At 38.8% G+C, this 72,089-nt stretch overlaps 1 protein-coding gene and 1 long non-coding RNA gene across 2 annotated transcripts; both read left to right on the top strand.

Annotated features, from left to right (window-relative positions):
* Positions 1-3,158: 3,158 nt before the first annotated feature.
* kcnj3a (potassium inwardly rectifying channel subfamily J member 3a) lies at positions 3,159-26,588 on the top strand. Its single transcript, XM_018702477.2, has 3 exons — positions 3,159-4,706; positions 5,741-5,957; positions 23,319-26,588. The coding sequence occupies exons 1-3, from the start codon at positions 4,029-4,031 to the stop codon at positions 23,912-23,914; spliced, it is 1,491 nt and encodes a 496-aa protein (XP_018557993.1). The 5' UTR covers positions 3,159-4,028; the 3' UTR covers positions 23,915-26,588.
* A 16,200-nt stretch (positions 26,589-42,788) lies between these two features.
* LOC108901099 (uncharacterized) lies at positions 42,789-62,865 on the top strand. Its single transcript, XR_001963836.2, has 3 exons — positions 42,789-42,937; positions 47,330-47,485; positions 62,400-62,865. It is a non-coding gene; the product is annotated as an uncharacterized LOC108901099 (long non-coding RNA).
* Positions 62,866-72,089: the final 9,224 nt, after the last annotated feature.

The raw sequence follows: 72,089 nt of genomic DNA, 5'->3' as shown, positions 1-72,089 counted from the left end.
ATGTTTGTGCTTCAGCATCCATTGAGCGTGCTTCAGATCATGTTAAGACCCCACTCTGCGAGAAAATGATGTTGCATGGCTTTCATGAGAAGAGGACTGTTTGTTTAAAATTCAAAAATCAATATTGTAGCAGCAAAATATGATTACAGAGATTTTTTTAGTGTAGAAGTCGCAGATTTGTAGGGGGGAAATAGAAGAACAAATCCATCAAAGCCAACATCAAAGCAGAGGCAGCTCTCCCTGCCCTGTCTCTGATTGTAGAGATTATAAAGGAAGATGGAAAATTAGAGAAAATTGTCTGAAGTGATTGGCTGATCGTCTTGGAGAATGACCTCAAGTGCTATACCAGCTGATTCAGAGAGGGGGACAAATGTATCTTGTGTCCTACATTGGTCTGATTAGATTAATAAATCAATCCCATCCCCACCCGCCCATCAGGTTTTGCTAGGGCTATTTTTATGAAATGGGTTACAGAAAAAGATCACCAAAGTATTTCTGATCATTGACTAACAGAAATTCGACATGGGCTGCTGCAAAGTGCCAAAAAATACAATATGCTGGTGAATGACTGTGATGACTGATGGTGTTTTGTTGTGGAAAAAGCAGCCGTTTGCTAGGGACAATGATTTAAAAAAAAAAAAAAAAAAAAAAAGTCCTTTACAGGAGTGAAAAGTGCAGCCTTTCCAAATCCACCCATTACTAGACAAGAACTAATCTGCATATATTCCAATTTAGTGCACAGTGTAACACATCAGCTGCCTCCTGGTGTGTGACAAGAACAAGCCCAGACCTTAACCTCTTTCTTGTATTTAGCTGTCACTGACAAAGCCTGTGTGTTGAGCAGAATTAAAGAAGTGTTTCCGTGGGGTCGGGTATATTTGAATGATGGTTCAAATAAAGGCTTCCATAGACTCCCCTATGGTTGAGCATTTAAAGGAATGCCATAAATGCCACTTTGGCCACATCATATGCTACAGTGTGCAGTTGTCTCTGTGATTACAAATGATCTTAAAATGTATCAGTGTAGAAATGAGAGCTTAAGAAAACAACACAAAATCCCTCACTGTGGAAAGAAAGCTATACCCAATGTGAATATAACCCATTTTCATCAGAATTTCACAACTGCTGGTGGATTGTTGGTCACTATCAATGAAATCTGATCAAACCATACCCAATGCAGTCTTGAAGGAGATTAGCTTTTTTTTACAGTTAACTCTTAGAAAAACAACAAAAGATTTTTGTTTCGTTTTATTCTGGTTTATATTCATGAATATTTAATGTTACAGAGACATACTTTAAGACATAGCAAAGTTTGCAGGGGCTTAAAAGCTCAGGGAGGCTAGACAGTAAAGTGAGTTAGCTGCTTTTTCTAAGTGTACATGCTGCACAGACACTTTGACAAGAGTTGTGGAAAAAACTTTTGTTTCACTGAGTGTATCAGTGAAATACAGCAATTAAAAAAATATCTAGCTCATGGTGCCGGCTGACTGGCTGTTGGCCAGTCCAAACTAATAGCCTTATTTTTGCTCAGCAAATATGTGAATAGCCTTTTCCTCCTAATGAGGGCCAGAATGCATGGTGGATGACCCGTGTCCCTATGCACTCATTATAAAAGCACAGAGTCTTGCTGAAGCTGTAGCTAACGTTCACCTGGCAATTATGATTGCCTATTGAGTGATGGGGAAATCTTTTCCTGTCTGTCCCCCTCAAGAGGACTGAACCACAGAGCCTCGCAGACAACACTCGGAGGCACATCAACGTTGCACTGTGCTGCCATGCAATCGTTCATTTGGAAACAGTTATGTCAGGCCTTAGTGCTGTTTTTAGAAGCTACCATTTGTACAGTAGAGCACGCTGGGCTCAGACTGGACATGGAATATCATGCGGTAAACCACAGGGAGCTACAGGATAACAGGAGAGGTGGATTTTGACTGGAACCAGACTGACTCGACAGCATATTGACCCATGTGATTAATGAACCAGAAAAAAAAAAAAATAACAATGTCAACAAACTAGATTTTTGTAATATATTTTCAAACATTAAAGATCAAACATGTTTTTGAGAAGGTAACAGAGAGCAACAAAGGAGCTATGTTTCATACTTACATGAAATTGTGTCTGATACGATACTGTTAAGTAACCACATCTTGTGTGTGATCATCAACTTTAAATCAAGAGGAAGAGGTTTGATTGGAAGGCTTTTTTATTGTCATGTATCTACTGATATCTGCTCATTCTGGAGTGAAGAATAATCTAAATGGGTTTGATCCCCAAACTGCTTCATTGCTGATGCACCATGTCTCCAACTAAATCTGGCTCCTTTTTCAAATTTCAAAGCTGCAACCATCAGTGATTTCTTGATTAAGTGATAATTGTGCTTTTAGCAGGGAGAAATATTGAGCACAGTGATTTAGCGAAACCAGCAACAATGCAATACTGAGGGAAGAAGGCGAGAGATAGAGGGAGAGGGGTGGTGGAAGAGAGAGAGAGAATTCATGAGTGAGAGAGATGGTGATATGTTCTTCATGTGTGTTTGAGAGACACCATGTAAGCCTGGGTAACTATGGTGTGGGTGTAATCCTTTGAGGCCACAATATGATAAGTGAAGTTTGAGCAGTGCATCCTGGTAGCAGATCTTTGTCCCCCAGAGATCTATTGCAGTTTTCAGTGAGTGTCAACAGCTTTCCATGCAGACCTCTGTTAAGATCTCCTGCGTATAGCATTCACAGGATAAAGTTGGTGCAGCCATCCGTGGAATGGAAGTGGGGTCATCAGAGGCTGTTAGCACAGGTGACCCTGAAGAACAACCAGTAAACAAGGTGCATTTGTAAATGTCCAGGACTTTTGAACTGCAGAAAATTAGGTGACCAACAAGAATATATTTTACACTGCATCACAAAACAATGCCTCATTGCAGTGTGTGTACAACACTGAGATAAAGGCTTTTCTCATTATATTAACCATTTTGGCGATAACCACAGTGAATATTCATTTATTGTAAGAGGCTAAAATGTGGCGTTTATAGTCATCACGACATCTTGGCTGCAGATTCATATATCTGATCACTTGAAAAAAAAAAAAAAAAAACTGTCAAACCAGGCGAACCCTCCTCCCTCCTCCTCCTCCTCCTCCTCCAAATTTTCTGTCTTTGTAGTACCACTAGGCAACAGTAAGTGCATCACTGGGAACGTGGAAATGCGCAGGAGCCGCGCAGGGAAACCGAATGGAAAGAAGGATCTAAGCAGTCAAAAGAGCATTTGGTGAATCTCTACCGCTGAACCATGACAATCCAGTCGACATTTTTGTAAGAGACGGGGGGGAAAGGTGCCCGAAAAGAGCCTGGCAATCAGTGTCGATGCGCGCAGCCAAAAATGACGACAGTGGGACAGTGATTTTCTTCCTCCAGCTCGTCATTTTTTACAGTCATATGCTCGGATGCAATTCATCTCCTATGTATACAGATCACAAAGGAAGGACTGGAAACCGACTGATCCCCAACACAGCCGCAAGTGCGCACAGAGACGTTCATTCTGGAAACCGTTTCCAGCGAAAAATTACGCGGAGATATTGGTGTTTAATGGCGCACTGACGGATTTTGAACTTTCGCATGAAAACTTCCTCTGTGAGTACAGTTCTGAACAGGTCGATATAGCCCCAACCTCCACGGGCGATGAGTAATCCACGACGCAGCAACTGATAAACCTGTAAAAACCTGGACTGCGACTGGCGCGTTTGGATACCTTATCCTGTGCGTCGCTCATATGACTTCATATGGCTTCTATCTTCGGGGTTGGTAAACTACTCACACATTGTTGATATTTCATGGCTGTAGAGTGTAGCAACAGTCGCGTGTGGCGGAAGGGGACGATGCAAGACTAACTGGGGCGAAGACAACGCACTTTTATCGCCTTATTTCCAAAAAGGAGACGTTGCGCACGGGCATTAACGACTGCAGCAAGTACAACCCAGACTTTTTTTTTTTATTTCATTGAATCCTTTGTTATTTCTTTCGCTGCTGTCATCGTAGTATGTCTGCACTTCGAAAGAAATTTGGGGACGATTATCAGGTAGTGACCACCTCATCTAGCGGGTCTGGATTCAATCAACCTCCCCCGGAGAAAAAGAAGAAGAGGCAGAGGTTCGTGGACAAGAACGGGCGATGTAACGTCCAGCATGGGAACCTGGGTGGTGAAACCAGCAGATACCTCTCAGACTTATTCACGACACTAGTAGATTTGAAATGGCGCTGGAATCTATTTATTTTCATCCTCACCTACACAGTCGCTTGGCTCTTCATGGCCTCTATGTGGTGGTTCATCGCGTACATCAGAGGGGACCTCAACAAAGCTCATAATGACAAGTACACTCCATGTGTGGCCAATGTCTATAACTTTCCCTCAGCCTTTCTCTTCTTCATAGAGACCGAGGCCACTATAGGATATGGTTACAGATACATCACAGACAAATGCCCCGAGGGAATCATTCTCTTTCTTTTCCAGTCGATCCTCGGATCGATCGTCGATGCCTTTTTGATCGGGTGCATGTTCATCAAGATGTCTCAGCCAAAGAAAAGGGCTGAGACTTTGATGTTCAGTGAACATGCGGCGATTTCTATGCGAGATGGAAAACTAACTCTCATGTTCAGGGTCGGCAACCTGCGTAACAGCCATATGGTCTCTGCACAGATCCGCTGCAAATTGCTGAAAGTAAGTGATGCCACTTTTAGTTGGGATGCATCCTATATTTTGGGTCCATCCCAATGGTTTATCATGGCCCACTTCATGATGTTTTTTTTTTTTTTTTTTTTTTTTTTAGGAAACTGATACAGTAAGGCCTACACACTGACATTTAAGCCTACTCCTAACAGTGCACAAAGCTATGAGGCATTTAGTGGACAAAACTACATTCTCCTTTCCAAATGTCCATATAAAAATCCTCCACCTATCCTAAGCCATAGCACAGAGGTTTTTGTTTTTTGTTGTTTTACCACATTCAAATGACATATGGCCACATCAAAAATGCCCCTTGTCAGACCATTTTGTTTGTAATCTTATTTCAACTTGGTGTAAATGTGCTGCTGTCCCTTATTAGGAGAACATCTATGGATTTCCCTGCTGTCCACCTCCTGGCTTCACAAAAGTCTATAGTAAACCCATAGGAACCTTTATAGCAATGCTGTACAATGCAGTCGCATATCCAGCAGTTATCAGGTAATATATAGAAATACATTGATAGCATAGGAGATTAAATGTAGTTTCCCATAAAGTTTAAGGTAAGTATAAACTCACTAAGTTTGACCAAAGACATACTGCAACCACACCCATCTTAGTAACATGTTAAAACATTTTTTTCTTCTTCATATAAACATGTAAGCATTCTACTTGTTTCTAGTTTCAATGTCCTGACACAGCAGGTCAGTATAAGGCACATAAACCCAGTAGCACCAAGAACTGATTTGACTCGGTTGTCACAAAAAGGATTCTTTTTAAGATTCAGTGGAACATCAAATCACATGCTGAGATGGGTATTCTTCCACTGTAGATAACTCTTTGGACATAATGTAGGAAAATTATAGTCAGTTCTCTGCTAGACTCTAATGATTGGTTGCTCTGATTGCGCATAAAATGTGAAAAAATGTACACAATGACCCCTGAAAAAGCTGCTGATAAGTCTTGTCTTACCCCTTCCTTCCCCCCCACCAAACATTTCTGTCTCTGTCTCTTTCTGTACGCTTCCTCAGTCTCGCCAGACGCCCGAAGGCGAGTTTCTTCCGCTGGATCAGTTGGAGTTGGACGTGGGTTTCAGTACCGGGGCAGACCAGCTCTTTCTTGTCTCACCACTCACGATCTGCCATGTGATTGACACCAAAAGCCCCTTCTACGACCTCTCGCAGAGGTCCATGCAAACAGAGCAGTTTGAAATTGTGGTGATACTAGAAGGAATAGTAGAGACTACAGGTGAGTACCAACGAAATGTGCATTTTTATAGGGCCTGGTCTGGTAAAAGAGAGTTGGTAGCCTGTTTTACTGCATTTTGTGGCTGCAGGCCACATGTACAGTAGCTGATGTTGTATTTTCTTTTGAGGTGTTTGTCTTTTGTCTATTTTTGTAATAACTCTTATGAATAATAGTGAGAGCTTACATAGGTGTTAATAGCTGACATCTAAATGGACTCACTATTGAGCTCTTGATTGCATTTCATTGATTTTTATATCTCTGGCAACCATGGTTAGCATTCATACATCATAGATTATTGATTTTCTGTTGCAGGTATTCAGTGAAAGAATTTTTAATCTATGTATTAAAATGCTTTCTTGGTTTGGGGAAGTAGAGCCAAGCTACCTATGAGCACTGAACACAACTCTGTCAGGTCAGTGCTCGGCTGTATACATTTTCTTTTTCTCATTCGAGACAAATTCCATTCCTCTGACTTTGTGCCTGAACAGCACTTACCTCACGGCTGCTATTCTCAGAGGGGATAATAATTTGCTTTCTAAGGTCCCTTTAGAATTAGGGAATTCCATTTCCACAAGATGAGTAACGCCCTGAGTAAAATTCTCCACTGTGGTCATTTTAAATTCAACCATTTATTTGACACAGCTGATATAGTAGTGTGGGGAGTGCTCCTTCAGTGTTATAGAGTGAACAGAGGAGCAGTGGCAATATGCTGGTTCAGAGAAAACAGCATATGGAGATGTGACAGGGAGGCTTACAGGCTGACACCGTAGACAGCAATTAGGAAAGATATTCAGTTCCTGATAGATAGTTTTGATATCATATTTTTCTCTTTGCAGCTGAGATGTATCTGACATATGATTCTTCATTGCATGACATGCAGCAATTATGTCATGCCATTTTGATGAGACTTGACATATCCATAAGGAGGGCAAATGTTTAAGAAATGTAAATGTATCACAATATTTGATACTTGTACAGTCTGAACATAGTGTTAGATATGCGCCTCATTATGATATGGCCAGTGTTTGAACGCCCGATTTCTCTCAGTTACAGTTTCTTTCTTTTTCCTCTTTCTTTCAGCTGATTTTTTATTATTTCAGTTTCTAACCAGTAAACGTGGTTTAAAAAATATTTGAATTTGACAAGGTTTTTTACTATGAGAGTAATTGTAATGTGCAGTTAATTACCCTGAACTTGTCTGTTGTGGTGTGCAGGTTGCTTTGTTTTTAAAGCCTTAATATAGTCAGTGTAGTGATGAGATTTAATAGTCATGGACATATTGGCAGATATTTATAGTCTAACAGTGACTGTCACAGAAGTATGTGTCATCAAATTGTTCTCATTTAGAACAGTCACCATCTCAGTCTTAATTAAACCAATTTGGCTTCATTCTTGTTATTGTTATTGGTATTGTTATGCTCACGTTTGCACTTTACAGACATTTCTGCATTGAGGCGCAATTGTGGTTATGTGAAGTTGCTGGAGAGGCTGATGTAGAAACAATCTATGGTTAAAAATTGATGTACAGTGAAAGTCTAAATCCTCAGACGCTTTCATTTCTGGCCAATGTAACTCTGTTTCCATGGCAACCTCTCCTTGAGTATTCAAGATTGCAGCACTGCACCTAAACTTAGGTTTTTTTATTCCTATGGTATAGGAATCATGACACTATTTCAGTAATAAATCAGGCAAACATGCGATGCCGAACATGAAATGAAATTGCTTTGTTGATAACATTGCCCGGTACTAAGGAGGATCTCCTCTGAAATATGAAAAGCCCACACAGAGTTGTTACTGTACCATGAAGTGCTTGCCAGAACAGGTGATACAGCAGAGGAAGAATAAAATGAAATATTTATGAGACTCAGTGTTTACTAGTGAAGAAGCTGCCCAACTCCCCAGATCTGTGTTTTTTTTCTTTTTTGTTATGTGTGGAAAAATCACTGTCTGGAGCACAAGTTAAAATACTCTTCTCTGCTAGGTTAAAGCTTCACAATTACTGGTTCTTTGGACTACTAGATAATCATAGACACAACAGTATACCCTTTTGACATAGTAACTTTTTGTTCCCCTACATCACACAAAAATATTTTGGACTGAGGTTCTCTTTAAACACAAGAGAAAATCGGAGCACGTAGGGGCCCAGAATTGTTCCATTTTGCTGTAACCCCTGACAACCTCTACATTGTATAAAAAGGCGTGAGCTATTCCTCATTCCTTTTGAATAGGAGCCCAAGGTGTTTTTGATCACCACCTCAGTATGATCTACCTTCCAAATGTGACATGTAGGATGTCTGGTAGCAGCATATTTTCTTCTGGAGCAATGCCAGTTGTGGCTTTGTGGTATTGAGTTGGTTTTCTAACACGGCTGCGGGACGATGTTGCGCTGCTGAGGATGAATCAGCTTTATATCACGCTGCAATTAATGTACTGTACATTCTGTCTGACTGCTTGCCCTGAAAAACAACACGAAACCTGTAGTAACGGTTTTTGGATGAGTTAACAGCACTAACAGGGATAATGTCTGACACAGTAACAATCAATACACACAACACAAATCACACTCTCCTACTAGTGTCTTCACAGAGACTATTGTGTCAGTGGCTACAGAGCAAACATACATGTCAGGCTCTGTGTGTGAGCGCTTCATCTGTTACTTTATTGATGTGAAATCTCCTCATAATAACACCAAGCTCAGTTACTTCAGCATTATTACACTGCATGACAGGTGCTTGGATAACAAAAGAGGAATTTAATACTGCGAAAGTGAATAAGAAGTTGTGGCTCCGGCCCAGCTGATATCGGCCTGTGTGTGTAGTGCTAATTCCAATAAATAATAAATACACCTCATCCAATGAATTCAAATGTGCACATAAATGTGTACCTATTAGATTTTACAGATGACAATAAGCTTATTAGTTCTCAGACTCTGCAGAGCAGCAACATCTGCTCAGTTGTGTTGTACTGGAGTCTGCTGGACAAACTGATCTCAGTTACTGTTACTGATACTGATGATATATTGTATGCATCTTGGAGCAACCCCACCACCTAGACACTACATTTATATAGTAGGGATGCAGCTAAGGATTATTTAAATTATTGATGAGTGTGCAGATTATATTCTTGATTAATAATTTAATGCACAAAATGATTTAAAACATTGTGGGAAACAAATGCCCATAACAGTTTCTTAGAGCCCATGATGACGTCTTCAGATTGCTAATTTTGTCGAATCGTTAAACAGCTTAAGATATTCAGCATGCAGCATAAAACCCAGAAGATGAAGTGAATATTTTACATTTTTGCTTAAAAAATTACTGATTCGATAGTATGATACAAGTAATATATTGAGAAAATGTTGCATCTGCCAATATTGACACTGAACATATGTGCAAAATGTTAACTGACAACTTATCTGATTTGATTACTCTGCAGTATCTGATCATGTAGTGGCAACTGACGCCTGATGAAACATCTCTCTGGTTATGTTTAGGCACTCAGAGCACTCACTTGTCCTGCCTGTTGAGGCACTGGATCAGGCTTTAGTTGGCTGATGTACCTTCCACAAAAGTGCTTGGTTAAGGTAAAGGAAAGGTTGTGGTCTTGCTTTAATGCAGAACAAGTGACTTGAAGCGCAAGACATTATCTGTTTACTTCATTAACATGTAACCAAAAACTACAGTCTGTTCCTAACTGCAACCAAAGTGCCTCTGTTGCCTGAAGACCTAACAGCATACAAGACACAGAGTGTGAACCCTGGTGTGAATGACTGTGAATCCTGTGCTTTGTATGCCCACCATCCACCTTGACCACCTCCCTGTCTCCTAGAAATTATGTTAATATGTTACTGAATTGGTTTTCCAATTATGTTGTGGTGACAAATGTTCACCTGGGGCTTTACTTGGGGTTTGCATATTCTCCCTGTACTCTCCAGGTACTCCAGCTTCCTCCTGCAGCCTCAATCACCCTATATGTGAGCCCTCCGACTAGACTGGTGATCTGTCTAGGGTGTATGCCCAGTGTCAGCTGGGATTGGCTCCAGCCCCCCCCCCTTAATGATAAGTGGTATAGATAATGAATGGATTTACATACTGCACAGGAGCTGTTGGAAGGTTTTCAGGTTGGATGGTGAGTGTACAAAGCCCAGGATCTCCAGGGGCTGGGGTGCACATCCTGAGTCCCATCTGTGGTTTGGTTTTGGCAGCAAACACACTTTGGTTAAAATTAGGGAAGGTTGTGTGTTTTAGTTAAATGTTAATAAGCTCGTCATGTCTCGAGCCACTGCAGACTTTTTCTTCAATAAACCCGGACCATAATCTCACCCTAACCTCAAACAAATGCTGCCTGTGCCTGAACATAAACATAACCATCATTCTAATTAGTCCAAACAGTTTTGTGAAATCATGTGATTTCCAGTGTAGCTGCATCCACCTCCAACCTGATTTGGGGCTGAATCAGAGTAACAGCTACAGTATGTCTGCAGGACCTTTAATTTACTGTGCAGCTTTACTACCAGTTCTTCTAAATATTAAGAAGGCAGTGTTTATCGTGCATGTGTGGAAAAATAATACAAAAGCAAATTGTGATATAATGACATATTAATGGCACTGCAGGGTCATTTTCGCTGTTCCACTACCGAGGTGATGATGACCTGACTTTGACTCATCAGCTGACTCAGAGCTACTACATGCAGTCTTAAAATACATCTGAAGTTTAGATAAGTGTCCCATTAACACCAGTAATGCTGTTCCACACTACAAAGGCTTAAATCTCAAGCCAGAGGCAATCTGTTCATTAGTGGAGCTGATTCTTGAGAACCCAAAATAAACTGTAGCTGCCAGTAACAGACGTTTAGGTTCATCCAACCATGAAACTAATCAGGGTATTGCAACTAAATTCATCTCGTGATTTTCTGTGTTTGAATTTACACAGGATGCAGTTACACTCCTGTGTGAATGCTGCAGCATTTGCGTAGTTTAAGACCGTGCAGTTTTCACATCAGAGACATAATAACTGACAAAGATAAACAAGCTGATGATTTATTTCAAGGGGGACTCATTTTCATTACGGAACAGAAAGAAGTCTGTCAGCACATTAGTCAACCCTGAAATTTTGTAGAATGTTTTAGGTCTAACATGGTGGCAAAATACAGTGTTAAGATCTCCACAAGCCAAGCAAAGTGCTTTTAAATTCACTCATCAGCTATGAAAAGCAGTGATTCATGAGCATAAACTGTATCATCAGCATAAACCTTTTTTCTTTTCAGATTTATGTGACTTTCATGCAAATGAGTGCGATCATTACACTTTCCATGAAATTCATAAAATGGTTCAAATAAGTCATATTTATGTGTTTTTTTTCCCCAAAGTTGCCAAGGGTTTTAGGATTTATAGTCATAAAGTTTACTCCATTATGAACGCTGCCATCCTAGTATTCATTTAGATGCTTATATTTGTTTGCTTGCTCAGTGAGTTTAGGTCAGCCTTAATTTCGTTCTTCTGGTGACACAGCAAATTTTTACAGCAGGAAAACACACTCTGCTTAGTGAACTAACTAATAGTCTCGATGTTGGTAAATAATCTACAAAATGTGTGTTTCACATGAAGCGCTGCATCTCACTGATTCGGTTGTGAGGCAAATTAAAAATCTAACCCTTCCTTTCCTCGATAAAGTTGATTTTGATTGTTTTCAAAGATTTCTGTCAGCCCCCTCTTTTTCATACTGCTACAAGGTTTTCCTCTGATTCACTGTTATAGAATAAAAAATAGAATATCCCAGTTATCTGCTCATTTCAAAATGAGTGTGGGTGGCAGGGGCTGGTTGCATATAGACTGGATCAACTGGTAATGTTTATTCATGTGTTTTTGTGTGCATAAATGCAGTATGTGACTGGAGCGAAGAGCTTTGTATAATGAATCGCCTACCTATATGCTCAATATTTGAGACTGGTCTTAATGAGTCTGTGTTTAGGAACAAAAATAAGCCAAAAAATATTACGATTTGAATTTATATATACACTTGGATCTTTGAGATTTATGATCAAATGATCAATTCTAAATAAAAAGGCACTAAAGAGACTCTCACTGCTCAGTTTAGGTAAGTAAAAACATAATTACCCAAGGAGTGTATTGGAAAAATAATTTTGTTATATAATACTATTATCATGGTCATCATCATTTATTGGAGTTATTGTTGTGCAATAAATACACATGTAACATATATTTAGAAAATGAAATTGAGAGTAATAATGGCTTTGATGCAGACTCTGTCTGGTAGTAAAGCCAGCCAGCATAATTAATTGGAAACATCTATTGCCACTGATTAGCAGAGCAGCCAATGTCATGGCCAGATCTGTGTTTTATCATCAGCAGCAGTAATTGAAATGAAAATGGAGAGCTTTCTGTTGCACTGGAGGCCTAATAGTTTCAATCATATGAGTAAGAGGCCGTAGCCCCGGAGGTCTGGGGTCGCCTGATGTCAGGAGCTTCAGAGCTTAGGTAAACACCGGCGTGAGTGAACCGCGGATATGAGCCTATACTGTGACAGACTGTGCTGTTCTCTGGTGAAACATATCATAATTCATTCTGAGTCATTACACTGAAAGCGTGAGCGAGTCCTCTCCTCCTGGTGTCGGGCTCCCTGCCACAATCCTGCGGGTCAAAGGGTTAAAGTGGGTTCAGTGGGGAAGTTAGCGCCGCAGATGCAGGTGAGAGCGTGAGATTCCAATTAAATCTAATGTGCTCACGGTGAGACCTCAGGAGAGAAGTGTCTGTCCCTGCTGAGCTCCACCTTTGTAGCTGAGGTGATAAATCACATGGTGGATATCTCACAGTTCTCTTGTTAAAATTTATTTAATGCCTTTGATTCATTAGGCTTTATTAACAATACATTTACCAGCTACCTGCTTTTATAATATTTCAGCACAACAGTCTTGATAATATTTACCATATCTTGAAAAATGTATTATGTTCATCAAAATTCTTCTTGAATTCAAACTAACTAACTAATACAAGGTCTATTCTGATGTACACATTTTGGGTAGTTGTAGTTTACACTTCATTTCAACTCCAATTCATTTCACTGGTGAATATAGCACTTTTTTATTAAACTAGTGTGACAGCTTAAGTTACTAGTTCCTTTGCAGATGAAGATTTTACATACAAACCATAACTGTTATAAAACATAATGCATTGCATTGTTACATTTTGTATTTAAACCTAAATTTTTGAATGCAGGGCCTTTACTTGAAATGGTATATTTTCATGTTCATCATGTTGTTGCTACTTTTATTGAGTAATATTTTTTAAAAATATATAAATTATTTAATTGAGTTAATTAGATATATAAAAGTAAAAGCAGAATGAGTGGATTAGATTTGAAATAATTTCAGGAGCTTGATGAAAAAATCAATCAAAAAATCCAATAGAATCTACAGTATTACAATTGTACTGCAATAAATAGTAACTTTGTGACTCATGGTGTTCTATTTTGAGACAGACTGTCCAAGCTTTGGTTTCTTTGAATCTAATTGTGTACTGGATTGTAGCAGATTGTTTTCTGCCCATACTGATTATAGGGGTTATAGTTACAATATCATTAATTTCATTACAGTGTTAAGAAAAATCACAGCTTCAAACACCAAAGAGAAAAGTCAACACCCCACACAGTCTAAAAATGAACTGGAGTTTAGAAGCTTCACAAAGCTTTGTTGCAAGTCTCTTGGATTTGATTACTTTACATTAGGGGTGTTCAATATACTGTATTTTGTCCACTCTCTATTTATTGGCAACTACTGTACAATGACTCATTTTGCTTTGCACAAAGGCAGCCAGATTTAGCTTGTATGTTGTATTAAATAGCACTGAAATTAGCATTACTCATTTTACATAAACAAACAAAGGTATTCTAGGAACACATCTGTGAGATTTACTTCCTATGTCTTCTGTACATACAATAATTGCACTGGGGATGAACTCCACATAATGGGCATTGCGGCGAACCAGCTATGACACCCTGGATTCATTATCTCTTTTTAGATGAACTGTTCTGGCTTCCCAAGGGGGGGAGCACAGTAATTGTGTCTTTAGGGATTTGTCAAGTCCCTGTTGGATGGCAATAAATCACTGGTAGACAAGGTGTGGTGGCGGACCTGGGATGAACTTGCTCTGTGACGAAAGCAGGCAGAAATACGTTCAGCAACAAAGCCTTGGTCTCATCATCACGCTACGCGGAGTGAGGAATAACTGACTCTCCGTTGTTTTTTTCTCAGAAGACGTGCATGCTGTGTCTTCGTGAGGAGGACACTTTTCTGGGGATTAACAACACAAACTGGAGACATCAACATTAACCCCTGTCCAGATAGATGGGGCAAAGTGTTAGCCACAATTGAGGTAATATCGCGGCTCTGCTTGCTTGAGGTTATAGTTGTGAGGAGGATTGTGGTGCACTTGCAGTGTTGGTCAGTGGTAGCATTGATTGGTGGAGCTGTGACCGTCCCCGAAGAGCAGGTAAATCAATCCTGCAGCCCAAACACAGAGCCACACGAACATGATGTTCTCAAAGCTTGTCTTTAAGCAAGACCCTCCACTGGGACGTCTCCTTCTATTTTTGTCACTCAGACATGCTTCAGTTTACTGGAATAATCTGCTCTCTGGCTCGAGTGACAAACTTGAAAACACAAAGGAGACTATCTTAACAGTGATTTACTCCTTTTTAGTATCATCAAGTCTGAGATGTCTTAAGGCTTAAAGATCCCTCTTTTGTCCCCCCCCCCCCCCCCAAATCAGCTCCTCTTCATGACTTAAGTAGACTTAATAGATAAAATCAATATGAGATTACAGCTTTCACTCATTCAGTCTGTTTTACAGAGAGAAAATGGTTTTCCGATCATTCCTGCACTTAATGTATAATAAAGAGAAAATCATTCATAGCCCCAGCTGCTGTGAGCATATCCCCAGTGTGATCTGTCCTTTGGCCTAAAGGAAATCCATCGATTGCCGTTTTGCTCAACTGGTTCCCTTTACAGCAGTATTCAGCATCGCCTTCACTTGATAATGTGTGCTCTCCTGGCTGCGTTAATGGCCTACAGCCATATGTTCCTCTAGCCTGCCTGACACCCCACCTTGTGTGGAGATGGTTGGCAGCCTCTGCTCCTATTCCCTTCCCTTCCTTCCCTTTCCAGCAGCCTCCACACTCAAGCACTTGCCTCAGTATCCAGGCTCTCCCCTCCCCCACAGCAGTGCACTTCCCCTGCCTTTTCCCTCCATCAGCTTCCTCCTTGTTCTTATTGCTCAGCCGGTACTGTATGGGTGGAATAAAACCTCAGAGCTGCAAACAGCTAGAAGCCACCTTCACTAATGGATCACACACACCAAAACAGTATTTAACTGAGGGAGGGGACTTATTTCTATCTTTGAAAAGTCAGACTGTGAAAAACAGGTCACTGAGGGCTTCTGGATTTTTCTACACTTTACCACCTCTATGGTGGTCACCATAGAAACAGATAATCAGACAGGAGTTGTGGCCACAATACCAGTATCTGTATCACAATTAGACTTTTTTTTCTATTATAGGCACAATTTGTTCTATCCTTTGTAATATTTTATTGCAAACAAGAAAGTCATGAATATCCAAACTACTCAGTCCCTCAGACTTGTAAATAGAACCTTCCTCTCTTCAGTGAGCTTAGACTCACAGCTCAATATCCTTATGTTCTCCTCTTCTCAACTTTCCATTACCTTATTCAGCACAGCAGCTTAAAATGTTGCAGACAAAGAGGAAGTCTGCAAACAGGGTAACTGTCAAATCAGTTGTTGCCCCTCACAATCCAGCTGTGTAGCAAAAACATTTTGTGGATAGCCTTGGCCACAGCGAATGCCCGACAATGGGAGCAGTGCTTGGATAAAAGGGTGAATCTTGGATGGTGTTGCGTGGTGGCGCTCTGTGTGTGCTACGTCCAGATTCTCATGCTTGTTTTTGCTAGCATTGTTCTCATACATAACACTTGAGCTGTTTCCACAGCCGTGATAGACCGTCAGGAGACTTTGCTGACAGCACTGCACTGGTGAGTGAGTTTGTGTGTGTGTGTGTGTGTGTGTGTGTGTGGGTGGGTGAGTGTGTGTGACCATTTGAGTGACTGAGTGAAAGGGAAAGCCAGACAGAGAGAGAGAGAGAGAGGGATAGGAAGGTTATTTGTGATTTTGTAACTAAATAGGAGGTAGCGAAGAACTCTTTGACGCCCACCTTCCTTTTTCTGTGACATGCATTGTGAGAGTTCATCTAGAGAAGTCATTTGAATAAACCTTCATTTTCACATAGCCGTCAATTTTGAGTGTCATTTGCTTGGTGCCTGTGGGTTGTTGAATCATATAATAGCACTGATTTATTTTATTCAAAAATCTAGATTGAGGTTCTGCCTAGATGATTTGACAGAGCTGCAATAAACAGATCTTTGCTCTCAGGTCTGCCCCCTGACTTTACCCTGTCCTCACTGTGTCAAGTGTAGATCTGTAAGCTGAGAATATGACTGAGCCAGGCCCCAAACGGATATGATCCTCCGGCTTCTACAACCTGGATAAGCTTCTTTTAGGCGACCGAGTCTGTGAATACCACTTAGGTTTTTTTCAGCTACTATCGCGAAACACTGGCAGGCTGCCTTCGAGTTTACAGTGCTTTTCTATTCCAGCCACCAAAGAACCCATTTTATCTTCGCTGTCACTCTGGCTGACTCTGCGCCTGCTTCACTTTGTGAGACCAGAGAAGCAGCCAGCTCTGTGTTATCAAGGAAAAGTGCATTTATTTAGAGTCTCAAGCTGAGATGGCTTTTGGGCATCTAAATCTCAAAGTTTGTTCTTGACACAACTTCCTGCCTTTTTGCTTTTTGTTTTTTGTTTTTTCTCGCCAGTTCGTAATGGAATCAGTTGGGAGTCTTTGAAATACTGCATATACTGTAAAGTTCAGATAGAGCACCTGTAATCTCTGCATGTCAGTGCTATATAGTCACTAACTCAGTTTTAAAATTCCATCTGGATCATTCCTGGAAATTTCACTTAAAAACATGATTGTTGCTCAAATGGCAGAACAGTCTAATTCAAACACACACATGGAGGCAGAAAATCTTTTTTCTCTGATTTCTTATGTTCTTTACCTTTAATGAAATGCATTTTTTTTTACATCCCCTTCTGAATTTGTGGATTCAGCAGAGGATTACTCTAATGCCATTCCTGCTGTCACATGCTGTAGATATTGCATATGAGAGCAGTACACTGCCTGGTGAACTTCAGTGATGAAGGACTTCAGAGGGGATTTCACACTTTTGCAGGATTAAGATATATACTGTCCAGTCAGAAAATATCATATATCCCTCAGTCTATATACTGCAGACATAGTTTAATTAAAAATTTGATGGAAGAGCTCTTACAAGTTGATATGTGTTATTTGCTGTATGTATTGAATCATATTTTGCCTGTATGCTGCATTTATTTATGTTTTTCGTCGATAATTTGTTGTATAATATTCTTCTCTCTCTATTTGGAAAAAACTTCAAAACTACGCTGTGCAACAAATCAATCATAATTTGATTATAACTGTTGCTTTCACTGTCTCATTTCATTCATTTGCATGCAATCAAAAACAAAGATGGTAAAAAATGAAATATAGATGTTCAGGGTAAATGAGAAACCCTAATCCTTCAGCTGATCTGAAACCATGAAAATTCCCAAAATATGAGAGATGCAGATCTCTTTTACAGTAAAATGAAAAGTCAGACCTTCATCAGTCACAGCTGGATCATTTACACATAAATATGTTGCTTAACTTATGTGTTATAGTAATGCATCATTAAGAAGTTTTATGTTTGGTACTTAGGTACATTTTACTGTTCTTGTTTCCATTACTTTAAACTGTGTTAATAGATTGTTGAGGGCAAAGGAACAAGGTGTAAACACAACATTTACATATCACCTTATAAAGTTGATATGGCGAGCATATTAGCAAACAGTTGGCTAATTATATCACCAGCAGACACAGAGCAACATTAGCATTCATTCAAAATCATGTTTCTGGCCACCTGGCAAATATAAGTCCACTGTTCGATCTCATTTTAGTTCTGTTTTGCTGTAAAGGTGAAAAAGAGGGGAAATGTTTGATTTTTTTAGCTGCCAAATGCTGCACTTTGTTCTTCAGCTAGCTGTAGACTTTGTCTCTCTGGTGTTTGGTACTGAGCAGATAGCTTACAGTTGGTTCATCAGCAATAGTTTTTTCAAAAAAACAAAACAAACATAAAACAGTTGCCTGCCGCATCTGAAAGCAATGCTGATATGAGTTGGTGAGGGTCAACCAAAAATGATTTGTCACGACTATCAGTTATTGTGTTTGTCATAACAAGCAACCACTTTCACATTACACACAGTCATTTTATACATTTTTGACAGAAAATTATTGATTTGTGCAGCTTTTTCCTGTAATGTTACCACATAACTAACATAAGAGACAATCCATCCATCCATCCATTATCTATACCACTTATCCGTTAAGGGTCGTGGGAGGGCTGGAGCCTATCCCAGTTGTCATTGGGCGAGAGGCGGGGTACACCCTGTACAGCCAGTCAATCGCAGGGCCAACCATAAGAAACAATGTGGTAGTTTAATAATTTGCAAAATCATCATCTGTACAAAGATTTCCTTTGTTATACAACTGGTCAAAAATATAAGATACGGTTAGTCAGTGTAAAACACACTATGGTGCATTTACTTTATCACAAAATTATGTAATATTAAATCAACCAGAACACTGTTGGTTCTTCCAACTGAGATTCTGTAACAAGGGTGTCACTAAATCTCTCGTTGTATGGCACTTTATCGTGAAGGGCCACTCCATCGTGGATTTTTGTATTGGTATTGGCTTATACTGAGTCACAGAAGGAAGCAGATAACCATTTGCTGAAATTAGAAGTGTAATGGATCCACAGAGTAACAAATTTCTCTCCTAATGGGCTGAATGAGAAATTGTTCCTTCACTGATTCCAGTGATGTTTTTCCCTCCTGGTTTCTTCTGTTCCCCTCTTTCCCCTAATAGGGCTGGTGTGCTCAAAGTCTATTTTTTATTCTTCATGAGTTAAAAAACTGAATGAATCCACTCATGTGTTGATTTGTTTTTGTGATGCTTTTGGTTTGGTCTGCAACAAAAATTCACAAAAACTTTAATCTGACAATTACTTTAAACCAATAAATTTTTTGGTCTATAAAATACCAAAAAAATGAACCTTACAGAATTTCAGAGCACAAGTGATGTAATCAAATTGCTTTTTCTCTGGCAAACAGTCCAAAACCACAAAATGTTTTTACCTCCATATATGAAAAAGAAAGCAGCACATCTCAGCAATTTAAATGATTGACTATTGGGATGAATTGAAAACCCAGGATTTCCAAATGTGGGGATTTTTTTCTAGGTAAACTGAAAGAATGCCTAATGCCTAATTAAGGGACTTTGAAAATAGATACCCTAAATGCTGACCTTTTCCAGGTCTCAGGCCATGTGTATTCCTGTGTTAACTGGCTGTTAAATGGGAGATATTTAGATATTGTGCAGCCAGATTTGGAGCATCCTTGTGTTCAAGTCCTTAAGGAACCAAATGAAACCACTGTACAATTCTGCAACCTTTGTCACACATCACACCTTGTGTTTCTCTATCAAATAAAGGCAAAAAAAACAAAAACATCAGCTTAAAAAAAAGATTTGGTCAGGTGTACCTGGCAAGTGTATACAAAAATAATCAGAAATTGTGAGTGAGCTTGCACTTCCTGATATATGTTAACTGATGTTATAAACACCTTAACTGGCTGTGACAACAGGGCACACCCCTCATCAGAGTTGTTTCTCTCTCACTGGTGTGATGCTCTACAGTTGCATCCCAGCAACAGAGCAGCAGAGAAAGGACAGGATTATTATGGGTTTGTTTGTTTTTTTTTCCCCTGCCGCATGTGTGTTTATGACACAGTGCTCATATGATCCAGCATGCAGGTGCTACAAAGATGACACAGATATAAAACACAGCAATATACTGTAAGAGTGATGGATGAAATTTGCTCTGTGCTTTATTAAAGATGACATTTGCAATATGAACGCTGGCCTTCACTGATGAGAAGTCACCAAAATATATGATTTAGCCACTCCACCACAACAAAGGCACTTTGAGATGAGATTTTGTCTGGATGGATGATTTGACCCTCAACGGCTCAATGGAAAATCCATTTTGGACAGTTGAGGCGCTTTTTTTTTTTTTTTTTTTTTTTTGTTGCTGTCGTGATCTAAGAGAGAGACTTTTGTTTTGTGTTGTTACTGTTACTTTTGCCCAAACTCAGCAGTGAAAAGGTTTATGGCTGTTGCATGCGCACATTCCTACAGTTTTGTTTCCATAGAAACACTGAGTCTCAGGCAGGCGTGTATTTTAGAGTTACATAAGGCTTTGCCAGTAATACGATACACACTCCGATATGAGTATTCTCATTTGACTCGATTCCTATTTTAAGGACTAACACACAGCAACTGTAGAAAATATAAAAATCAGGGTTTTTTTTTTCAGATTGGTGCTATTTTTGGCTCTTAAACTGTTCTCTGTTATGCGATCCTGAGTCGAACATATTCCTCTACATAATATGTCACTTTCCATCTCGAAATGAACTGTGTTGTGGGCTCACTGAAATTCGAGGAGCACAGTTCATTAGCATTGCTCTGTCTGTTATACTGTGTGCCATATGAATGTGGGTGGTGCAGAACAGCTGGTCTTAAGCAACACCATTGTATGTACATGATGCAACCATGTCTATAATTATGCAATGGCTCAGGCATCAATCCTTGAATAATGTATGGAAATTAAATGTATATTAATGACTATGATTAAGTCTAGTGCCATTGTTAGTTTTTTAAGGACTGTGCAGTTGATTAGACCATCCACATCAGAGAGATTTCCTCTGGGGAGGAGGAACAGGTTGAACAGGGATTCAGCCCTAGGCCTGCAGGGTTCATGGGTTTCTAGAGACAGAGGTCTTACAGTAATGCCTACACCATCTGCACGAACAATAGAGCATTATTAATAGATGTAAGATGAAGCTATTTGGATCTTGTGTATTACTGTAGCAACCTTTAGCCTCAGGCACAATTTCACTTCATTTGTTCAAACCTGTTTCCCTCTCATGAACCAGTAATGTTGCTATTGATGTTTTAGTCCTGTATACACAGTATGGATGTCCTGTTAGCACTGCAGCATTGACTGTACTATTCAATAAAGCTGTTATGAAATCTAAACAGGGAGCATTCTACAGCACAGTTTTCTCAGAATCCTTATATACAGCATAAACCCTGTTGACGATCAAATGGTGACTATGTTTTGGCTGGAGGTAGCTTAACATGCTCACAATACAATAAGATTTCCATTCATACTTAACTCTCAATCACTAAAGTTCTCATTAGTTTTGCCCGCTTTATTCACTGCTGCACACTTCCATGCGCCTAAAGGCTCTGGGACTCTGAAGCCATAGTGCAGAAGTAATACTTTGAATACCCCAAACGCACTTGATGTTCAGTCTCTTGCACATCTGCGATTGTGTACAGAGCTGTTATCAGTGAATTATTTTATGACCTTGGGAATCGGGCAGAATCACAGATGCCTCTATAGTTCTGACGATGACATCCTCGCAATCAGCAGCCGTGTCTCACTGTGAATGAGCGCTTTGCCTTAGTTTGGACCCAACTCTCGCTGCCAGAACAATATTAAGCTGGTAATTAAAACATCTGATAATAACTTACTGCAGTTGCTGATTTCCTAATGGATTTCAACAAGCCCTAACATGAGTACCCCCCAGTCATTCCTCAATGCTAAAAGGAAAGCTTTTTGGATTGATATAGTCAATTTCGTGTTTTGTCTTAGATGTAAACCTAATTATAGATTTCCTATGCTCACTTTCAGTAAGAAATTAAAGTTGTTTTTTCAGCAGAATGTTAACTATGCTAAGATGGATAGGGCTTTGCTGTAAGCAGTGTAGAACGATATAATGCACAGGCAGTTATGACAGCAGCTGCTGAATAATGATGATGAGTAATCACTAATAAGCATCCAATAACTTTGCATAAAAAAAATGTTGATCATTAATTCAAACATCATGATTTTGCTAATTGCATTAATTTGTTTCTGAGGGGAGTTTTTAAGCAAGGATTTAATTCAGAGTCCCCTGTGAGAGAAAACATGATTCCTAGTGTATCATAATCTGCTATCTGGTGCCAAATCTGCAGAGCATAGTTACAAGTACACACACGAACCCAGAACATGCTCAACAGGATTTTTTACATTTAATTTGTAATCTCCTAATAACAGAATTTATCGCTTTTAAGTCACACTGCCTTTTCTGAAGCTGAACAATGTAATGACACTGAGACTTAATGTACTTTTTGTGTTTTAGATTAAATTAGATTTCTTGTATAAGAGGTATGATGAGCAATTACTAATAAACATCCTATAACTACCATGAAAAATGAATTTTGGTGTGAGCTAGACCTCCTGAAGTATTTGCCTTCAGGTGTTCCCTGTCTGGGTTGGCCTCTCCAACAGTCTGATTTTCTTAATCCTTTACCTGTTGAGGCTATTAAAAAAGCTAGTACGTGTGGACTGAATTGTTAATTATCCTACGGACTTAATGTTGGCATCACTTTTTTTTTTTTACTAACTAAAACAAGTATTCTTTCTCATGTACATTTATTCTTTTCCTTCAATAAATGCGTAGGATTTTATGGGTTGTTAACTATATTTTGCATGTAGCCACCTGTTCATGCATGTGACCTCAGGTGAACAAAACAGAGAAACTAAATAGCATAACATTTTTATTGATGTCAGATTTATTCTGTGAATACCTGGCAAATTCACTGGCACTTTGGTGTAGGCTCCTACAGTAATTTCAGAATGAACTGGGCCTTTTATGATTAAATAATCCGCCATTCCTATAAAAAAAAAAAACCCAAATAACTCAGCTATACTTTTAATTATTTTTCAAGTCATGCTGGAAATTGCTCGTCACATTTAAAAACTAAAAATCAATTAAGTGTTTTATTTAGGCAGCTGGCTCTGTAATATAGTAAATACTGTTTTGATTGCAATATTGTTTGCTTTGTGATGGGAAGAATCCCGGTGAATTGTTGATTCTTTCAGAATGGTGCCAAGCATATAATTAAATCAGGGCTCAGACTGGAGTCATGAAATGTTTCATTTTAAAACTTAAGGCTCTACTGTGTTGGCCTGACAGTGACACATAATTTGTCATAATTTGTGAAGCTTCAAAGTTGTCTTTGTGATTTTTTCCCCCTCTTTGACAGGGATGACCTGCCAAGCGAGGACGTCTTACACTGAGGATGAAGTTCTTTGGGGACACCGCTTCTTCCCAGTTATCTCCTTGGAGGAAGGCTTCTTTAAGGTGGACTACTCTCAGTTCCACGCCACATTCGAGGTGCCCACTCCTCCGTACAGCGTGAAGGAACAGGAGGAAGCTCTGCTCCTCTCTTCGCCCCTCATGGCTCCGTCCCTCTGCAACAGTGGGGAGAAGAACAGCTCCCTGGACTGCCTGGAGACCCTGGAGGACAATGACAGCACCACCAAGCTGCCCACCAAGCTCCAGAAGATCACAGGGCGGGACGGCCTGCCCAAGAAGCTACTAAGGATGAGCTCCACCACGTCAGAGATGACTTACAGCTTTGGAGACCTGCCCATGAAGCTGCAGCGAATCAGCTCTGTTCCCGGTGTCTCTGATGATAAGCAGGCTGGTAAGGCCTCCAAGATTAGCACAGAGCCCATCAGTAAGTCAGTGGCAGACTTACCTCCCAAGCTGCAGCGACTGGCTGGGGGTGGAGGGGGCAGGATGGACGGACACCTACCACCCAAACTCAGAAAGATGAATTCAGATCGCTTTACATAAAGCAGGCAACATGTTTTAACTCATGCCGCCCATCTTTTTTTCCCTACCTTTAAGTCCTTGTACTATTCCTAATTTATTAATGGACAATATTCTTATATTAAAAGAAATGTAGAATATGTGCACAAATACCTTATATAAAGTAGGGTGATGGAATTGAGCACATTTGTCCCTGGATGTAGGTGTACATGCTATGATGAAAGACCTCTTGACTTTTTTTCTTTCTTTCTTTCTTTCTATTTTTTTTTAGGACGATGTACAATTAGCACAATCTGGCATGTAAGAAACAGCGCATGTAGAACAGAATCTCAATAATTTCTGGCATGACATTTATTGATATATTATTTTACAAAAACAATTTCATTAGTGAATTTACTGACAGTGAAAAATTGCACAAAGCCATATGATTTACAACGTGGAAAACTTACATTACATGGTTCTAATTTGTGGTGGCGAAAGGCACATACATTTGTTTTGAGTTGACTGCTTTTGTTGTTTAATGTAAAATTGTGGCAATGTTATGTTGATTGCATGCTCCTCTTATTGACTTAGCTATACAAAGGTAATAGACAAAGATGTTTAGCCTTAACTATATTACCTTGTTTCCATTTTCATGTTTGTTCACAGCTGTATTTTTGGTATTTCATATATAGACTATTTTACCATGTACGATTTTATGAATTTATTAGTTGATCAAATACAGAATATGTTGCTAGATGATGCGTTTTACATTTGAAAATGCACTATCTGCATCATATGACCCGTCTGAACTGGGCACAACGCTACGCAATTTCACTTGCTTATTAAAGTAACACTTAAGTTGAAGGAGTCAATACTTGTACTTGATAAGCACAAAGCAATCATTATACAATACCCTATGATATTAGAGAGCATTTATGGGCATTCTGTCATAAATTAACTGCTTAGGGCAGTAGTTCAGTACTGTGCAATCACATTGTTTCATTACAAAATCAGTTTAATCTGCAGTAGGCCTGTGTGGTCATATGAGATACTCCATTAGAATTTCAACTTAGGTGTTACTGGTTAGATTTAGAGGTGGGCTTGTAAGGAAATCATAACCTTTGTCTTAAAGGCCCACATTCTCTCTCCTCTGTGATGAAAGCAATAATATTATAATGACTATAATCTTTATATAGCCACAGGGTCTACCACAGCCCTATATTCATTCTGTTTACTGAATCCATGCCATAAAATCCGGTTTTCTCTAAATGCATCATAGACATTGTATGATACCCAATCTCTTCAGGAATAAAGATCTAACATAACTGTTTAGCATCTTGCTACTTTGACCAGATGTAATGCATGCTTCCAGTTCAAATCAATAAATTGTTATGAATAAGCCTATTACAGGGGGTGGTCAAAATGATGGAAGACCAACAACACTCTTACCTCACTGTAAAGAGCTGGCCTGTGTGGCTGCACTTACCACCATATAGGTCTAATCATCACCCAAAGCTAATCGTATTCAAATCACTGTGGATATAACAGTTTTTACCGTTCACCTTAAGGGAATAGTGACGTGGAAAATATGATTATTTGCTTTCTTACTGCAAGTTAGATGAAAAGATCAATACCACTCTCACATCTGTACAGTTCATAGGAGGCTGGAGTCAGCAGCCCGTTAGCTTAGCTTAGTTTAGCATAAAGACTGGAAACAGAAATATCTTATATTTCTTTAAGTGGAAAACCAACACACCACTGCATCATACAGCCCCCTGATAAAATGACTAATTGTTATTACTATACCTTTTATACAGATCAAACAAATGACATTATATGTCTACATGACATGCTAAACTTTGAGCTTAGGAGTTGCTTGTAGTTTGTTTCCTTTGGACAGAACCTTGTTAGTTGTTTTCCAGCCTTTATGCTAAGCTATGCTAACTGATGGCTGACTTTAGCCATGCACTGTATATTTACCATACAGGCATGATAGTGGTATCATATTCTCATCTAACTCTCATTAAAGAAAGTGAATTAAATGTCAAACTATTCCTTTAATGCCAAAATGCATAATGATATTCTCTTGGAGCAACAATTCCTCTATATATCCAGCAATCCATACTGTAATGTATGCACTTACAAAGCAGAAACAGAAAGTCAAACATGACATACTGATACTGAACATGTGTTCTAATAGATAACTAGACCAAAACCCTGTCAAAAATCTCAGGAGCAAAGAGGCAGACGATTGTATCTTTTTAGAGTGAACAGTACAGTCTGCAGACCTTTTTCAAAAACACAAAAGATACAACATTCACAACGGATCGCTCATGCTATTTTTATACATTTATCTTGCCTTATTGACAACACATGCAGGGCTGCAAATTGATGTGATCCGTTTCTAATTCTGGACCAAAACTGTGCCAGATAAAGGATCCCACTTTGACACAGAGCCAATGTCACTGCAAGAAGTCTTTTCCTCTGGCGCTTTCATTGTTTTGATCATACCCTGTGTAATCACTGCTGCTGTTCATATTTCACAGTGCACTCTTTGTTGCTGTCAAATACACTGTGTAAATAATAACTGTATATCAAGAGATACCTTAAAGGACTTGTGGAGATAAACTCAGTCCCATGACTGTAGGTGTCACAGGCAGTTGGGTTGATTCTGAATGTCTCAAATAAACCCATGGGATGGATCAGAATATAAAAACTGCTGATGGCATTATCCTCTAACTCCTTGGAGATGGGGTGCAAATCCCTTCAGGCCACCTTAAAACAGCACTTGCTTTGCCAGAAAACAATTGCCCTTTATCACTGAGGAGATCTTTGCTCTAGGTGTCACCTTCATCTTCTTTTTTTCTCTTCCAGCTTTTGTCACAGGAGGAGTGAGGTCTCTCCAGCAGAGGCTTTAATGCCTCCTCACAAAAATAGCATTTCGATACTAAAATAATTGACTCAAATGTGTTTGGAAGATGTGGGAGGATTGTAGTAGGAGGCAAGAAAAGGGTTATCCAGAGTTTAAAGTCTTGTTAGCATTCCACAAAAAATTTAATTCCTTAAGTTTTGTTTTGATAATTTCCATTATCATGTTTCTTGACAAATAATATCTGACACAGACTCAGCCTTTGGCAAAGAAAACAGCTGCTTGCTTATTACGGGACAAATGAAACACAGTTTTGCCCTGAAATGGCAGCGTTTTCTATTTCCATTCACATCCTCTACTGAATCCAAATGGTTTCCCTAAATACCCCACAAACAAATCATTTACTCTCTTAGAAACAGTTTCCCTAAAGAAATGTAACTGTACAGAGCAGACCTTCATTGAAAAATCAAAGTTAAATATGGTGTGCTAACTGGCTGTCTAAACACTTCTCTCACTGTTCGTGCTACATCACCATGTGTCACTGTCAAGATGGGATGATACACGATGCATCACACATGAGGAATGGTGCAACATAATACTGAACTGTTGGTGGCTTTGCACTGCATGACACGCTGAGAAACAAGACAATAGTTGTCACACTATTACAATGGCTGGCGGTGTTTCCCTTTGAATGCAACATGCCTGGTCTACCATTTCTGATGCTGCATAGAAACATGTCTCATCATGTAATTTTAAAAAGGAAATTACGTGCCCTGTTCTTCCTGTGCATGTGTGAGCTTCCTACCAGGTGCTCCAGCTTAGCTCCACCCCCCTCATGACTCTCAAATGATAGGCAGCATAGATAATGGATGGATGAATGGAAATAACATGCTTTCTTCCATGGATAGGGTGTAGCATAAAAAAACTAAACAGGGACAAATGTTTTTTCTTTATTTCCATGTCTTCTAATGGACCATCAGCTGGTGAAGATGTTGAATTTTGCCTTTGATATGCAGCTTTAAGGCTGAGTTATGCTCGAAAGAAAAAAAAATTATACCATTCCTCTTAGTTTTAGACATTAAAAGTAACTGAGGTAGCTGTATAAAGAATGCAAAGAGCAAGGGAGAAAGAGAGAGAAAAATAATTCAAGCCTTGCTTGCTTCCTCACTTATGCACAGCTAGGCAATCATGGCCTGAAGTGAGTGTGCATATCAGACAGTTTCAGAAGAGATCGTCGGACGTACCCCCACAATTGATTAGAAACATGGGAAAGATTTCAGATGCTGTTCAACTGTGTGAGAAGAGTATACTGACACCTTTAGCCTTGGTCTTTTAGCTTGATATCATGTAACCATCAAGTACATCACTGAGTTGTGTTACAATGTTCTTTTTAAAAAAAGACTTGGCAGGAACATTAAAAAGCAAGTCAGAGACAGTGTTTGTCATGATGCTAATGTTAGTTTAAGAACCTCGCTATTTACAGTTGAGTTGGTGTCATTTTTCACTTTCAGTTTCTCACTACCTTTGCTTATAATCACGGATCCATTGTTTCAATGATTACCTAAAATTTTGAGTGACAAATCTGCCTTTGTTATCCTTAATTGCACTGTTTGCATGTAAAAATGGACTTAACTAAGTAAAGGGATCGGACTTCAGTCAGTGGAATGCCTAACATTGTTTTTTTGTTTTTATTTTTCTTCATGCTACACTCCAAGCATGCATAAAGGTGTGTTTTTTTCCTGTGTCTAAGGGGGACTTCATCCTGTTATCTCATCTGTTATCTTTGTATTTTATCACATCTTTAAATCCACTTGATTTATATTATTCAGTCATCTGTCAGATCGAGCCCAGTTGTAGCATATAAATGTAACCTTGTTGGGTTGGCAGTCAGATTGTGTCACTGCCACATACTCCTGAATGTCAAGTGTTCTTGCGTGGTGGTCGCCTTCAAATCTTCAGATTAGTCTTAAGTCCATCTGACTAGAGAGAGTAAATCAACTTTCAAGGCCTCTGTAGTGATTTCCAAGTCAATTTTATTGCGGTGGCTCCTGACTCATGAGCTCTGGGTGTGATTTACCGAGGTGTGGGCTGGGCAGGAAGGCTTAGTGTTCACTCCAGCTCAAGGTAGTCATGACGGAGGTTGGACAATATTTGCACCGTAACAGAAATATGAGGGTGGTGTTACTGTTTGTTGTTCAACATCCCTCTTGACACTGAACATAAACCAAAGCCAAATCACTTGAAAACTGGACTAAATGAAGTATTTACCTTTAAGTGACATGTAAATATTCTTTAAAATCAACTAACTGATACATTTCAATATAATCTTACAAGAAATTATGGCGGTATTATTCATCAGCATGTTTACTGAAGTAATTTTATGTAAATTTGTGACATTTTCCTTTCAAACTTGGTAGTCCATTTCAGATCCACGAAGATCAGCGCCGTCCTACAACACAGCAAACTGAACAAAAGACAAAACTGACAGGGAGATGAGAGAAGTGCATTACAGGCAGAAGAGGAGACCCAAATTGGTGTGTGGGATGAATAATGCATTTGTCTCAATCCTTCCAATCCTGTAAGTTTGCAAAATGACAGTGATCAAAGTTGAGTCTGGAAGGGATGGTATTAAGCGGGAGATTAAAATGGTTGAGAGAGTGTAAAAGAGAACACCAGAGGGTGAGAGAGGATATTTCTGTCTCTTGTCAGATTCTGTCATGACTTGTTTTACATTTGCACTTTCCCTCTTTATCCCCTAGCTCCTATTCTGGCAATACAAATAGGTTTGATAATTCAGTGTGGAAACAGCTGCCACAGCCTAATGCAACTGCTATCGAAACAGCACAGTGCTGTGTTTTGCACGCTGACGTTTACACAGGGATCAGTCTCCCCCTTTTTTTATATATATACTGTCTACAGTGTCTTGTCAGAAGTTTGCATTATATATGGTAACAGAAGGGTGGAAAGGACAAATGATGCTAAAAAAAATTCCATCATCTGTTTGTCTTTGGATAAACATTCACAGACACACAAACACATCCCTGCATACTTTTATATCCTCACACCCACACACACACACACACGCACACTCACACACACTCACAGCCACAACAGATGCCTTGTCTCTGGTGTATTGTATTTGTAAGATAACGGACTGGTGTGGGTGTCTGCAAAACAGCTCAGTTTGCACCTGAGTCAAAATCCATCTCTGCTTTAGTCGCCAACAGCGCAGGGAAAAAGAAGCTGAGGAGGACACATCACACTGAGCCCACTCTCTCTGTAGAATACCTAGCCTGTTTGCCTGATGCTCGCTTTATCTGCTCTCTTCCATTTCATGTTTGCTCTAAGATCAGTCAGCAACTGTTGCCCTCCTTTGCCAAAAAAAAAGAAAAAAAGAAAACTGCTTTGAGAGCATGGGTAGCGCAGGATCTATTTTATTTCTAGCCACGGGAAGCCACTGCATGTCATCCAGCTGATGTGAGGCTCAGCAGAAAATGATCTGAAACTCATTAGTATAGTAATTTGGCACTGAAGAATGACAAATGGTTTAATTTAATTTATTGTGTGTGTGGTGTGTCATGATTTTGTATATTTTGCTTCTTTGTGTTTTCAAACAAGGAAACAAGATTTAAAAAAGATTTGAATGTGTAAAAATGTATGAAATACTTAAATTACAGTCTTGATAAATTACCCCATCATTAACACATGGAAGTGATATTACAGAATAAGCAAAAACCAGGCTTATCCGTGGCCACAAGGAATGTTTCTGTGAGCTGCAGTGAACCTTCATAAATCCTACCACATTTTGTTCATCCGTGTGGTGGATGTATGCTCGAGGAAAATGACTCTGCATACTCGAAGGGCACCAAATAATTGTGGTTCTTCAGGCAGAGCCAGTAGGACTGAAATAAAACAAGTGCTCTCTCAGAATCTCTGCCTGCTAAGAATAGGCCTGTTCAGACGAGGGTGGCGGATTCTCGACTGCATCCTCAGCTCTGTGGCTGTGGAGGCAACTGTTTGATAAGTGTGGGGCTATGAGAAAGAGATTGTGCATAACTGTGTGTCTCTGTTCATTTGCAAGCGTGGTGCACAGTACACGAAGGCTTTTGATCAAGCACACAATCCAGTATTGCCCCATACAACATACATTTCATACATATCCTGTATCTAATCAAATATTCATTGTGGCAATAGGAATAGCTTTGCTTGTATTGCTTAAGGATCCACACTATGGGATGAAATCAAGTTAAATGGGTACATGCAGTTATTGATGTGAGTACCAGTATTTAAGATAAGTATTCAAACACCTTTATCTTCAAATTAGCAATTAATGACGTGTTTTAGATACTCCATAATGAGGGTTTCCCTTGAAGCACTTGTTACCTAGCAACTGCAACCAGAATACATCGCATCTGCATGTTTCCAGGACTTAACATGTTTTAATTTAAATATAGATTTATTTTGTACTGCATGTTTTCTATAAGCGAGGGAGGATTGGATGGTTTCTCTCTATATTTGAGGCAGCAGGAGTAAAATCCACAGGAGATTTAAGGGTGGTTTCACTTGGCTGGGCAAAGTCTTTATCCTGCTGTTGGTCATTCACTCTATCATTGTCTTTTTCGCTGCCATTTCAGTGTCTGCTGTGGCAGTGGGATGAATATTTCAGGAATCTACACTGTGTTCCATTTGTTACCTTGGTTGTAAACAGTGTTGGACTCTTCCCCAGGTAGTCAGGTGTTTACATGCTGCCAAAAAAACTCTGTGCACCGTACATAAACACTGGGCTGTTAGCAGCTAAAATGCAATTACAACAGAATTCTGGCATAGCTACCCATTTCTTTCACCTACTCAGTTATTGAATCATTAAATATACCAAGTTTCACGGAAGAATCTGTGCTGCTAGTACAACCAAGTATGTATTTAACAATAAAAAATTCTCCTCAGTGGAATTTTTCAAAACAGATCATTAGTAATCCACACTGGATCCTTTATGATGAAGATACCTGTCAGTTAGTAAATTGTGATGCTGAACAACAGCCATGTGTTTGCAGTCTATATGGGTTTAGATGTAGCTCTGCGTGTAATTCATAATGCACTTCACCCACATGCATTTTTGATGCTATAGAAAAATAGAGCAGGCTCACAGCCTCCACTTTCCTTCACCACAGGAGTCAAACCTCCCATCAGCGTTCAGCCTCAGGGAGCTGATTGGACTAAATGTTGCAGAATGAAGCACTGTTTTCTTTCCCTCTCTGTCTTGCCTTTGTCGTGGGGGTCATGTAAGCACAAAAGAGCTTTAATTCTCTCCCTGCTGTAATTTTGAAGGGCCAATGAGATCAATAGGTGACGGGGGGCTAGGACAGTGAAGGTAAAGATAAGCTGAGGAAGGTTAGGTCACTTCTGACACAAGGTTCCCTGTATGTGTGTGAGGTGTATCACAAGGAAACAACTTGCCTTGGATAGCACCAATGTGTTTTCATTTACCTTGAACACTGTGGTGTCACTTAAACACATCAATAGTTTCCTGATTAAATAGGTTGATTGTTGTTGAGTCAGAGTGAGAAGAGTTGAACATCTCCATGCATACAGAAGTGGAAAAGAACACTTCATCTGTTTGCATCTTAACAACTGAATGACTGACTGGCCCATCTTTTAAAAGCACAAAACCTATTTTGAGAAGTGTAGCTGTATAAAAACACCACTAATTGGTTTGCTCAAACTTACATTTGACCCTTCTTTCCTCTCTGCATCTTCCCTATATTTCATTATTACCAAGTTATATGGAAAGTAATATCATGGGGAAACAATCTTAATTGGGGTAGAATGGGGAGTATGATCCTGCATGCAGTGAAGTCGAAAGTGGGCGAGTGTGTTATCTTTCACAGTATTGCATTTGAAGGCTACATTCAATTATGGGCTACTTGTCAGATGGAATAAATCATTCAGCAACTGTAATGCATAATGCAGTCAAACAAAACTTTACCATGAAAAATAATCCCACGCTGGAGAACTAATGACCGTGGTGATTTGGTAGGGTTGCTATATCATTAAATGTCAAAACCCATCATCACTGAGAAAAAGAGAAAAAAACATTATACTGCCCAAACAAAATAAGATTTGTATAAAAACGAGTTAGTGTTGATATTTGCCACTGGCCTTAATTAGATTTTAATTTAAAGACAGTGGCAAGCTTTTTAAATTATTGTTGGCGGTACAAGGTCACACCCTGATTTGTCAGTGATTAGTCAACTGACAAAAACCAGGGTCTTTCCTGGACATGTGAACTGATGTGGAAAAAAAAATCAGACTTAACACATAATAGGCTGCACATGCTTGACCAAGTCACTGTCTTTTTACTGACCCTATGAAGAAATCATTTGTGAAAGCATTACTTAAAAAAAGGTTTAACATAAAAGAAAAATGATGAAAACATCTACCTCACTTTGCACGGAAAATCTATTAAGGCATAGAATTATTTTGAACCGGATCACACCCTGAGTACTTCAAGGAAATGTACCGCAAAATGCTCTGCCACCTCTTATTAAAACTGACAGGTAGGTCTGAGGGCAGCTGTCCCCTCAAGGACAAACATCCAGCATCTGAACCTGGAAAGCTAAGCTGCTGTAAAAGCAGAATGTCACACACAGCGACAGCTTGTTTACAAAGGTAAACCAAAGATCATCACAGTGAGGGGAGCGCAGACTAAAGGGATTAAATTTAAGGACGGGCTTGTGGGTGTTGTGATTCTAGTGTTTTTGCATTTTAGATTTGTCAGAAAGATCTTTTAAAATGTGTTATTCCAGGGTTTGTGACATCTTGACTAAAAAAGATGACTTGAGTATACAGACTAAAACTTCACTCACAACAAGTTTTCAAAGCTGTTGCTGGCGTTGCTGTGTCATCAGTTGGGGGAATTATTCATTCTGGCTCAGCTCAAAATATGCTTACCATCTGTTCCCTTTTATTCCAGTGCCCAGCTCATGGCTCATGTTTAATGTATCTGTGCTAATGGCATCATCTAGGTACAGTACAATGGCCATCTCTACATCAGGAAATCAGTGAAAGCAATGAAGGAGGGAGACCTTGGCTGTATGAATGCCTTCAAAACAACCTTTAATCTGAATCATTTGCTTCATCGCCTCTAAAATTGACAATGACCATGAATAATCGTCCTTCTGAAATATATTACATAAATTAAAGGCCATTACATTTTCACCACTTTGCCATCCAATTGATAATGTGCTATACATTATCAAACATACATTTTATTTTTGCATATCAATAATTTGACCACACTACAGCAGTATTTATGATCTGTTTAAATCCTCCGCAAAACAGGTCAAGTGTGACTCACTCTAATATGATTATTCCCCTGAGTAATATATGAGGGACATATGGAAGTGGAATATGAAATGGGCCTTTCAGGCGTATTTGCTCACATATGCAATCATATAAATGCACATCAGCCTATACACCCACTCATATACTGTACACACACAGTACATGTTCACATAAACATTTGGTAATCACAAATCAAACACCACACAGAATTACACAAACAAGCTGTCTCAAGTAGCTGCTTGTGTAGGTTTCTGAGCAGGCTCTGATAAGGTACAAATTATCACCATACAAGGAAAAGACTTTCAAAAGAAGGATTAAAATTTTAAGTCTTTAAGGCCTGTCACCCCAGGAACTTTGCATATCAAAGATAAACCGAGTAGCATCAACAGAAGGGGGAGCCAAACAAAAACCTTAAACAAAGTTATTGGGGTCACAATGATTTTAACCTCACCTGCCATCTCATTTAAAGAATTGTATGTAGTGCTACAACTAATTCTTTTCATTGTCGGTAAATCTATAAATTATAATCAATCAATTGATTATTTACTTAAACAAAATGGTAAACAAATGGCTTGTTTTTTTCTACCAACAGAACAAATGTGTTAAGTAAGGTTAAAGATATTGTTATAGCAGAAGTGGGAGTATCTTGTTAGAAACGTGTTTAAGAGACATACTATATGAGCGCAGTGCACTCAGTTTTATCTCTGCCATCGACCATGTCTTTACTCAAACCCTTAATGAACCCAACGCTTTTTGCTACCTTTTGTTTACAAGCTTTTAGAAGTGTCATGTCTCAGTCAGACTTGCCATACTATACATTGTTGTGTTCAGAATAAGATGGGATACACAGAAATGCCACCACTTTACATCTTAGCTGTATGGCACGTGACCTAGGTTAATTTTTATGGAAAATAAAATAAAAAGTTTTCAGCAAATTAACATCAACATACAATGTACACAGAACCAGAAAATATTTGGCATTTTGCTTAAAGACTTTTAATGACTGATAATGAAAAAATAGCTACTAATTAAATTTCTGTTGATTTACTAGTTCATTTGTTAACTACATGCTTCAGCTCTAATTATACATTTGGTGCTTTCTCTGTTATTAAAGTAATAAACTCTAAATGAATATGTTATGTAAATGTCTGATACACCAGTGTCTAAGGAATTATAGTATTTTATATCTTTGCAAATTGTTGGCTCTAGACAGTGGACACTAGACACAAAATCATCTCTGTTGCCAAATCCTCAGCAGGAGCAATTTCAAATGCACTCTGTGTGATGTGTTACGCCAATCTTTCAATTTATCATCTAATGATAGCCACTCTCATCAAAACATATTTGACTATGTGTAATTTCATTTGTGATCTGCTGCCGAGAAAATGTTGGCTCTGGGCGAGCAGCCTGTAGGGGCCACATCAAATGGCTCTGGCTTTGAGAAAGATGAGAGAGTAGCATCATCTTAATCTTTTGCTCCCAGAAAGGGTCTTCACTACTACCTTTAATCACCTCGCCTCAAATTCTCACTGCTGACTCATGCTTCCTCATTTCATTTTATCCTCGCCCAAACAGAGCTGCACGGCCTTGAAAGTAACCACAGTGGACAGCTGAGGTGGCTCATTAACACCAGACATGTCCAGGTCCAGGAAATGTGCCTCCTAATGGCTTAATTAAGACACAGTGTAGCGTTGCTTTGCAAAGTATGCTGCACATCTACTGCAGTATTTTGACTTGAAATCTTTTATATATAAGTAACCTGTCTAACCTAATCTACTCTCTAAATTATTTTATAAATGTCTTGCTTTTTTGCATTTTGGGAACAGTTGATGGAGAAAAAAAAATACTAATGCTGGTAGCCATATGCTCAGCCATTAGTCACAGGATTTCAGAAACCCTTGTATTACTGTGACTCTAAATGTGATGTCGGAGGGGCAAACAAATTAAATATAGGCACAGATTTGGAGAGAATCTTATCTCAGTGGGGTAATATCAGTGTCACATTTCTTCCCTGCAGTCATTGACGCTTAAGAGCGATTAAGCATACAAGATGACTGTGGATTCATAGGGAAAAAAGCTACACTACACACTCAGTTAACATCTTTTATTATCTAAGACACTTAATAAAATGGTCTATTCAGATACAGTCAGCAAGTAATGTGCTGTGTGTTACCTGTAGGATAAAGATGGATCTTTTCTCTAATACATCAAAGTAACATTTTTCTGATTTTACAAGGTGTCTGGCTGTGGTTACATTAAAAGAAATATGCCTGGATTATTTCAGTGGGGCTTCAGTCAGTGAGCTGAACACTATGCAGCAGGGAGTCACAAGAGGACTGCAACAGACTGTCAGTCTGCTGTGAAGTCAGCCAGATGGGAGACAACATCTTCTTCACCTCAGGGAAAAGCACTGGACAGAAACAGGTGAGGAGAGGGAGAGAGAATTTTAAAAAGAAGTGAAAGAGAATTAGAAGAGCTAACTCCAGGTCTGACACAAAGATGCTGGATGCGGCAGTCAAGCGGCAATCATGGGTCTAGGTTAGCTCGTGATGATGGGAGAGGAAGCTCAATATGAGACATGAATAAAACAAAACAGTTGAAGGGGTGGTCGAGCAACAAGGTGAATACCATGCAGGAAAACATGTTGTGCTCCAGGGAGGCCTCCCGCTGCATGCTGAGAAGCTGTAGACCCTAATATTTATACAGGTCGGGTTAGTTAAAAGATGTAGCAGCTGATATGGCTGAAGAATATATTTGTGCATGGAAGGATGGGTCAGGGCAATAACTGCGGTAGGACTCTATATTTATCACCCAGGATAACAGTAAGGTGATGGAGGTGAGGGGGTTGGAAAATAAAAATATAAAGACACAATTCCATGCCAAGACCAAAAGCTTTAAGGTCTGCATACCAACCCACATGCAGACAGATTTCCTGCATGGTGATTCAGAGAGATCTCAGTCGCAATTTCACATGGCAGCAGGAGTCATGATCTCCTGTCCTGGAGAATATAGTGTCTGTCAGCCACATGACGAGCAGCCTTTATATGGGCCATAAATTTCACAGCCGGACTTGGGCAACAACAATACATGTAATGCCAAGATTCATCACCTGCAAACTGATAATGTCTCTCAGTTCCTACTGCCCTCAGCTCACAGCTTTCTGTTGCACTCCTTTTTATAGACTGTGCTATTATGAACCCATGGGCTACTAGAATATACCTGATTGAGGTCATAGTGGAGTTGCATTACATAACACGATGATGTATGCATTCAGACAGCTTCGTCATGACAGTGAAGTCCCTCTGTAAAATTATCCTCACTTATTAAAACTGTCTATCAGGAGCGCGGCACAGTTAATGAAATTGCCCAGGTCAAAGCCATTCTTCAGCAGAACGCTGGTATCATTCTGGGGGTATTTCATTCAGAGCAATGTACAATGATCAGCATTTTCCTTTCATCAAATGAGCTGGAGTCCTTACATTCTCCCATCATGTTAATTCTTTTGTCACAGAGAGGCATGCATGGGAAAGCCCTGCTGTAAACTACATTTTATCCTTTGAATCTACACTATTTACTGCCATACACTGAGAGAACAGCAGCAAGAAAGGCACAGTTTCAAATGCGCCATAAATCTTTTAACAAAGCTTACATGGAAATAGCAAAGCAGATTATTAAAGGCACCCATGAGATGGGGAAGTACTGTACAGTACATTCAAGAGGCGTTGCTAGGAAACGCTACTGCTGGGTGAGTCAATGAGCAATCCACAGGCTCTAAGAGGAGCTACAATAGAACAGACAGCCTAGCAGCCACACAATAATCTCAGTCCACATGGTCACTGCAATTATGCTAATTAATATCATCCTTACAGCTACTCCAATAAAAAACAAGGTGTTTTGCTCATGTACCCACGCCACCTATTCAAATCAGAAAACTGGGGGCTGAGAGCAGGTTTCTCCAGTGAGGCAGAGCCACAGCAAGAGCTGATTGGGTTGTACGCCTGTGGACATTACAGAGAAGGAAAGTTCAAGGGAAGCGAAAGAGAGAGGTTGTCACATTTTGAGAGAAGATGTGAGGATGTGTGTGAGTTACAACAGCAGACACGCAGTAAAGGTCAGAGAATAGTCACGTTTAGTAAAACCCTGACCTCCATTCTCCCTGCTGTCACTTTACAGGCAATTTATAAAACTTGTCTCCCCTTTGATGGTCGTAGTCTATATGGATAAAGCATGATGCCTTTATAACTGCCATGTAGACTCCAAGGGAAAATGTCATATCACAATGATGTGCACACATGTGCTAATGCATAGGCACACACACACACACACACACACACACACACACACACACACACACGAAGTGGAGAAGATAATGAGTCACCTATAATGAGACACAGTTCTCCTGTCAGATGAGCTCTGTCAGATGCAGAAGATTTTCCATTTTGATGTGGAGCGCAGGCCACCCTGCTCTGTAGGGGTTATGAGAAAATGTTTCGCTCTTCCCTTCATAACACCTCATGCTGTTCATACAGTACACCTGGAACTGATCTCATATTTGTGGAGAAATAATTCAGATAACATAGCCCCAAGAGAGCATCAACCCTGTAGTTTCAGAGCTTACTTTTACACACTAAGTCTAGTGTAAAAACATGTGTTTTGTAAGAACATATGTTATTGTGATTTTGAACATCCTGTATACACCCTACGCAGTGCGTTAACCTCTTTTCAAAGAGTGAAAAAGAAAAACATGAATTGTTCAAATGTAATATTGGTTAAAAAGCAACCAAGCAAAAGATGAAAGTTCGAAATTCTCTGGACAACTGAATTGTATATTTAATCAGCTGCCTTTACATAATTTTATCACATTAAACATTAGATGAAATATTAGAAACATCTTCTGTAATCTTTAGGGACATATAAGAGATTTCTAAACTGTAGCTTACATATTTTATGCTCCTGCTCTCTGATTTGCTTATAATGAGGCAGTGTTGACACTTTCATTTACCTTCACAGATATTCCCAAGCAAATAGGATTACCACAATCTGTCTTTTCAAAGTCTATTCCTCTGTGATTAAATAATAACAAACAATCCATGAGCACTGTCAAAACTGTTTACAATTCATAGAACTGGGAAACTTCATAAAACTGGGAAACTATAGCATGTGTAATTAAAAAAGGGGGGGGGGATGCAGGAATAATCATTCAGTACACCAAGAACACATGAAGGCAAAGTGGCTGCAGGATGTAAGCCTGTTAGCACCATGCATCTTCATTAAAAATGACAACACTGGGCTTGTGCAATATTAACTCCAGGTATGTGAAGCAAACCAACCAACCTTTACAGAGTCAGGAGATATCAGGAGAAAAGGGATCGTCTAAGACATGTCAAATTCTATACATCACCAAAAATTATGCAGTGCTGCTTGAACTAATTGGCTGTGCAACTGAATATTCTGCATCATATATCTAAGCAGTGAAATCCACTGATACCAATTTCAAAATCACAGAGGGTTTTACAGAGTTATTTCTTATAATAATGCTAACTTGGTGTGATACTTAGTGTCCTCCATGTTCCTTTCCAGCTGTATTCATTGGTTCTTAATGCCGTTGACAGTGATTATCCCTTGGTCTGTAGTGAAGTCACAATATGTCATCCATCACTACTGAAACTTGCATTCATGACACCAACACTGTTACAACATTACACAACAAATGCATGCAACATGTTTCAGATGAAAATAGAAACCATTTTCAACTTGTTGATAGCAGTTATGCTGAGTGTTTGTCTCAATAATGCTGACATGAGAACATTGTGATTTGATTGTAGGTGCAATCATCACATTATAAGAACAATAGTGCCATCTAATGCACAGAAGAAAAATTGCCAACATCATTTCACAGATCAAACTAAAGCAGTGAGTTGAAGTACTGTCCTTTTCAGGTTCTTTTTGGAGGCATTAATCATAGAAAATTACAGGCACCATTTCATCTATGGTGCCTTTTCTCTAGTCTCTCTCCCTCCTCCCACTGGGCTTGACGCATTTCAGGTGGAGACGCTCAGCTGGGGACCTCAGTATGATGTTCCCTGCTGTCGTCCCAAGTCTTAACCTCGAATTTGGCTCTCTCCAGCTGCTTTCATGCTGAAAACAAAGTGGACTGGTACAGTCTCCTGAGTGCAGTCTGTGTTAGCTTCAGACCATATGTCGCTGTTTATTATTTGCCACTTCATCAATCCAGACAGGCAGCAGACAGTATGAATGACAGCACTCTTCTGTCAGAATAAAGATGACAAGGTTGTCAAGTTCCTTGCTACTCACCACAGTCAGTTACTCCCTTTATTTATTTATTTTTTTAGCAGAATTAGACCATGGTATTGTACTGTCCGAACAAGCAGACTTTTAATTTCCTTTGATATAACAGGTTTCACATTGCCTCGACTGTTTTTAAATCAGAAATATTGATCTGGGCCGTTCTGAGAGTTGATGCTATACTTAAGCATTGATTAAAGTGATGGGACACAGTATTTTTAAACAGGTGTTACTCTTACAACTCATTGAACATATGAAATGAGCCTAACACAGTACACAGTGTTTTTAAAAACCCAATAGGTGGTGCTTGTCAGTCACCATCTTTACGCTATCATCTTTTTAAATCTTGTTTTACTTTGGAGTGATCCTTCCTGTATTTACAGCTCTAGCTCATCTGCCTGCAAGACACCTGCCCTGGTTTGGCTCATATACCGTAAACTGTCTCTTTATTCAGTTTTTTCTTTCACTCAGCCCTGTTGCATCACTTTTCTAGTGCCTGATGTGATGCTTTATCCAGATGCTTTTGACACCTTTTTTCTAGTGTCACCATGTGGTCACAGCTTCTGTTTTTTTCAATATATTTGCTCTTGATGAGACGTAAGATGTAAGAACACATGATTTCTATATACATATATGTTTGCTGTGAAAATCATGGTCCTTCCAGGCTGAATTGTAATACTTTTATTTGACCTTTTGACCTTTACTGCAGAGCTACCCTCAGGCTAGATTGTTACAACTTTGCACACAAGACAGAATGGATTGGACTATTTCTGAACAAAACCATCAACCTCAAGGGTTAAACCCCTCTGACCTAGATGACAACTTGGTCTATTATGTAGCGCCACCCGTAGGCTGAAATTAGCATTTTTACATGTTTGTCCAATATGTATGAATTAACAATACTGCACAAAGGTTTCAGGGACTTTATAAGATATTTAGATTCTTATCCATTACGCATTACCATTAGGGAAGTGCCTCACCTGAGCTAAGTTCATTCTGCAGCATGGCAGTGACCCCAGACATACAGCCAGAGTGATTAAGGACTGTCTTCAGTGACAAGAAGAGCAGAAGTCCTGCTGCAGATGGTCTGGCCCCCACAGAGTCTTGATCTCAAAATTGTGGAGTCAGTCTAGGGTTACATGAGGAGACAGACGACACTAAGACAGACTAAATCCACAGAAGAACTGGCAAATTCTCAAAGATGCTTTACATTTTAGGCATGTTGGACATGTTATATCAGTATGAAATGAACTGTAAAATGAGCCTATTGTATTTTCTTTCCCAATGGACACAGCACCAGCCATGCAGTTCACATGAAGTTCATCCTGATCTGGTCTTCATCTAGCACAATCCGTGGGTCTAAAAGGAGTGTAGAAAACAGCATCCTGAGACCAATCAAACAATGGGATTCATGAGTGATTGGCTCAATAGCAAATCAAGACCTCAAACAAGGGAGGCTGTCCCTGTTTGTTTCTGGAACGATCAATAACTGTAGCTTATCATTAGAGAGGAGAGAATTTTAGTCACTCTGCCACTCTACCAGTCCACCCTTCAGAAAAAAAGTATTAAATCAGGTCTAATATTTGTGTTATCAATACACAGGGACAAACTGCAGCAGTTTGAACACAGACTTTATTAAATGTTTTCCTGTTTAGCTGTTCATACTTGACAGCTGGTCTGGTCCAGCAGATGGAGGCCATATGACAAAAAAGGAGTGGTTAATAGAAAGATGGCATGGCAGACTTGTACTGTAGGCTTACTGTAGGCTATTGTCACGTATTTGTACTATTGCACCTTTGAAATGTAACTATCACAGAAGTAGTTGGTCTTTAATGTTTACAAAAAATAAGACAACCAAGTCAAGACAATATTAAAACTGTTTCCAGATCAAGTCTAAGTCCTACCAACATTTACAGCAGCTGAGGAACAAGCACTGATAACTTTTCAAATGTTGTCTGTGGTGCAAATATTGAAAATAGTTGAATGGCAATTAAAACATTCAGTTGAAGTGTAAGTTATTGAGACACTTGAGTGATTCTCCTGTTTCCTGGGCCAAAATGTGTGTGTGAGTGTAGACTCTGAAAGTATGCTGAAGTAAGTGTAAGTGTAAACACCAATGTGAAAAGACAGAGGGAGATAGGAAAATGGGTACTAACAAAAGATACAAAAAATCTGGCCATCTCCTTATAACACCAGCAGAGGAGGGTAGACACACAATCAAACCGGAAAAATAAGAAAAAATAGAAAAAAATATGATCGAGATATTATGTTTAATATAATATTTTTTAAAAAAAGCTTCGGGTCTGGGTAAATTAACCTGGTAATGTTACCTGGTGACGCATTTGATAGGATAGCGAAGTTGTATGTCACTTCCGGCTATCATCTTTTGAACGCTAGGACCAAAATCGATCAAAATCATACGAAGACTTAGATTTATAAGTGTTTATATACAGTCTAAGTCCAAATCTTGCTTCGGAATATTTTTCCCACCTGGACTGAAACTTGACAGAGGACCCATAGAGTAACCTGGAGATGCATTAAAAACAGCGGTAAGTGTCGCAAACGACCTGCTTTGTTTGTCAAAGTTAGTTCGGTTTGTATTTGACCCTGTGACCAAATTCAAGTGTCTCAAAAAGGAGTAATGTTACCAGCCAACGTTAGATAGTTAGTTAAGTGTTACCTTAGTTAGTCTTATCCTTTTTAAATCGATGTCGCCATGACTCCAAACTGTCAAACTGTTACCTGTTGAGATTATCTTTGTGCAAACTTGAAGAGATAATATGTCGCCTTTGTGAACCTTTTCAATCAATCAGGGCTTCCGTATTAAATAAAAACCAAGATATTCAGCTCGACCTGGTTAGGTAATGTGGCACACTTTAATTCTTCTTCTGCCCACAATACTTTTTTATGAATATGTGCTATATCCAAGACCTTCACCTGCTTTGATACTGTGCCTTTGAGCTTTTTAAAACAGTGTTTTTAACTGCTTGGCAGCCAACAGCTTTACTCTCCTCTCTAAGGTAATTTTCAAAAGGCTGTGAAAACTACATTTATTAAGCCTATAACGACGATGGCTCAGTAATTAACAATTATTGGCCCATACTGCATAAACCCCCACCTCTACTTAGCAATTTATTGGCCTCAATTTCTTTCACAATTTCCGGTCTTGAATTTGGCCCTCCAAAACTGAGTCTGCTCTTATATCAATTTAGAAATGGATTCTGGCAGACTTTCAGTTGTAGTGCTGATGGGTGTAGCAGTGTGTTCAGTTTTGATGATTACAGTATATTGCTGTACGGCTTGGAAAAGTTTGGGCTTTCTGGCCCTGTAGTAAATTACTTTATTCTCTCTTGAGTTGTTTGTGTCAGCTAAAGGATGTGGGTAAGAAAAGAAGAAAAGCAACATCTGAACAACACACAGTCCAGACTGTAAGTAGTTCAGCTTTGATTTCAGCCTTATTTTAAGTCAGTTTACATTAATATTGGAAGAACTGTGTGGGAGATACAGCCCTTATAACAGATTGCAAGAGTCCAAAATTGCATTCGTGGCTCTTAAAGCTTTCCTTGGCGGCTGTGTGTCTTTTCAAAACTGGTTCGTGCACGAAAGAACTCATATGTAGCTCAATTGACTGACTGAGAGTTGAGACTTACCATTTAGATCGAGGTGGAGTTGTCTGTCATTATTTGGAGTAAAGGGCTGACCATGCAAGTGAAGGAAATAATAATGGATTTCTAAAGAAGCAAAGAACAAGAAACCAGAGGTATGTTTGCCAGAATCAACCCACAACACAGGAAAACTAGAAAATGGCAGATGACTTAGTAGACTGAGGAGCTTGTGGATGAGTGGGAATTGTTTTTTTCTTTCATGACTGCACAGCAAGACAAGAATGCTCTCCAAGATGTAGGTGTATATGTTTACCTGTGAAAGATGACGAGAAGACTTCATGACCATAAACTCAGAGGTTTTACCACAAGATACAAACTCCTGCTAAAAAGCAGTATAGTGGAACAAAGTTTGATAGATGGTACAACAATAACAACAATTCTTACAGTCTGGACTAATCTAATTCAGAACAATATTTGTACATTAAATACTACCCATGTAAATTTTATAGTGTCCAATTTTATGAGTTTGTCTGTCAGATATTTGTTCACCTCAGGGGTGATGTTTCACCAACAAGTTTGTGTTCGGCTTACTTTAATTTAGTTTAGGTCTGTTTTATTTCACATTATGGGAAGGACCAAGTACCATTATCATTATCAATAAAATAGCTCAATAAAAACAGAGAAAAAAATAAATAGCAGGAATGGAAGCTTTCATTGCAAACGAAACCAATTCCCCCCCCAATTTTTCATGTTATCTTCAAATAATATTCCATGAAGGAATTAATATATGCCTATATGGCACATTTGCATTTGTTTATCCAACTTACACAAGCAGATATACTTGAACACTTGCCGTAAGTGGTATCTGGCCATGACGATAATACATAGGAATATTTGATGTACCATACAGTATGCACTGAAAATGCAAAGTTTAGGTGGCCTTTTAAACTTTTACACATGGACCTGCTACTCCTGAAGCAGTCTACATTTTGTCCACTAGATGTCAGGGAGCTCCCAGATTTCAGAATGAACTAACCCACATCCAGCTCTCTTTAGTTTAACCAAACATAATCAGACTCAAGAAAATTATGACCTGTCATCGCCAGTAAAATTGAAATATCCCCATGTTCCAGTGTTTTTTTTTTTTGTTGTTGTTTTTAAAAGTTATATTCAGTTTTCACTGCATACACTCAAAATAATATGTAAAAGCACTGGTCATTCGGAGAGTTACAAAAACTCAGACAGTTTTAAATCGACGTACAATGACCTGCTATGATAAAAATCTGCCTGTTTTGGACATCTGATCCAAAAGTTACTAGTCTTTATGAACTGCCATCTCTTGATTTTATTCTACAGCATCTGCCAAAAGAGGGAGACATTACATTAAAAATAAAGAAAAATATCAGCTCCATATATGAAGCCTTCACAAATGTATGTGTCTCAGTTCATATCACTTCAAACTCTATATACCACTAAGTTTATAGATCCATTTGGTCTCCAGATTATTGGATATGTTGAAATGTTTATATATATATATATATATATATATATATATATATATATATATTTTTTTTTTTTTTTTGCATTCACTTGACACTGGCCCTTGCAGCATTTTGAAATTGTGCCTTTGCTTTATGTTCCTGTCAATCTCTCAGTAAATATAATGCCTTGTAACTTCGTATGGGCCCCAAAAGCTGACACAAAGAGTTGTGTGTAAGTATAGTCAGAAGATGGCAATGGTGTCAGGTTATTGCTTGGCTGTCACTGTTGGTGGGCTGGACAGGCAGCGGCTCTGCGGTGAGCAGGTCTCCTTTCTGCCTGCTGGAAATCTTGTACTGGCTGCTTGAGTCAGCCCTAAGCCGCTCTCCCCACGCAGGGCTCCCTTCACCAGCGTTCACCTAAATCTGTCACACAGATTTGACACTGCGTCACTTGGAGTGCACTCTGAAATGACATGTATATAATGTGGAATATTGTGCACATTTACAGCCTGGACTTCCCTTAGAGCATTAAGGGTTTTCTTGTTTTTTGTGTTTTTTTTTTTTTTTTTTTTTTCTTTTTTCAACTCAAGTTGAACAAATTTTATTAACAAAAATAGAATTAAACAAATGATTTTTTATGTTTAGGTCTGACATGTTAAAATGCAGGTTATTATTTGAGGTGTTAACTGTTTTGCTTTTTAAAAATTTCACACTGATTTTAATAGTTAAAGAAAAACATTAAGATTATTTAATATAAAGTGGCATCAAGTAAGATGTTAATTGTTTGTGTGGATTTTTTTTATCAGACTCAGTGACCAGTTTACTGTGTTGCCATATGGAGACTTTAACCAATTGTAGTGATCTCTTTGCATTTCTGTGCACAGTCCAAATTTTACTGTGAAACATTCGGCATGTTTAGGCCATAAACTTAACAGCTCGAATCAGCTCAAATTAGGTTCACAGCTATTAATGCATGCGAAATTACCCTAAATACTCTTTCTCTGTGGAAAAAAAAACAGTTTGCACTGATCCTGATTTTAGAATAAATTAATTTCTGTTTTCATGGAAAATATGAAACTGCAATGTTAAGGGCACAATATTAATCATACTTGCAGATTATGTTACCAAATTAAACCTTGTTAGTGATTAATGCACATGTACAATGTACAGAACATTTAACTGTGTGTGTTTTATGTCCTTTTGTTTTGGTGAATCATGTATTTTCACAGTTACACATACAGATGTGATTTTAATTATACTCTGGGTTTTATTGTCTGAGAACATTATTCTCCACTCAGCAATGTGTATTTACACTCTGCTCTCCATTGACATCTAAGGATTTTGACGATATTTGCAGTAACTGTGACAGTGACTGCCCAATATATTTCCAATACATAAAAAGCTCTGCTTATTCAGGCCTGTGTATCCAACCGTCTGCCTCTGTCTGCCATCAGTGTGTCTCCTTGATAAGAAGCTCCTGGTTGGAGAAAGTTCTGTGTCAGGAATAGACACAAGACAGTGGACTGAATGTCTGTCCTCGCTCTGGGTTCACTTCCTCCCCTCATACAGCTTTCGCTCTGGTCGCTTTCTTCTGCAGTATTTACTGGATAAAGTGGAAGCAACTGGCCTTGGTGGCCAGTAAGAAGGATTTTCTCTCCCTAGCTGGTGTGGCTTTGCCTGTTTGTACTGCACAAAGTGGCTTGAAACTGGGTTGTGATTTAGGGTTCTCGAGGCATATAAAGTCTCAGGTTTAAAAATAATTCTGCATGATAGAATGATGCTTGTCTACATACATGAGTTTGGTGAAAGCAGTTTTTTGCTTCTCTTTTTAAAACTGTGATGTTTGTGTCTCCAGCAGGCCAAGGAGGATCATTATGATTCACTTATCCAGTCGTAAATGAGGCGTCATGGACTTCTGCTCCTTTGGGAATCTCCAGCCCTTTGAAAAGAAAATAGAGGTTAAAAATCCGCTAAATGAGTTAGCAGCAACCTGGATCCTTCTCTTCCACAGGTAATGAGTTTGATTAATTTTTGACCTTTGGAAACTTTTCACCCCTTTTTAAGCCCTTTTTTTATTTTTCCTGCCCTGGGATAATAAGGAAACTGTGTTCTACAGGGTTTTACACAGAGGACATGAAATGGGTACATTGTTTGCACATGAATTACATAGGTGCGCAGAAGCCATGGTAAAAATAGTAAATACATTGTGTATATAATCAGCATTTTTTCTATCTATAGAATTGAAGCCATTCATCAAATGGCTAAAAGTCTAAATACAGAGTAAAAAATATGTATATGTGCAATGTTTTACGTACTTTCTTAACTTAAAGGTAGACTAAAAAAACTTTTTGGCCTATAAATAATAATGCAGGGGATGCTTATTTTCTCACACAGGTGTTTAGAGATCCTCTCTCTGATAAATCATGATTTGTAAACTTTCCCATAGACAGCAGTGACAGGTTTCCTCTGATAATGTAGAAAAATGGGAGAAAGAGAGGGCCGGGCTTAAGTAGAGCTGTGATTTAGAGCAGAGAGATGCAGCATCTCTCCTTTCCAGTGGAGGCCCTCCTGGGTTTGATTTAATTCTCTCCTTGCACTATTAAAAAGGCCTTCCACTCTCTTCACTGCATGCACCTTGCTGTCATAACTGGCACAAAATCATTTATCAATGCCGCTTGTAGGCAGTGCGACTAAGGCCTTTCGCAGTGTATATTTTTCCATTATTGATTGTGTGTGTAATGCATGAAGAAGTACAAAGATGTGTCTCCTCCTGTGTTGGAATGACCATATTAGGCCAGTAGATGAGGGAACTTTTTCTGCTTCATCTAGAAATCCATATAGCAATCATCATTCCTGCTGGGAAGGGAACTTTGTTCTTAAAATACTTCTTCATTTCACTCTTGTCGTAATGGCCGTGGAAGTCAACAATGATCCTGCGCTGGATGTACGACAAGCAGTTATTTGGTGCAATAAACTGAAAGGCAGTGAATGTCAGTGTCCCCCCTTTGTTGTTTAATTTATTTTCTTTTCAAAGTGAAGGGAGGTGTCCTTGCTGTGAGAGTTAGTCATTGATGTGGCTATAGTTAGTCCGTCCCCTGCTGTGACTGTCTGTTGGAGATGCTACTTCCTCTTTCCTGCTCGTTCATGGCTTCATTTTCCTGGCACGATCGCCTCGCCTCGGTCTGTTTGGCTGCATTTTGTATGGAGATGGGTGCACTTGATCAAGAACAAAAGATGCAAGTGTGAAGAACAGTGGAGCCACAGTTCCAAGAGTCACACTGCACTGGGGTCAAACAAAGTCCTGTAACCTTTGTCAACAAAGCTGGCGCTCTTCAGACTGTCATTCTGTACATCTTTTTGAATTTAATAAGTGTTGTGTACCATAACATAAGGAATAAAAGCCCTTTAGTCCAGAATATTTCCAGGAATTTAGTCACTGATATGATAATTTAATGGACTTAATGAATTATTGGTGATTCATATAATTCTTGGTGGAAGATTCAGATTAGGTAAGAAAAGGTTAAATGCTCCTATTCTGTTATGCTAGGGGTTTTCAGCAATATGGTGTCTGAATGCAGATTTTGTTGTGCATAATAAGCTTACAGATCCACTTACAGTACAAAAGGTTCGCAGGATTTACAGAATAGATTTTGCTGGATAAGCATACACTTAACATGCTTATATCATAGGAGTTACACTAAAGCTGCTGTCAAGTTGAAGGCTATTCTCAGAATATATTGTAAAAACTAGGCAGTGTAATTGCTGGATGTCGATCTTATCTGTTAACAGCCTCCATTTGTTTTATTTAGAGTTATAATGATGCTTGATTGTTTTATCAGCAACCAATCTTAGGGTAAATGGAAAGAATTTATTATGAGCTGAGGGCCCTTTATCTCAGCTGTCTTAAATATTGGCACTTACAGTAATTTGTCCCCATTTTCTATTGATTTCTTGTTTTGCTTTCAGGTTATGCTGTAAACAGGGTAAATAATGACAGATTTGATATTGACATACCACACCTTAGCTGGCTGTGTCGCTGACATATTTCACTCATCAGCTGTGTGAAGGCTAATGAAGGCTCTGTAGAGTGGCCATCAGAGTCATTTCGGCTTTTTTTTTTTTTTTTTCAGCTTGGTCAGTGGTGACATCTCTCAGTAACAGACCAGGCATGTTGTCAATGCTGCAGGAAGTATGGCTGAAAACTGAAGATGCCGATCCGAGCTGGCAGGGGATGTGTTGGTGTGCTAATTGTAATTCATAAGTCGGATGAAAGGAGGTGTGGCTTTTGCAGGAGTTTGTTGAGTTTAGAGAAACAAGCCCTGGCAGGAACAGAAAGTTCTGAGTCAGAAGTATAAAGAAATGTTTGCAGAATTTCACAAAGGCAGTAAGCAAGCTTGCAATTATTTTTATTAGCTTAAGAACAACGGGCATGACGTGAGATTGGGTGAAATACTTACTTCATACTTACCTTCACTTCACCGTTTTTAACCATGCATTTTCTTATAATAAATGAACTACTCTTCTAGAGTAAAATTGGAAAGTTTTCAACTTCCTTATTTATTTTGAGGATATGTGACTGTGATGTCTTTCCTGGGTTTTTATCACTTCTATATCGCCGTCTGGAATGCATTGGTAAGCCTGGCCTCCAAGGGCTAGCATATAGCTCTCTCTGCAGGCTTTGTACAGGATGAAGAAGTCATAATCCTCAAACAGACTTAAATTCCTCCAGAAAGGCTCTTGATCCTGAATCCACTCATTTTCTTCAAACAACTTGGCCCCAAAGAGAAGGGGTATTTGGGCATGGCTGAAATCCTTGATTGAAATCTGCTACAAGTGGGCACAGACACACGTGCACATCCACACTTGGTCCATGGCTACGCACACACATACATGCACACGCACAAATAACCCTGAAACACGTAAGTACACATGCATACGCCTCCCCAGCCATTGCCTGCTGTCGGTGAGAGTCTGGGCCAGGTTGTTGAGAGGGTCTCTCTGAGCTCTTATTAAAAGGTAAACTTCTCTAAGGCCAGGGAATCATGTCAATCACGGGTTGTGTTTTCGCACCGAGCCCAAAGCCTGCTCTCTCCACCCTGTCAGGCGCTGTTATCACCCTCAAAGCCATATCAGAATGCTGTTTGTTCTGTGCTTTAGTTTCACCCACACAGCGGATTCAAAAAGGTACAGGTCTATTTGATAGTGTATATTTCATTGCCGGAGAGAGACTGTGTTTGTCTTGCTGTGTTTGTCAGCTCATATTTGAGCTGAGGGTTCCTATTAAAACTAAACACCATATCAGAGGAATATTGCCACCGCCAGGCTCTTTTAAATCGCATATTGAGCCCATGGAGTGTGGAAGCAATTTAGTTGTAGCATAGTTTATAAGTATGTCTGTGCTTGTGATGTTTCTGTTTACTCTTGATTCTCATTTATTTAGAGGCAGTAGCCCCCCTCCATATATTTCATATCCCGTAATAATTACTTTTGTTATATTGTCATTTCTAATTCCCCTAAAAGTATGACCCTGAGCAGAATTTAACAAGTCCTCAAGTCAGCTAAGACTTGAAAACTTCATGTGCCTTCATATTATCCTTTGTGTTTAATATATGTTTGAGATGACTGAAGGAGTTTGTGCTGCACCAGTCAGACAAGATGCATGCAAGACAATGGCACTACCAAAGGTGCCAGGTGGTGTGTTTTTTCCTTTTGTGACATGTTCTGAATCTGCCCACTTAACTTAGCTTATTGGGATATGACTAGATGGACAATGTTTTTTTTTTTTAAGCTTGGGCATTCTGTTAAGACATCTGCATCAGATATGATCAAAAATTCAGTGTTATAGGTCATTGTCCTGTTGTGATGGATCATATTGTGTTGCATTTCTAAAATGTTGTTGGCCAAACTGTTGCACAGAGAACTGTAACTTAATGGAAAAAAAACAACAAAATCTGTTACTGATGCTTTTGATTTTACACATTTGAAGAGGTGATGTAATGCAGAATATCAGAGCGCAGTGCAGTTTGATCATATTGTGATTTTACATAGACAAAATAATTCGGGTTAGTTTTGAAATTATAGTAATAGTAATATAGTAATAGTTTTAGAAATTACACTGCACTTGATATTTTCTATTACAAGAATCAAAACACACACACACAAAAAAACGCCTGCTAAAGGGTATTGTCACAGCTTTTAAGGTTCTTTAAACCTAAATACTGATTTTCTTATCTAAACCCTATACCTAGATATATAGATCATAATTAAAGTTAATTACTTTAAATACCAATTAGACCTATTTATGGATAAGGAAAACAATAGCGAAGCAGTTGTGCTGTTCCAGTCATTGGTAAGTTTGCTGAACAAACTGTGGGATCTAATGCTGTCAATGGCTAGAGAAATTCAAAAAGGTACTCACACTAGTATTGACCTTACTGCTGGACCTACTGCTGTTTGCTCTGTGGCCAACCTTCCCCAACAGACACACACAAACCACATACACATTACATGATTTTGCATCCATGTCCAGGAAAATTCAGTGACGTGAAATGATGAAAACACTATTAGGTTTCCAGTGTGGTCATGGAGTCTAAGCAGCAGTTGTCTTATATAGATTGTGTAACAACGACAATAACATGTGGGCAGATTTAAACAAAGTTAATTATAATCGCATGAACAAACTCAGTTAATTTTTCATTGAAGACACATTTCATTTCATGCAGTCCCTGAATGCATTTTTAGTTGTTCCATGCTGCTGAAAAACAAACAAAATAAAAAGAACAAAAACAAAAAAGTTGAATCTGTTCATTAGTATTCTAAACAGAAGTATACTCCTGTCTGTTCAAGAATCCGTATCTGTATATGAGAAAACAGTCCGAGAAGGTTTGTGATGGAACGCAGTGTAAACAACCCATTACTGCAACTCCGGCTGATTAACATATGATTGTAATTCATCATATCATGTGCAGCTGGTGACATCTTGCAGTAGCATTTATTCCATGTTGATACATGCCTTTGGTTCCTTTTTGACAACTCAAAACAAACAGATTGCAAGCTGTCGCTACATTTGCTCAAGATGAATGGAGAAAATGAATCGGGAAATCAGGTGTGTCAGGTGATTAGCACAATCATGCGTGAGATCCTTGTGGAATCATAGGAACTTGGTATATTTGGATAAACACTGACGGCAAAACAGACTGTCGGCAATAGCTAGAATCACGCGAACAATCTACAGTATCTTTTTAAACATGCCATATGACTGTTATACTGTTTAACTGTGCATAACCAATCATTAACCTGTTGTGACGTTGTGTTAATACACACAGACCACCACACAAATGAGTCATTAATGTTTTCTGTTGCTGTTACAGGATCATTTACATAAGTAATAATAAGTCTGTTTTACCTCACACCCTCTATTTTACCTTACCCACATAACTTTGGTGTTTTTATACTATAATATTAAATGCCTATACTGATATATCTGCAAAAAGTCAGTATTAGCCCCAAATTCAGACAACATTTTAAAGTGTAATGAACTAGGAAACAAAAGTGCTTATTTGATGTACAGAACACTGTTATAGTAAACACTCTTCTAATTATATAATGAATGTACTTATGATGCTAGAAAAAAAAACTGATTTGGTATTTAAGGAAGCTTTGCACTATAGGAACATTGTTCAGTCAGTGCTGAAATGAAAGCTGATTGACATGATGACTTTTTAATCAAAACTTTGTTTTGTAGCCCAGTAATTTGCACAATAAATTAATTATTAAAGATTTTCTTTTACAAGCAGCATCTTTGATCTGGTACCATGCGAGTAGAACTGTTGGCCCCTAGAATAACTAATATTTAAACTGTTAATCTAAAATGCAGAACCATACAGACCTTTAGGTAGTCATGCATTCATGGTGCATAGGTTATCTTTTACAGCTTGAATTTGAAGTAGTTTTAACAGACAGAAGTGAGGAGACGGGAGTTAAAACTGTGCTGGCACAGACCCTGTTTGTCCTACGCGCTACTTGAGTGGGGAATGTGGGGAACTGAAAGGCATCACTGGGGACACTGAGCTCTGTTGTGCAGCTGTCTCAGGGCAGTAATGGGACGCAGTCACAAGGGAACCCCTCAAGTGTGTGTACTGAGGGAAAACTGACAGGAGCAGAAGAGAGAAGAGAGAGATTCAAACGAGCGAGCAATAGTGAAGGAAATAGGGGCGCATTTGTATGGGCTTCTCTGCCACTGAAGTTGTAAAATGGAAACCTACTTCTCCCCCCGACAGCTACAGTAGATTTAACCCCCTGAGTTCAGCTGCTTATGATGTTGTGTGGTGTAGAGGTGGGCTGCGGGGGTGTCCCAAAGGCTTGTTGTTTTTTGTCAGAGATTAGATTGAACCAAGCGGCTCCGGTTCACACTCATGCCTGAGAGAAGCCGAGACTCCCTGTCAGTGACCACAACCTCTGAGCTTTGCTCTGTAGCACTGCATCCAAATGTGTTTCTTACTGTAGAATAATCTACGTTACTTTCAAATAGGCTCAAGCTTCATTCAGCAGCAAGGTTTCCATACTGCTGAATACTTGGTAACTGTGTACTGTACAGTGCGTATTACTGGCCACTGGATACATGGCTCTCAGTTGTCTGATTTTATGATGTCAGTGTTGATTTCCCTCTTCATACAATTTCTTATTTCTAATTAGTCAGTTGGATAATTTTAAACCAATATTCCAACAGCCACTGAAAAGATCAGATGTATGTTGTCGGCAAGGGACTAAATGGACATCTGACTGTATTCATTCACCAAACATAATTAGAGAAAGTGATGACAAACTTCTAAATTTGACTTGCTTCATTTATTAGAGATTGTATCAGCACGTAAGTCTGGGTGTTGTGGGTGTGTTAAAATATTAGTCGAGGTGTCTCCATGCAAGTAGATTGTTTTTCTTTTTTTATGTGGTGTGAACTTCTCCTAGTCTAGATAGACCAATGAAGCACAGAAGAAACACTTGGTCATCATGTCCATTGCAGCCACAACAATGTGACAGGAACACAGTGATTTGACAAAGTAATTGATTTTCCTTCATCAGCTGGGGGAGGTGTTTTAAGGACTGTTAGGGGTGTTAGAAAGAGGGATTCAGATTCAGTGTTTTTTTTTAAATCAAACCTTCCGAGCCAAAAAAAAACATTTTCTTTTAGAATGTTCTATACTGCAGAATGTAAACTCTTTATCATTTATCACTAATCAAATTTACAATTATCTTCCCCTATAATCTTCATAATAGATTAAGCATTTATTAATTTGTAGTTTCCCAATGTAGTATGACTCTTAAGGGTTTTGGGGAATTGTATTTCATTGCCTTTAGTCTATACTTGAGTAAATTGCACTGTAATTGTCTGGTAATAAAGATTTTTAGAAATCACCCCCTTTGCTGTAATAATCAGTTTGATGCATGCTTGTCTGCTCTGTGAGGGAAGAGGTTAGCTGTCCCCCTTAGTTTTAGACAGAAGGTTTAAGGAGGGATCCACTGAAGGCATCTGTCAGTGAAGTAAAGAGCACTGACAGCCATACGTCATCTCTGCCTGGTGCAGGCCCCTGTATTTAAAAGAGTATGGCAGTCAAAAGCCCATAAAAGTGAGTGACTCCTCGGGAGCATCTGCCACTGCATGCAGGGAGGAGATTCAATGTGAAAAAGGGGAGATAATGTGCTCACTCACTAATGGGCACCCGACTAGACAGAGGCTCATTTTTCACATCATGTCATCTGTAAGGTTTGAATAAAAGTAATGGCCACAATGAGCCTGGATCTCTCCCAGCCATTATGGCTTTTGCTTCCTCACTTTTATTTGTGTTGACTTGTACAGTCGGAGGAGATGACAGTCTCTGGGCCTGTGGATCAGTCAGAGTGATGATCTGCACTGTTCTCCTCTGCCGCTGACAGGTCCCTTCTCTCTGGCAGGCATGTAAGGCCAGAATGCCGCACTACGTCATATCAAATGCTGTAATCTGACAGAATAAAGGGATTTGCACACTGGGGACATCACAAACTCTTGTCTTTTGTAATTTTCTGACAGAGACAGAAGGGGGAAATGAAGGGGTTTCTACAGTTTCATGTAGTAAGAATTAGTGTCAGTCAAAGTTAAGTGGCTATTTTAAGATAAATAGGGGAGGATTTCCGTGGCATGTTTTGGGGCACTGGGCTTTAAAAGACTATGCTAATGTGAGTAGATAGTGATTGGTCGTTGGATGTTTTCATTTCCTGAACATTCAGAGTTGCCGGACACAGCTTGTCTAAATATCCATTCTGAAAAGGTTAGTACGTAATTAACACTTAAATTCACTGCTACTGTCAGCCATATTCAGTTCAGAGTACAACAACAGATGCTCAGATAGATGCTCAGTGTTCATGTTTAAGATAGACCATGCACACTAGCTTTAATAAATTAATTAAAATATAATAATAATAATAATATTAATAATAATAATATATTATTATTATTATTATTTGTGCTTCAGGCCCTTGCACATCCAGTCATTTTAGCTATGTAGAAACAATGGAAAAGCCTTATATTATTATATAACGCATATTTTACGGTTCATCAAGTACTTTTCAAATAAAGAACTGTTTTGTGTCAGGTCCTATAAGAGTGGGAAGATGGATGAGAAAACAAGTGATTTCCTTATTAGGTTCAGGAGTCAAAGGCCTTCTTCCAGAGCTGTGAGCTTCAAGAGCCCAGAAGATTAAGACATATATTGGATTCATGATGGGGGCCACAAAGTTCATTTTCAAAATAAAACAGAATATTATTCACAGTCCTTTTAAAATTCAGATTGCCAGGTGACCTGTGACTTGGAAGTAGTGTATTACATTTTCAATGAGCTGGCGCTATGTCACTAGAAGGAAAAATCCCATTTCTTGCTCCTTTGCCAAGGGAATTATGGGATTAGACCAACCATAGTTTAAGGAACTATGAGAGAAGCAAAGATATTGTACAGTAAAATTTTGACGTCTCACATTTGCTTTGTTTTCCTCTCACATGTATCCTTTTTCTGCAGGGCGTTAATTCTTTTAAGCAATGGAACTGAGACAGATATCTTATTGTGAGTTGTACTGAGACAACACTGTACTGAGGGGAAACGAAAACAGTCCTGCTTTGTAAAGCAGTGAAAATCTCCCACTGGTGATATTATAAGAGACACATGCACACAGCTCTGGCTGATTTTCATATATATTAAAATCACTACCTACTGTGGCATATGAAATTGTGCAAACCGCTAAGGCCTAAGCTTACCATTCAAACTTCTGCTTCTCTTTGATTCAGATTTTCCCTCTCTATTCTCTGACCCTAAAAAAAGGTGGCCAGTAATCTCATTCACACGCCGTTTCCATCACAGACCCCCAGTACCCTACATAAGACCATAGAATATTGACATTGTTCAGCTGCATAAAAAGTTGTCATACACAAACATTATGAAAAGTTAACGCTTCCCTCCAAGCTATACACACTCATAGCTCTCAGTATAATAGAAATCTTCATTTAAACCCTCCTCCAGGATGGTGGAGATCTGTGTGTGTATATATAATACTGGCAAAAAAAATATCACTGTAATATTCAGTCAAAATTCTAATTTTGCCATTACAATACTGAGAGCTTTGAGGTACTGAGGAAATATGCTCAGCATAATCAGTCAACAGACCTGGTGGAGGGCTGCACCACACATGGTAAGAAAGCCACAACTTCAGCATGGTGAGCTCATTCCTATAGTACCCCCCATCCAACCCCCATCTCCCTGCACCAATGCCTGCCTCATCACTCCACACAAAATATCCCACCCTTAATTGGTCTGTGCTCCTCCAACATGTTTGTAATGAAAAAAGCAGCACATAATTCTTAGTTTGTTGGCTGGCAGAGCCCAATTTACAAAAGTGGAGGTTGGTGATAAGCAGAGACAGTATGGCTGTGGAGTGCTCAGAACAATGAATCACCCCGCTGCCAGGGTTGAGCAGAATATAATTGAGTCCAACATCTCTGAGCACTTTCACCATAATTAATGATAATCTGTAACAGAGGAATCTGAGATTCCAGTTCACAGAACTGTTTAATTAGGCCCAGTAATGAAAGCACAGGCACTACAAGAATATGGCCAGCCTCATGATTAATGATTTGTGCTACTGAACACAAAAGTGCTGCACCGTTAACTCCAACGGATGCTGCTGTGTTTCCCTGGCATTTACAGAACACCAAAATACACATGGAGCTGTTTTCATCCCCTATATAAAACAGGATAAATACAATGTTATTTTTCTATATGCATATGCTCCTATTTTTACTATTCAGTGATCTGGTTTAGCCAAAACATTTTTCAGCTCTAGTGCAATTACTGAATTTTTACATGATAATGATTTACATGTGTTCACAGTTTGGCTTAGTGCAGTGTAAAGGACTGTCTGTGCCCCCTTTTGATGGAGTTATGAATAAATCCACAATCCTATGACATGATTTGGATTTGTTAATAAGATACTGATTTGTTGATATGCAGCCATTGAAAATCTAATTGTATGCATGTTTATTAGGTTAAGATAAGAATATTTAAATGTGATTAAAAAAAATAGCAAATGTAACCCTTAGAATATGTTTAAATGGTGGCAGCAATTGTGTGTTGTGTGAAGCGCCTTTTCAAACTAAACATAGTGACTGGCTACACAGCTAGTAAAATCACTACTTATTTTTACAGTTGTGATAAAGCTCTGCAAACAGATTGGCATGTGACAGAAAAATAATGTGTGGTACCATTCACTCCAGTAATAATAATAAAAAAAAAGACATAAGAATTGAGGTCTTTTACTTAAAAGTACGGATTACATTATTGAATGAAATGCTCCAGCTCCTGCTTGTGCCTCGCAGGCATCTTTGTGGTTATTTCCTGGTAGTGTAGGCAGAGTTCTGCGACTTCATAACACAGCAGCAGGCAGGGATCTGCAGTGGCTATGTGCTAGACTGGCTCCACCTTTTAAATGGATCTCATGAAATGCACAGTAATACAGTCATACCATTACAGAAACAAAATAAGATTTTTGTTTGGCATGAATTGGATTTCTACCCAGAAAAAAAAGCTATTAGTCACTCCCTGTCAGTTTGTTGACTGCTCTGAGTTTGATGTTCTGGTGTGCTAGACCTCTGAAGTTAAATTTCACACTTAGTTGCATATTTTAAACTTAATGCTGCCTTTGGTGAAAATATGGCTTGGCAAATCAAGAGTCATGCTAAGAGATTTAATAGAAAGATCAGACCCTTATGAAATAATAGGAACAATATACTGTGCAGGAACCTACCATTCATTTTATTCATCATACCTTTCAGTAAAATGCTGTCTCCATCAAGCAGACACATGCCTTAGGAAACGACAGTGTGAAAGGCAATAAGCGCAGAAAACCAGGTACAGAAGCTCAACCCTCATAAATCTATGACAAAACTTTCCAAAAATGAGAAAAGAGGACATAAAGAAAGAGAGAAAAATAGATGTATTCCTTGACTGTAACCGCCCACCCCCTTGCCCTCCCATTCCCCATGTCTAAATCTTGTTTAGTTCTTTAATTCTACAGTTTCTGACCTGGATCTGGCCATCGCTGCACATGAAAGAAATTACAAAAGCCTCTCAGTCACAGCAGCCCAGCTTCCTCCTGCACCACAGCATTTGTCATTGCCAAAACAGCAGAGTTTAATTAAGTGTTGTGAGCAGCCTAGTGAGAAACACACTTTAAATTAAACCTCTGAACATGCTGCTATTGGTTCTTTACCTTCTCAACAATCAGCGGGGTATACGGCATAAATTTCTATCTCTCAAGGGGGAAGGCAGCTGCTGCACCTCTAGCAATTCATAAACGGCTTGCCTCCCCAAGAGCAATCTCTATTACAGCACATTTCATTATAGCCCAGTTTGGAAACAGCAAGCAGATGAATGTGATAATTAATGTCCCTTCCCAACTAAACATTTTATTTACTCTTGATGAATTAATGGTCGTTATCAGGGTTAAAAAAAAATGCATGTACTGTATGTTGGTGCATTTGTATAGGTGAAAAGAATTACATGGCAAATTATCTTCTGAGGCATCAAGCAATTGTTGGTGTAAGTGAAGGAATTAATTCTGTCCCCTCTATAGTAATGGATTGTTTCAAGTCTGTAAGCATTTTGATTCAGTAATGCATTTCTGAGTGTGTCTTTTATGATATCACAAGATACATCAGCTGAGTAGATGGGAAGAGCATTGGAAGAAGATATAAGAGACCATTGACTGTTACATCTGTAGCAAAGATGGTCCTTTTGTTAAATGGCATTGGATTTACCCTAGACATTTTAAGATGCTTATTATTGGGTGGTTTTAAGTACACCTCAACAAAAAGGAACATTTAGACAAAGTAATGATTAAAATTGAAATTAGTCACAACACATAAGACTTATTCTTATGATATGCAAATAATAGACTGTTGCATGATTGATCATATTTCATTAAGGATGAGTCTCAGTGTCATATACAGGTGACAAGTACATAATGTTATGCCACAAAGACACTAGCCACAGACAAACAACAGGGACATTAAAAGTCTGATGATGCTCAATAGTTTTTGATACTGCCATCAAATCCCTTTAAGACCAAACCAACAATGTATTGAGCCTTAATAACAAGTATAATAATAAGTATTGCCTTGTTTCAATATGTCTTATCCCTCTGTGTCAGTGACTTTCATCATAATTGTACTCCATTACAATGAACATTTACCAGTTCACCAAATCTGTCATTAAAAATGATGCCTAACAGCATTCAGCTGCTTTAGGACATTATATAGACTTTTTTTAAATGAATAAAGGTATTTTATAATCAATTTTTGAAAATCTATGTCTTCCATAGGAAGCATTAAGAAACAGACTGCATGCACCATCTGTTTTGGTCTTTTCAGATTTGTTGTCAGTAAGAAAGTTATAAGACATGGATAGCCTTATGCTTTCAGATAAAGTTATTGACCCATTCCTGTCTGTATTTTTATTTACTTATTTTTTGCATAACAAGAATGAACTTGCAGGCTATTGCTTTTGGATAATTATGAGTACTTCTGTGCCACTTTGTGTACTATTCCTTTACTCAGGTTCAGGTGCAGCCCAGCTCCTCCTGTATAGCATAACTTCATTCATAAACTCAGTCTATATTGGAAAGCCAGGTTCCTAAGCAGGGTGAGTGGTTAAAAAAACACTCAAGTCTTGTGCCCATATAACATCTAACAAGTCAGACCCTGGCACAAACACAGAAACCAATCAAACTCAGCCCACGTGAACCTTAAACAAAGGTGGAGGTACATTTTCTGTCCATGTTGGATGACATTTCCTTGTCCTCCTGTTGCTGCTGCTCCTACGTTTGAGTGATCAGACAGCCATTACAAGGTTTATTAGCGAGACCATATAGGTCCAAAGCTCACTGTGGTAGAGGTGTAATTCTCTACAAAGTGTGACACGTTAACTCTGTTGACTGATCCACACAACAGCTGGTTGAGAGGACCTCTCACACCTCTGTGCAGCAGCCCTGTAAGGGAGCAGCGATGTCTGTAGCTTTCTGCAGGGAAACCAGAAAGAAGCCCTGACATGCTTTTCATAGCTGGCTTGTTCACACTGGAGCCAGCAGTCACTTACACAAGGCAATTTCCGAGTGTTAAATTGGATGAGGGGTCTTGTCTTAAGTGCCTCCACATCATCTACAGTATGTTTTATACTGTAAAAAAAAAGAGTTCAACTTGTAATATAGTATACAGGAAAATCAGTTATGTGTGCATTTTCATGGAGATGGGCTTTGATGTGTGTTTACAATGCAGCAGCTAATTGTAACTTATTTCTTAGGAACAGCGTAATCAGTTCAATATAATATATTTGAGATTTAAGGAGGCTTGGCTTACATTAAACCCTAGTGGTGGATAACACACCCTTGTTTCACAGTAATAACATCATGCAAAATGTATTAGGCTCTATTAAGGTCAGAGTTGGAGCTCTTTTCATCGCTGATCATTTACGGATGCTCCTCTGTTCTTCCTCTTTGCAGTACCAAATGATATATGATCACTTCTACACCGGTAGTTAATGTACACTATTAGCTCTGTATTTAAACATGATAATGTAATTGATTCACAAATTGATTTATTGATGTTAATTCAAGTGTTTCATGTATTAATCACAGTAAAGAAATTAATTTAGTATATTTTATGAGCTGTTGTGCGATCAACTAATGGTATGAATTAATCAACTTTAATAAGAATTCAAACATTATTGTTCAGCTAATTTGTCACTTTGTTAGAGGGAGAATGAACAAGGGCCTCTTGATTTACAACACTTAACTCTACAGGACTATTTTAGGGAATTACACTGCTTGTTTTAATGGTCTTGGGTATACATTGAGTTTTCATCCTTTTTTGTCCAAAAAGGGTTTGGACCAAATGACTTTCAGGTCACTGTCACGATGTGGATTCCTGTCCAAACATATAGCTTAATGCAAAGAAATACTGTATCAGAGTGACTTTGAACTCAAAGGGAACTCAAAGACCTGAACTCTGGTCTGCACCTTTTGTGTCTCTTTGTTTGCAGTGTATCTATTGAAGTAGTAGTAGTACAATAAAACTGTTTTCACTCTTTACTTGGAGTAAACACAGCAATTGTTTTGCACTCCAGAGAGCCATTTAAGTAGTTCATTAGTGGCTATGTCATGTCTTTAAAGTATTGATCTCTCCAGTCAATGGAAAAATAACAACCCGGTTATAAGCTACTTGTCCATAGCGATGGGCAACATAAATTATTTAAAAAGGGCAGATTCACTGCGGCCATGGAGCCATCAATCATAAGATATGGCAATGACAAAAAAGCTGTGCTTCACATGTCCCTCCTATCTCCCCCCAGAACAATTCTATCAGCCAGGTGACTGTGAGGAGGCAGGATGACCTGATGTCACTCACATTGTTGCCTCTGCCTTTGAAGGGCCCAGCTCTCCTCTCAGCCCTGGAATGGGATGGCTAAATAGATTCTCTGTGTTTACCACTGGCCTCCCTCCCAGTGCACACTTCAATTTGTCTTAATAATAAAAGGTGGACAGAAGAGTTGGAGTTTCCCAAACAATGGATGAATTTTTTATCAAATGGTTGAATTGAGTTGCAAGTGGAACAATATTTATTCATAGGTGTTTATTCAGAGATATCCCATTGAAAAGTGAATGATACAACAAGTGTAGAGGTTTCTGTGAGCTGGATTTTCCTGTGCTAGCTAAGGATAAACAGGATTAATGAATTATTATTTTCCCACCTGATTTTCACTGTTTGCACAATATATACTTAGTGTGGCTCTCAATAAAAGATAGAAGCACTAGATTATTCTATTAAAATCTTTGGAAGTACATAATATTAAGGCCAAAAAGGTACAATACAATGTTATTGATGTAGCAGATATTCCAGCCTTTGCTTTGCTCAGTCTTTTTTTCTTAAATTCATCATCTAGTTTTGTATTCAGTTTTTTTTTCTCATAACCATGCTTAATCACAGATGTGATTTGTTGTTGGTGGTGGTGGTGTTATTGCTGCAACAAGAAATTTGACATTTCAAGTTAGCAGTAGTACAATTTTTTTTTAAATGAAAACATTATGCTACTGTATGTGCACCTCTCTTCCTTTTGTGTATTGTTGTAGCTGCATTGTTGGAGTATTGTTATAATGTGGAGCTAAAGTATTGTGAAACACAACTTTTTCACGTGCTTGAGTGACATCGCAATGATCATTTACATATCAAATAGGGTTGAAATAGAGACTTAAGTGGCTTGTATGTTTCAGTTTTACTTGCAGACGTAAATATACCTGGGCAAATAGCCACCTAAATGTATCGTATACAGAAGACATGGCTTTATAATATTAATAACCAGAACAACCTTTCATTGTAAGCTCTGTAATCCAATTGGATGTCCTTTACAGATTCATTAAAACTGTAGTAATTCATGGTCATAATGTGTGTCCTTTGTCTAGTATAAATCACCCCCCAAAAAATGATCCCTACCACTACATGAATATGTACCTTAATAGCAACTCATCAGAAACACATAAGAGCATCATAAATAAAGTCATGAAAAGGCGGCCAAGCAAATAAAAAAAACACAGGGAGATACTTAAGTGTGGCAGACGTGTCTTTGAGTTTGAGTTTCAAAACCCGACTTTGATTAATAATTGATTATATAAACCCATGCTACATGAAAGGCAGGAAGAGGTGCCATTCTTGTGAACGGCCAGCCAGTCAAACGGCACTTTGTTGTTTCAAATGCTCCCCTGCATATCAGTACCATGGTCAGTCCTCCAACCAACCCAGAGCTGTGCAACAAAGACAGCCTGACAAAGTGCCAGTGCTACCCTGATGAAACGAGACATGCGGGGATATGAATGACTACATCTAAGGGGTAATTGCTGCAGAGCAGGAGCCTCCTACCTCGTTTCATTTAGTCTATTAGCAATTTATGGCTGGTCTCACTCAGCTCCACGCAGGAGGGGTTTGATCTAAATTCTCATGAGCTTTTAGGTGAGACCCAGTAGAGAGCCTTGGGGGGAAGAAAAGGGTTTCACTTACCACTGTTTTAATTCTCTTTGGCTTATCATTAATTTGTTGTCACAGAAGAAAGGTGAGCATTACATAAATCTAATTAAAGTTAATGGGATTATGATGCCATTCTCGGAGTCTCTGAAGTCCTGGTTTATAGATGTTCAGGCAACTACAGGATTGTCTGCCTTAGTGCCTCTTCACTCTGTTTTTGTCTTTGAAATATATAATGTATAACTGGCTGAATTACATTATTTCGCTCTGACTCTGAGTTTGATTACTGTAATGAAAAATGCAATACCAGTAAAAACAATGTAAGAGCAATATCAAAATACTAAAATTAGATTTAAAAACAAAGGACTAAAGAGTAAAATTTAAATTAAAAAAAGCAGAATTTATGATAGTAGAAACTATCCTCTCTTAACTCTGCAGCTAAAATAATGCTGATACAAAGAAACAGAGTTTAGCTGGTCATCCGAGTCCTAGTACTGCTCTGTCTGGTGGTGGGTGTTTGTGGTAGGGTTTCAGGCCAAAGGTGAAGGTGTTGGGGCTATCAGAGCCCCCACTGGCTAATGCCTGGTGTCAGCCCCCCACTGTCAAGGATGCAGATCTGGATGTATTAGGGTGGGGGTTCTGACTGGTCCAACAACAACAGGCAGGCAGAGTGGGCAGGCTAACTCTGTGTGATGGCCTCATGCCGTTCTGGCCCAGTGGACAGCACACCAAGACACTGTGTTCGTGTTAAATGAGACTTGGATATGTTTTGGAGTCAGCAGTGTTTAGAATTAGAGGTTGTTTGGGTTTAACAGCTGGTATCACTACAGTCGCACAGCTTAACAATGTCAGAAGGCTTAACAATGACTGTATTTTTGTATTTAAGTTGAGTGCTTTGAAAAAACATCTTAAAAAATCTCTTGTCAGCTGTCCACTTAATAATTCTTATAGAACTAGTAAACATTCATAATCTCGCTACTGTTTTTATCAACCATATACTGTGTGTACAGTTGAAGTGATTATTTTGGATACTGTACTGAGAACATACAGTGTTTGTTCAACATTTTTGGAACTATTAAATTAGCTGAAACTATTATTAGATTATTTATAAACCAAAGAAAGAAGAAAGAATGAAAAAACAACATAACATGATAAGAGAACATTGTTATATGTTTATACAACAACATAGAGACAGAGAATGTAAAATAGCCTGCGCTATATTCTCCATCCTTGCCACTCCCCTCCTACGGTGCAGGACCATGTGGCTCCAGTGAATGACAGGTCTGGTGTTTGCTCTGAAACTCTCTGTGGCACCTCCCTCCACAGGGGACTCTGAACCACCAGCCCACAGGAGTGACTCCCACTGGGAGGGCCAGGGCCTTGCACTTCCTCCCCTGGATGACCTCTGACACACCCAGTTTGTGCTTGGTGGCCTTGAAGAGACAGTGGTGGGGATTTCTCCCCAGCCAAGCAGCGGGTTGTAATTGATGTGGCAGAGACGTCAGCACTAATCTTTTGCTCTCTGACGGCCTCTCTGTAAGCCCCTCATCCACTCGACTCTGAGACCTACCATACCAACCTCTGCAAACTGCTACCTAGTCAATTAGATCTCCTCTGTCTGTTCCCTGTTTTGTGTAAATATATCTCCCGTAGACACCCAACATGTTCAGTTATCTACCCCGGCACATTCAGGGTGATTTCTTAATGCCACCGCATGCCACTATCAGCAAATGGAAAGCTAGGCTGATATCTCTTCCAGCAGTAGTCTGACTGATTATATATGGAATAGGAGGACACTGTTGATTTTCATATTTGTATGGAGGATTCCTATCTTCCTCTACATACCTTGGGTTTCACAGTGCATATGGATATTGTAATCACACAGTTGTATATTGTGTGCTGCACCTGGGGATACCATTACTAATTTCTTTAAAGTGGTGTGAATGGAGTCCAATGTAAAGCATATCACAAGCACTGCTCTGTTATGTGTTCACTCATCCCTCAACAATGTCAGCAACTTCGCTTTAGAGGACAAACCATGTCATGGGAAGAGGTGCTGCTTGTTACTGTCAGGGATACATAGAGGACATCATAGCTCTTTTTAAACAGAAGCAAGAGAGAAGTAGCTCAACCATGCATCAAACATCAGTAATCAAAGCTAATTGAGCAGAGCAGTTGTATTTAAGATCAACATAGTACCTTTATAGAAGAACTGTTCACTGCATGATTATGTTTTGTCTGTGTAGCTCTGATTACGTACAGTAAATAGTATTTAAGAAAAACAGAGGGTGAGAGCTCAGACCATATTTTAGTTTTGATTGCAGTTTTACTCATTTTAAAAGAGTGGCATTTTTATTGTTTGCCACAAAGTCAGTCTCAAGTGGACATCTATCCACATAAAAAAGTTTTGTTTTAATGTAAACAACTGTACATTTTAGAGTTTGTCCTATGGGTTTAAAGCTATATTCAAAGATTGATGGTGGTAGCTTTTCCACAGAAAAGCATTTAAAGTGACACTATGTAACTTTTCCTGAGCTGAACAGCGGCCTCTGCAGCCACAAGTGGTAATTACAGGACACTACTGCATTAAAATTCTGTTGGGCTCAGAATGGGAGCAGTTAAGGGTGCTGCATATCACCTAGAAGCTAACAGTTTATGTACAGAAAACAAAGTCTGTCAATCACTTGACCAGAGCTCGGACTGTGTAGCCCCCCAACTCATTGAACTGAAACATGGCTGCTGGAGGTGGAAGTGTTGTTGCTGTAACATGGCAAAGTCTGTTCATAATTTTTGATATTTTCCTTGCTGAATATCGGGGAAGAACATTAGTGTTTAATGATTTCTAAATCTTTTTAACTTATCTATAGTTTGGCACTCTTGAACTTGCTGGGTCTCATTTAAAGACCAGGTGTTTGGATTGCAGAGTGGGAATGATAGAAGGACCATTCTCCCTATTACATGTCAGTGTACCATCAAAATTATTTTGAGGCTGTTGTTTCTAAGGTAAAACAGTTGCATAATGCTGCTTTAATCATTCAATTAAAGTTAAAGGAAAAGTCCATCCTAATACTAATATCAAGTGTAACATTTAAGGAAATGAGCTTATTTCCTTTCTTGCTGTGAGTTTGATGAGAAGATTGACAGGTCTTTATGGTAAATATGAAACAACAGCCAGTAGCCAGTTATCTTAGCTTGTCATTAAAACATTAAACAATGGAAATATTGAACCTGGTTTGGTCCAGTGGTAACAAAATCTGCTTACCAACACTTCTTCGGCTCACTAACACATTATATCTAAATGAAGAACAGCAAGAAAAGCAGGAAGTTACTGCACTCAGCCAAGAAATATTGGATTGGTCAGTACCCTGGGTTTAGGTAGAAAAATCTGTTCTGGGAGAGGAAAAAGTGGGATTGATGCATCCCTGCTTTATAATTTTGGACATCAGTATCTACTGTGACAAACTGGTTGACTGTCTTTCTTAGCTGAACTGTACTTTGTTAAGTTGGAATCAGGTGACATGTGGAGCTGTGCTGATGGAATGTTTGTTTGAGACATTATATACATGTTTACATTTTATTTAAATGTAATGTTTAGAGTTCAGAATCAGAAAAAATGTAGTTATATCCCAGTGTAAGGCTTTAGCTTCCATCCAAATAAAGTCAAATCAGTGATGATTCCTCTGTAAATGTTTAGAGATTGCTTCCTGTTTACCGACTCTACTCCAGGTGATCGTAAAAAAGGGTTCTGACGTAAGCAATATATCAACTTCAGCTCTTAATAGTAGGCAAAGCTTTAAAAAAGATAGACTACCACGAAGCACATTCATTGCTGTGATATTTATGGAATCAACAGCTTTATCAGAATCTGTCTCTCATTTGAATCTCCGTCACCACTTGCCATGATTCATTGCTCTGGAGAATAAAAAATGTCAATTACATATTTATTTTGAGGATTATGTCGATTTAAGGTGCATCATCAAAGATGCTAATCAAGATCAAGCTCATTCAATACCACCTACCTCTTCAAATGGGAGAAAATAATGTTATATTTTTCAATTGATGTATGTGGTTACATTCTTATTCTCATGGATGACACTAAACAGATGCAAAGAAAAAATATCAGAAAACAGTAATCAGGAGTAATTAACTACAATTAATTACTAACTTGGAATCTCACAATTATTAGCAACTATGAGTAAAGACACATCTTGTAAGAACAGGAAAAAGATTATCAACATTATTTGATAAGTCAAAATAATTCTGGAGACAGGAGTGTGGGGCTGGTAAACTGATTTTTACTTCAGTGAGTCCAATGATTTAAGATTCCTGCTTAGTTAATCATACATATTAATCATGATGCTATCATTACTCACTGACCTCTTTTTATACAAGTCATATTCAAATTGTAATAATATTTCTTCAAATGTTGTTTCTTTTACAAATCAATTGCTTTTCTGGGCAAAAAAAAAAAAAAAAAAAAAAAAAAAATTCAGGTTGTAGTTGAAAAAAGACATCTTTCTCTTGTTTACTGCTCTGGAGCAGCTCTAGGATTTGTCTGTAGATGACATTTTAAAAAGAGTATTATCTGTCTGCTGTCCAGTTTACTAGCTGAAAAGTCTAAGATGTATAATATTATGTATAACTTACAGTATGTAATAACTATTGTTTGTTACTATAACTCTGATATTTAATTGTTTTTATTAATCTATACATCATATAATAATTCTATTTTAAGGCAGACCTTTCCTTTGAATTGTGTTTTGAGTTTCACCAGGACTGAATTCTATCACATCACCACAACTTTGCAACAAACATTTCATATCCAATTACATTTGGAGTAATTCCAGGATGAAAATACCTATTTGTCATAGTTAGTGCTACCTAAATATGACCTTCAAGTTGTGATCCTTCCTTAACACTGTGGCTATAAAGCCTGCACTATTTGGTATGTTACCATACAGGTGACAGACATGCTCTGAACGTGGTCCACTGAGAATACTCCAACCTCAAGGGATTCATTATTTATATAATTACTATGATGAAATTTTCCAACATAACATTTGTGATTATTTTGCAAGAAGAAGGTCAAGATGGTGAGAAAAAGATGGAAATGCAGTGATTTGCCAAACAGAGTTCTGATCAGGATGCATATAAATGCATCAAAGAGAGGCCCATAGAAAGCGCACACAAGGTTAATCTGCTATGACTGTTGAAATTTCCATGATATGCCAGTTGAATAAAGAATTATGATGGAATGAACCATGCTGTTTATCCAAACTCTTCTTTTTCAAGAGTAACAGCATGAATCATAGACCTTTTGTACAAATGCATTAAGGCAAGCAGGACTTCAAGGTTTATTCTTGAAATAATGCATTAAAGGGAGAAGGGAGATGTAGAATGAATATATCAGAATAATGTATGCTCTTCCCTCTTCAAGACAGACAATTTATAATAAACAATTTATAATTAGGAAGCTTTATAAACACAACATACTGGGAGAAAGTCACGTTTTTCTGAAATTTTCAAACTCTGAGTGGCAAGTGTTGCTTTTTTAGTAAATTAAAATCAGCTGCATATAGAGAATTGAAATGTTCATCACAATCTCAATCATGAGCAAACCCACTGGCAAACATTGACAACCTCTCCCCTTGGCTTCACTCATATTAGATAAACTCTGTTAGAGAAGGAATCTGCTTCACGTAAGTCCTGTTGATTAAACTGAGTCATATTATGTGAAATGATATTATGCATAAACACAGATATGAATGATAAACAGATGATATGAATCTTTTCAGTTATAAAAGAGTCTGCCAGCTCAACCCATAGCCACTTTCCCTACACAAATTCACATCTCTTATTTACTGGGTTTGCATATTTCATGCTGTGAAGTGAAAGCAGTGCGCTTCACTATTCAATGTAAATGTAAAAAACAAAAACTAATAATCTCAAGAGAGCATTTTACAAAATGTAGCATTTATAGTATTTATCTCTGCTTCCATTTATGTTACATACAAACTACACATTAATTGTTTATCTGGAAAAAGGATTTCTTTAGCCTGTGAAGTTCAGCCCAAAGTCATAAACACTGCCCTATAAAAACCCTCCTATAAACAAAATAGGTAATGATTGTATTTATTATGTGACTGATTCCTGGTTTGGTAATTAATTATGTTTCTCAGAAATTCTGACAAAGCTTAGAATTGGCTCATTTGTAAGCCTCTGACTGTGAGCAAATACAAGATGTCTCAAATGGATATGTGCTTGGTTACCTTGTCTCAGTCTTGTCCATGTCAGTGTTTATCAAAATGTCCAAGTACGAGTCAGGAACATCATCAAATGTCTGAAAATATAATAGGTGCAAAATGTCAGGGGAAATAGCCCAGTGTTAGAGGAAGCGATGCCATTTCCATAAATGTTTAATTGATTGTAATCCTTTGTTGAGGAGACATTTGCACAATGCATGGGGTTCATGCAGAGCAGGATATTGAAATATTGAAGTAAAATAATAATTTTGATCCATCTGTAGCTTAATTGTCAGAAAATGCCTAATAATGGCCGTTTATTTAGTGTGATTATCTACCAAGCATTTAAAGTGGCAGGAAAAAATTAAAGTTGTAACTGGAAGTTGTCAGTGACCAGAGTCAGCTACTGTATATGTTATCGCACTTTCTCAGATATGATTAAGCAGCTGAGAAAAAGCTTGAATTGTTAACAACAGAATACCTGCCATGGCCACTCTGATAGCCTTAATTGTTTTCATATGGCTGTTCATTAGTGCACATGTGGTTGATTAAGTCACATGTCAGCAGTGAGCAGGCGGGTGAATTGCTCCTGAGCTGTCAGGCCAGGGGGAGGTTGTGAGAAGGATGTAGTGATGGTAGTCATTCTCCTCCCTACCCAGCCAGCCAGCCAGCCAGCCACCTCCACACAGAGCCACACACCACCTCCCAGTCAGGTTTACGGGCAACCATCTTTGCTTGAGCTGCTCCTCTCGTCGCAGCCATGACAAGGTTCACAATTCTCTCCCTTTATTTACACACCATCGCACCAGCTCCACGTCACGTCGGGGTGGTGTGGTCGCCCGGTCGCGGCTGACCCCAGGGCAGGGGCTGTCTCCACTGATCCAAGCTTAGCCTGCTGGGGGACCAGGTCCTGGTCATGTAATATACGCAATGCAACAGCAGCAGCTTTTCATGTCACCATGCAAATGTCTATCTTCAAGAAGTAAATGGATCTGTAGCATTTCAGACTTTATGACAGTGCTCTATAAAAAGGTCATGTTTTTTTTTTTTTGTAACAATACATAAAATTAGTTTTAAAATATACATTTCTTACATATCCTTGAATATGTGGCCTTTTGTCATCTTATTCTTTAATATGATGGCGTCATGATCATCTGCAAGCAAATGGAAAAATAGACTGCACCTTAGTGATTGCCTGGACGTTTCCTACTTTTGTCACAGCAGACAGTCACATAAGATGCTCTACCCACAAGCAAATGTATTACCAAACCAAAAAGCAGCTGGAGGTGTCATGTAAATACCTAACCATAGTTAAAGTAATAGGCTATAAAGTGATCTTTAAGTGGAGTTTTAAGCACCCCCATAATGGCTCTGGCTGCCTTTTAGCAGACCATGTGACTCCCCCAGAGTAGTGATTATGAGTCACGAATGAAGAGGTCTTGTGTGTAGGTCAGCCTGTAAGCATCACTTTCACCTGCCAATCTTTACTTTCCTCAATACTCAGGCAGCCTTTTTCTTTATACTGTTAACTGTCTTACAGCAGGTGGTATCTGGTAAATTACATCTACAAAAGTTGGGTATATAGCCTTGTGGAATTCCTACTGCAGGAAAAAAAAAGCCCAGGAAAATGAGTGACAGAAGGAAAGAACACATAAATTACACATCCATCTCGTATCTGACATATTGTAGAACAGTGAGAGGAATGTACTGGATATTTAATGTAGATAATCATAAGTATTTTCCAACAATGGCAAGCTTTTCCTTCTTCTCTTCCTCCTCCTCCT

The sequence above is a fragment of the Lates calcarifer genome, linkage group LG1, assembly GCF_001640805.2.
Source record: "Lates calcarifer isolate ASB-BC8 linkage group LG1, TLL_Latcal_v3, whole genome shotgun sequence".
In the NCBI taxonomy this organism is placed as follows: Eukaryota; Metazoa; Chordata; class Actinopteri; family Centropomidae; genus Lates; species Lates calcarifer.
This window is presented reverse-complemented; position numbering and strand designations above follow the sequence as displayed.

Bases quoted from the DNA above. Each gene is read 5' to 3' on its own strand.
- kcnj3a (XM_018702477.2), top strand. From the start codon at position 4,029: ATGTCTGCACTTCGAAAGAAATTTGGGGACGATTATCAGGTAGTGACC. The intron at 4,707-5,740 runs GTAAGTGATGCC...ACGCTTCCTCAG, and splicing joins TCCGCTGCAAATTGCTGAAA to TCTCGCCAGACGCCCGAAGG. The intron at 5,958-23,318 runs GTGAGTACCAAC...CCTCTTTGACAG, and splicing joins AGGAATAGTAGAGACTACAG to GGATGACCTGCCAAGCGAGG.